Genomic DNA, 68,467 nt, shown 5'->3' with positions numbered 1-68,467 from the left:
ACTCAAATGACATTTTGTATGAGATCACTTACTGTTTTTGTTACATGTGAATATCTGATGATTAACTGATTATTTAACTATTCTACAAAGTACTGCTATTAAATCTTACCAGTTTCCACTGACTTTGGATTGAGCTACCTTTTAGACTCAGTAGCTTGTAAAAACTATGGAGTCCGATAAGTTGTAAGATTCACTACCTCCCCCCGTTTCTTTCTGTTTTTCCTCTTTCCTTCTCTCTTTCTCTTTTGGGTAAGTCACATGAGGATGGTAAGAATTCAATGAATGGCAACAACACACGCAGTATCTGCAAAACGGATTTTGCGCTAATTTTAGTTGGAAACTATGAATGTTATCTCCCCTCTGAACACGCAGTTTGTTGTATATACATAATACATGTATAGAAATTGGCAAAATACCATATAAAATAACATAATTAGAAATTTGGATGTTCTAAATTTTGAATTTTTATTTTAAAAGATAAATTGAGATGTCTCACCCTTGACTTTAACAGTTTCTATTTTATATTTTTTCTTGGTGTCATCTATAAAATAAATAGTAAAAAATTACATTTTACCCTCTAAAATAAAATTTAAAATTTAAAGGATCTAAATTCCATAATTAGATATGACATTACTCTTAAAGAAAAAAAAAAGTAAATATCCGAGAAAGATATTTTGAATTTTAGATAAAATATATTTTTTATTCTTGAAGTTTTATAAATTTAAAAATTATTTTGTTTTAATTTTATTTCAAAAGTTTACGATTTGTATCAAATATATTCTTAGTAAGTAATTTTTCAAAAAAATTTAAGATAAATTCAATAATAATTTCATAAGATCAGCTCGCAAATCTAACATAATTTTCATCTATTATTAGATTAGTTTTAAATTTTTTAAAATTTAATTGTTAGAGATATATTTAATATAAATAAATTTTTTTTGAATAAAATTAAAATAAAATAAAATTTAAAAATAATTTTAAAATTTTTAACAATTGTTAATGACAAAACATGTATTCTATGTTTTACCATTGTTAAACTTATAGTAAAGGCCGTCCGTGTATCTAAACACAAATAGAGATAATTTAAACACTTACCAAATAGGAGTATTGCTTTTAGAAAAATATTATTTGTGTAACACTTTTTATTAATATTATTTAATATTTTATTTTTATATTATTAAAATTTAAAATTTGAAATTAATAAATATTAATAAAAAATAAAAAAATTTATTGATTATGTAATCTTGTTTTTGCTTTTAAAATACATATGTTCTTATCAATTTTTAAAAAATTATACTAAGTAACCAATAATTTTTTTGAACAACATGAACAATGAATTCTAAAATTGACCCAATTTAAATAAGGTGGGTACTCCCATGAAGATATTATAATTGTCTTCATGTGATAATTTTTTTTTTTTTTGACCCTTAGATAATGGATTGTAAGGTTAGATTTTAATATGTTATAAAAGTGTTGCTTTTATTTGAAGTGTGGTCAAATCAATAAATCACACTTTTATACAAAGTATTTTCATAAAAAGATATTTTTTGCATATTCATTTGAGTAGCTCTCTTTAAATAAAATACACTACATTTCTAAATTACTCACATAAATTTTAATATTAGAATAACCATTTACACGATTGTTTAATATTTTCATTACCTACTTATATATTTTTTTCTTAAATAATTAATTGAGCAGGGCCAGCAACATTTATGATTGGTAGTCATTAACTAGTCATCAATGATGATTTGATGGTGTGAGATTGGTGTGAAATTTTATCCAATGACTCACCTTTTTCTACTAGTCACATGCTGTTCAAAATACAATAAAATTGCTGCTCCTAGATTTTTCCTAATTAAAAAGTACTCGTAATAATAAGGAAGAGTTATTTAAAGAAAGAAAATATAATATAATTTGAGGGTGGTAGGTGAATGCGGTGGTGAGAGTCGTGAGTGTGATGGGAGGGAATTATTTTTCTATAAAAGCAGTATCCAACTATCCATAGTGGGCATTAGGTGTTGTTGGACATCAGCATCATATCATCATCTCTCTCTGTCTCTCCCAGAAGCTAAGGAATAAAATTAAAGCAACGAAGAAGATGCCTGCCGGTGGTGTTGGGCAAACCATATGTGTAACCGGCGCCGGAGGTTTCATCGCCTCTTGGATGGTCAAACTCCTCCTTGAAAGAGGTTACTCTGTCAAAGGAACCCTGCGTAACCCAGGCATGCATCCTCAATTATATGTTTATTTCACCGTCTTAATTACGAGAAATATTAATGGCTCCTTGACTGGCAGATGATCCGAAGAATGGACACTTGATGCAGTTGGAAGGAGCGGCGGAGAGGCTCACTCTTCACAAGGTCGATCTCCTTGACCTTGACTCTGTTAGGGCCGTCATTCACGGTTGCCATGGTGTCTTTCACACTGCTTCTCCCGTCACTGACAACCCCGTCAGTACCTTCTTCTTTTCTTTCTTTCTTTCTTTAAATTAATAATTAATCTCAACAAGTGGACGACTGGGCGTGCTTTATATTTAAATTAAATGCAGGAGGAAATGGTGGAGCCGGCGGTAAATGGAGCCAAGAATGTGATTATAGCAGCTGCGGAAGCTAAAGTGAGACGCGTGGTCTTCACTTCATCAATTGGCGCAGTGTATATGGACCCAGCGAGGAGCATGGACGAGGTGGTGGATGAATCGTGTTGGAGTGATCTAGAGTATTGCAAGAACACCAAGGTAAGGTTGCTTTGTTGGTCTTTTTTAATGATGATAATAATAAAGTAGTAAAGTGGGGTTTGATGTTGAATTGGGGCAGAACTGGTATTGCTATGGAAAGGCAGTGGCAGAAAAAGCAGCATGGGAAGAGGCAAAGGAGAAAGGGGTGGACTTGGTTGTGGTGAACCCAGTGTTGGTACTTGGACCGTTGCTGCAGCCAACCATAAATGCAAGTACAATTCACATCCTCAAGTACCTCACTGGCTCCGCCAAAACTTATGCCAATGCCACTCAGGCCTATGTCCATGTCAGGGATGTCGCATTAGCTCACATACTTGTCTACGAGACCCCTTCTGCTTCCGGTCGATACCTCTGCCTCGAAAGTTCCCTCCACCGCGGCGACCTCGTTCAAATTCTTGCCAAGCATTTCCCCGACTACCCTGTTCCCACCAAGTAAGTACTAATTTATTCTCTCTGCATATTCTCGAGTTGTTGTCATGTTGTGGCAACCACCACCTCACAGGCCCATCAGAGTTGTTGGACAATGACATAGGCCTTCAAATATATAAATGTTTAGGCACGTCAGCTTCCATGTTTCAGTGTATTCTAACTAGAAATACTTCACTTACAAAAATTACACTATTTTAGTCATTGGTGCCCTTAATAATGTATAATAACAACGCCTAAGTGGTATCACGCCGGGAATGATATTAGTGTTAGTCCATACAAAAACATAGTCAGTGAAAGGTTACAATCTCTTGATTTCGAATTTTGAATTAAAAAATGTTACCCTACGCGAAAGCTGCTGCCAGCAGTAGGTATACCAACTTTGACTTGTTAACCCGATCCCTATTTTCTACCCAAAAAAGGATAGACTCAAGAGTAATTATCCATAGCCTAAGCCTTAGAACTTTTCAATGGTCGATTTCTCACCAACCCCCATGTCCCCGTCAGATTCCTAATAATTGGTTCATGTTGGCGCACCCAGTCCCCATACCTACCGTGTTCCATTAATGAAAGGCCATGCTGGATCCTTACCAAACGCTCAAATTTTATGTTTAGTCAGGCACGCGTCACGTGTTTAAAGTAGAAGGAAGATTTTCGTCCAAACAAATTTGTGCTGACTTTGAGAATGCCTTTCACTTTCAGAAACTCCGAACTAACTCCATATTTTGCACGTGCAGGTGTTCCGACGAAAAGAATCCAAGAGCAAAGCCCTACACCTTCTCTAACCAAAAGCTGAAGGATTTGGGATTAGAATTCACTCCAGTGAGTCAGTGTCTATATGAAACGGTTAAGAGCCTACAGGAGAAGGGCCACCTTCCTATTCCCAATAAGGAACAAGATTCTGTTCAAGTTAAAAAATAAATCAGCTACAGCTACTAGTACCTGCTACCATCTTTCGATGCAATTTAATTTTTTCTAAAACAAAATTAATTAAGGACGAGAAGATGCAGCTTTTAGAAATCTCGTTTTCCGTGGAATATATATTCTACTACAATATCAGAAGGCCTTATTTGGATGTTGTAAAAAAACATGAAATGCATCATGTGTTGCATTCTCTGAACCTAATGAATGGTTTTATAATGAATAATAGTATAGTATCCGTTACTTTCTCTTGTATAATAACCACGCCTTTCATAATTGTGAAAAATCAGCAGTGACATCGTATCAGTGCCCCAAGATATGGGAGAAGATTTTTAGCCCTTTTAAATATTATTTAAAAGTCCAAAGAAAGTTAAAAATAAGATAACCCTGACTGTACAGGCTAATCACGATGCAATATGAGATGCTCGCTGATTTTTTAACATAATTTCATTGGTCAACTAAGGCAGCAAAGGGAACAAAGTTTGGAATTTGCACATGAAAATCAGCAGCTTCAAGCTTAGCAATTCCAACCAAGTGACCTCATACAGAAACCTAAACACTAAAGAGATCTTTATCTTTTTGCATATTTATTTTCCAAATTGGAATTGGAATCCTTATGCATATATACCCCCTCAAACCAAATTAAACCCATGTAATTGTGGAGTCAGTCAAGATCAACAGGACTAGTTCTTTGAGGCAATTGCATGCTTACTATGTCTTCTCTTGAGAGAGAATGGATAGAGGCATTGCCTTGTTCATTTGCTGTTTGCCGGATTTCCGGTGCTGTTAGTGTCAAAAGGCTTGTAGCCTTGTTATTTTTGCGAAGTACCAGATATACTATTCCAGCCAAATATACAGCCATGCCTGAAAACCCTAGTATGCCCAAAAACACCTTGGCCACAACTTGAACATGACTGTGGAGAAGCAGCTTCACAAAGCCAGTCAATAGATAATATATATTAATGGCCATAATTAGGGAACCAATTATCCAAGTAACGGCTGAAATCTGCAATTGAACAAGAATCAAAAGCAAAACTTACATTAGAAAACTTGTGGCCAGTGGAAGATATTAAGGCTAGCATATGCCATGCAATCACATGGAATTCAAACTCTTTACCATGATAGAGTTGACATGCTCTCCCATCTTGGTTTTGCTGCTTGTGAACTTGAGGAGTGGAATTAAAGCAAAAGGAAGCTCAAATGATAAGATCATCTGATCAGAATGTAGACAAAGAGGGACGTCAGTACCAGCTATAGCAGAGAGAGACCAATAAATATATACCACAAGGAAGGAAGACATCTTACTGATGCAATTATTATGAGCTTGCCAGCCCCAGCAGAGCCACCAATGACCGCAACAATCAAACTAGGAACTATGGCTAAACAACGAGTTAGCATATTCCGAACCCATGGCTCTAGTCGCAAATCAAGAAATCCCTGAAATTGGAAACAACCCAAGATAACTAACTCCTCAAAGTGCTTGTCATCATGTAAGTGAATCTCAGGAAAGCTAAAATATTTGTTAACACAAAAGACCATTAGGAGAACCATAATAAAAGCAGTCTTACCTGCATGACATACTGCCCTGCATATGTTCCTGTTATAGTAGAACTTTGGCCTGATGCAAGTAAAGCTACTCCAAACAGCTTGGAACTCCATTTGCCCAACACATTCTGAATTGTGGTAATGTCAGTAATTGTCATTTATAGTATTATGAGCAACCTTACCAACTTTAAAGATTAACAAATTGTTGTAGCATATGCTAGTAAACAAAACAGTAGACAAAAGGTAACACAAACATAGACAGGTTTGACGCACTCTAAGTAGAAAGGAGGCTTTGTTCAGATCCAAATCCTGACAGTTCCTCTGATCTTCTGCATTCAAATTTGAAGAATTGCAAACAGCACCGCTCACAGAGATAACAGAAACGTTTATGAGGAAGGCAACCATAAGAGCAAAGGCACTTTCTATCAAGTAAAATCTACAGGCCTCCTGTCAAAATATAAATGTTAAATAAGACATAATATATTGCTTTAACAGAATATTTCATAATCAGATAATTGTATTCAGACAACAGAGTTGTGCATTCACGATCATTTATCTGCATAAACTGAGATTCTATAATAGATATTTACTTTGATTCCCCGAACTGATCGTGGTATTTTCCTAGAAAGTACCAGAGCTGAGTGCAGGAAGAGATTGTGACTGGAGCAAATTCACAAAGAAACAAAGCTTGAGAATACATTTAAAAAAGAAAGAAAAATCAAATGGCTGTAGAAGACAGGGAGAACGCACGGCATAACCATAGCCCCTAGGAGTGAAATCGCAAGACCAGTAGCACCGCTTCCTTTTAGTTCTGGCACAAAAAGACCCTTCAGAACTTCTTTAGCAACAGGTTTTGCATATCCAAGCTCAGCAAAAAAGCATGCAGCAATTGTAAATACTAGAAATGCAATCAAGAATTCAAGTTTTCTAACCTGTTTCAATAACAACACAGAAACGGGCTCATATTGTTGTTATATAGATAGATAGTACCTAATATAACATGCAATGACGACCATAAATTTGTTCAGGATACAAAAAATTCCCTGTCGTATAATAGCAGATAAGAATGGAACACAGAAAACTACCCCATATTGCTGCAAAGCTAAGAGGATCAATGTACTGAGTCCTGTCAGAAGAACACCAATCCAAACAGGTATGCTGAAAAGCATGTTCAATGCAAAGGCTGTCCCAATTACTGCACATGTAGAGTGAGAGATCAAGATTTCAAAACATGGAAATATATGGTTGCCAATCATGGATCTATCTTTTATGTTGGTGGTTGTGCATGTTTTAAAGTCATGGACTTTGTTGTATCCTATAAAACATGGTAATTAAACAAATAAATGAGATAAAAGAAAATTGCTAGATGAATCTGCATACCTTCAGGAATGTCACAGGCGACTATGGCAATTTCAGCAATAAACCAAAGAATAAAGTTGGTAGCCCAAGCATATTCATTTCTACAATGCTCTGCTAAGTGCTTTCCTGCAAGCAGTAGAGAGTAAACAAAAAACAAAAGAAAATTATTGCTAGTTGCTTGCGTACTTGAAAAGTATCTACAAAATGAAATTGATTTAAGTACCAGTGACGACCCCAAGATTGGCTGCCATGGATTGAATTAATAGAGCAGCGCAGGATGCCACCAATATGATCCAAAGTAGCTGATAAAACAAATGTGAAAAGGAAATGAAGGAACTATTGAGCTGAGCATTATTGGTTTGGCATTACAAGAATACACACCTCGTATTTATGTTGAGCCCCCGACTGAAGATCTGTCTCAACTGCGAATTTGTTTGGAGAAATGGATAATCATATTAATTACGTTTGCAATTTATTACTGTACTAGAGAAAATGATGAATAATGATCTTACAGTTTCCCGGGTCTATGTATGCAATGGAAACAAGAAAGCCAGGCCCCATGTAAGAAAATAGATTTTTCCAGCTTCTGGTCTACAAATGCAAGAAAAGAAACATAATTTAGTAATGGCGTGTGCAAGTAAAAGGAGAGGGAGATAAATGGAGAAGAGGGAAACTGACATCAGGCACAACAACTTGATCAACATCTGAGTTGTCAATGAGGGGCGTATTCGTATTGGAGCCAGTGCTCGCAATGAATTGTGGCTGCACAGACCCAGAGCCAGAGCCAGAGCCAGAGCCACACCCAGAGCCAGTCCCCGAACCACCCCTGCCAACCATGTTCTCTTACTAACACTGATCCTCTCAACCTGAAACCACCCAATTCCAGATTCAAATTAACATTAACCAATGTCTAATTATGTGTCTGCCTAAGTTGTCAGAATATCAACACCGCTCAAAATACCAACTTTTTTCTCCTTCCTTTCCTTCAGAAATCAGAACTGAGCTCACCGCCGATATGTCTTTTACTCTCTCTTCTCTTCTATTCGTAATCCTATGTCATTATAAACCTGTCGTTTTTTGTGCTTTAATTTGCACTCCCTTCCCCCTATATATTGTCTTGTTTTTCGTTCCCCTGTTTTTATTTTATTTTATTTTTTTAATTCAACAAAAATATGTCAACTTTGCCCAATATTCTTCAATCTTTCTTTAATATATCTAAAAACTCCTCTTTGGAAGTAAAAACGTGTTCAATTTTTATTGATAAGTTTGATGTTCATAAAATTTATCCGTAATAAAACAAACATACTCTTAAAGTTTATGTTAAGAGAATGACTCGGTTCAGTTTAATGTTAAATACCTACTTGTATATATACATTTTTTAATTTATTATTGTTATTTTAGATGATAACTTATATACATGTTATCCTAACCAACATCCATGTTATTCTATATTGATTAAGTTCCTAATTATGATTCTGTATATAATTTATACTATGACTTTATTAACCAATGAAACAAACCTAAAATAACATGATTTTATATATAAACTTTCATTTGGAACCACTGAAACTGAGTATTTTGTCTCTTTCTTTTGGTTGCAAAAGCAGAAAGAAATGCAGCAACTGTCAACTGGAAAGTAATACACTGAAATGGGGAGAGGAAGCAAGGCGGTGTGGACCGTAGAAACTAGAAAGTAGAAAGATGTGTGTGTGGTGCAAAGCGGAGGAATGAACCAATTCAGAATCAGTGGTCATGTAATGGAAAAGAAAGCTGAAAAGGCCATGTTGCCACGTAACACCAAAAGTTCAAGCATTGGACCCACAGAAAGAATATAGCATCCTAGTACAGTACTAGAGTCACTAGGAGTTGGAATATAATTAATTAAATATCTAAATTTACATATCAAATATACACAAATTTTCTCTTCCATTAAAATAATATCCTTTTCAAGAACACTTCCCTTGTCACTGTATTCTACCTTTAATAATTATTATGCCATTTTGGATTATGATATAAATCATGAATCGGCTGGTTAAATTAGATTAATTAAAAATTGAGCATAGATAGTCAGATTAAAACAAAAAAAATCAATTGATAACGAATCGGTTAAAAAATAAAAAAAAATCAGTCAAAAAATTGATTAATCTATCGAATTAGTTCATGTTTTAGTAATTAACTGGTTTAAAATAATAAAATATAAAAAATAAATTTTTTAATATTTTATTATATTTAATTCAACTCAAGTTAAATATCGATTGAATTTCTAAGTCTGATTGTTTAATAATAGTTTGACAGATTTAGTTTTCAGAATTTGCTATAAATTATAACGGCAAACTGCAATTATGGTCGATACAAATTTTTCTATGAATAACCACCAAATACATATTTTATAGGCTTTCTATTCTCAAATGATAAATATGTTAAGTTTAGAAAACTAAAATGATGATGAAATATTATTTTTTTTAAATAAAAGAGCTCAATATAATAGAATGAAACAAAAATTAAAAATAAACGGATGAACAATACCTAAAAATTAATATAAAATAAATAATTTTTTATGTCATTTTTAGCATAGTCATCAACAATACAAAGAGAGCACACATTTTTACTCTTTATAGCTAATTACAGATATATTGATGATTTCTTTTATACTTTTTCTTTTATTTTGAAATATTCTTATATTTCTTTCTATCCAAATGTTCCAGATGATCGCACAGAAGCATCTCAACCGTTGCTTTCGATCCTCCTTTCTACACGGCTCTTCTGTCCAACTTAAAAAGTGGTCCTTCATCAATATCAGAAGAGACCATAATCGGCCAAACACAGATATCTAAGCATTTCATACCTGTCAAGCAAAATCACAACTAAGAAACAAGTGATGAACCTGCTCTATTACATAAAACACACCTCCTATCATTCTGATTGAGTATCCCGAACTGACTCAACCTTTCTTAGTATTCACCCTGCCTATTAAAACAAACCAAATATTATTAAAATATAAATTAAAAAATTATTAAAATTATTATTAAATATTTTATTTAATAATTTTTAATAGGTTATTTGATGATTTTTGTTCAAATGTGCAGGCAAACAATTAAATTTCATATTGGGCTAAAAGTTAAACAAGCTAATTTGATCATTGAACAAATTCAAGCCCATGATGAATTAAAGAAAGAAACCAAAGCTTCCTAAAGCCCATACTGTGATCTCATAAGTCTCTCATTGGAAAGTCTTCATGACATGGTTACTGGAACTAGGGATGGCAAGCGGGGAAGCCCGCCCCGCCCCGCCCTGCCCCGCCTAGTGAGGCGGTCTTAGAATCCTAATCCATCCCGCCTAATTGTGGGCTGGCGGGCTGGCGGGCTAAGCTCGCCAAAACTTCTCTTTTTTTTTTTTACTATCAACTACTAAGTAATATATATAATTTCACAACCATATTATAAATTTATAATTTCTAATGGCATAAAAAATTATATTTTTATATTAACAAACATTAAAGTCTTTGTAATTATAAATATTTAATAAATATAATTATAAACCAAATTTTCATTCAAAATATAAGTATAAATATTCTCTCCAAAGCAAAATAAACATAATCCAAAACATAATTATAAATATTGTCTCTAAAATAACATAAACATAATTCAAAACACTCAATTTCTATCTTCATACTCTTATAAGTTAGGTTGGGAGAAGTTAGGTTTTGGCAAAAAATTGCAAAAATACCCCCTCACTAAAAAAAACCTTAGCCCGCCGGGGAAGCCCGCCAAACCTCGCAGTTTAAGCAGTGCGGGTTAGGCGGGCTTTTGCTATTTGGCAGTCCCGATTTTCCAGCCCAACCCGCCTTTTTTGGCGGGTTACGCGAGCCGACTCGGCGGGTTTAGGCCCGTTTGCCGCCCCTAACTGGAATCCAAATCTCAATTCAATTAAATTCATTTTTTAAGTAACTAAAAGCCATATGTGACTTTATGCCTTGCTAACCAAAAATCAATTCAATTCAATTTATTTGTATTGAAAGCTCCATAGTTATCTACTTCCTATTCCTATTGTGGATTGGAATTCAAAATTTAATTGGTTTAATTACTTGTCTTAGTAACTGAAAAAGAAAATTAAATTGAGTTGATTGCATTGATGGTTCCACACGTTACTCCACTCCTTGAGTGGGATTTCAATTTATTTAATTATATTTTGAAAAGTTTTGTATCTTCTCTCTCTGTTTTCGGTCATATCAAATAGGAAAGAAGAAGATGCAAGTTACCAGAAAAGCAGTGAAGCTATGAAAAAGCGAAAGGCTAAGTTGATGATGGCCTTTGCAAAAAGAAGATCTGAAATATGGCGTAGTTGAGATTTTTGCCACAAAAGGCAAGATGTGAAGAAGAAGCTTCAAGATCTTCATGTCAAGAATAGAAGCAATCGGCCTCGGTAAGAGAAGAAGATCTTTGTGCTAAAACTCGTTTCCACTTTTGTTCATCCAAGACAGAAGGTAGCTATGTGGAGGAAGAAGCAAAAATGGAACAGATGGAGCAATCAAGGATCAAGAATTTATCAAGGGTCAGAATTCTTTCTTGGAGACAAAATCAAGATGGAAGGCTCAGATTGATAAAGTTTGATGAGAAGGGATGAGAGAGAGGTACATGCATGTTGATTTGCTTTCGATTTTTCCTCTTTCTTCTCTCTATTCGAACTGACCCTTGTATTGGAGAAGATGTTGGTGGCTTGGTTGAACCGGTTTCAACCTTGGAAGCTTCCCCTTCTATAATAAGGGTGAACGGTCAAGGGTTGAGACAAGGAGTGAGAGCACACGTTTGGGTTCCCATAGCTTTTTGAACTGTTTATTCTTCTCTTTCATGACTTTCATTGAATATTTTTTTTTCTCAGTGAGTCTATTTGTGTTTCATTGGTAAAAGGCAAAATGTGAATTTTTGTAAGAAAAAACCAATGAGTGAAAAAAGGCAGATAGTTAAAGAAAAAGCCATTATTATCTCAGAAATTTTTTGTATGTATTTTTGTTTTGTTATCATGATCCTGAGGGGATTCCCTTACAAGCTGGGTTAGCACTTTGCGGTTGAAAACTAGATTGAGGTCTAGTCAAGTTCAGGTTGGGATAGAATTTGAACTTGTTCCCTTACAAGTTGGGTTAGCACTTTACGGTTGAAAGCTTGGTAGGTGACCAAGTCAAGTTCAGTTTTGGGTATAGATTCTGGACTTGTCTCGATAGGAAAGAGTAATTTCTAGGGAAAAATTGGAGTTTGTAATCAGTTGATTATAGTGAAATTTCGTCACTGTTGTGATGGAGACTGAAGGTAGACTACATTATACTTAGCAGCTGAACCAGGATACTTTTTGGTGTGATTCTCTCTTTCTCTTCTACTCCATTACTCTTTCTGTTACGAAAGAGACAAAATTGAAAAATATCTTCTTATCGGTTACGAGACAAAAAGAAAATGTCTCTTGACTAGTGACGAGACAAAAAGTAGAAATATCTCCTAAAACACTCTTAAAAAGGCAAAAAAATATTACTCAAAAAAAGGGCTAAGATTCAACCCCCCATTCTCTTAGTCACTGATAACCATCAAAATATACTCCTAATTATTTATAGCAATTTAAAGTTCACCAAATAACACACTCTTTTTGATACTCTAGGTGTTTTGATTCCTGAAATCGATTATTTATCTGGCATAGAAGAGTTTCGCCCCATTAGCCTATGCAATATTTTTTATAAGATACTAATAAAAAAGATTGTTAATAGATTAAGACCTTTCATACAGGAAATGATAGGCCCTTTCCATCAGACTTTTATGTTTTATCCCAAACAAGGTCAATCCAAATGATATTATCGTAGTTCAGAAAGTGTTGCATTTCATGCTCTGCCGTTTTTTCTTCCTGAGTTTTAATAATTTTTCTTTTAACAAGGTTACTATTTACATGGATGATGTTGTGAGATGCCTTCCATAAGAACATGGTAGACAGCTTTTTCCTATTTTAATTACCTGTTTTGACAGTGTACATTACATCCAACCTAAATTTGCAGTATCACGAACCAACAAAGAAGAACCTCCTCGTAAAAATCTACAGTTCACTAAACAAAAATGAGCGGCTCCCAGCAACCGCAATGGTTTTTAATTCCAACAAAAGAAAACCTCCCGCGATTCGCACACTAAAGTCTAAAATGATATTCAGATGGAAAAGTATAGGTAAACAATGAAAATATTAAACAATGTAAACAATAGATATATCGGATGTTCATTTTATTAGTGTACGGATGGTTATTTTAATATTAAAATTTAGAAGTTTAATTTGGAGGTGTAGTGTGTTTTTATTTGATTGGTGGTTGTTCACATTGTTCAACAAAGTCATTGTTCCCCTAGCATTCCCCTATTCAGATTTCAGAAGATGATTAACCAAACATGTGTTACGCGAATAGTTTTTGTTTTGCCATTGTCATATGTCAATAGAGCAAATAGCGCAAATCGAATAAGGGAAATTCAAAAAGGAGAATCAAAGGCATATATGCTCTAAGTTTTGAGTCATTTTGCAACTTGAAGTTGGCATCTGGCTAGCGTCCACTAATTCGAAATTTGAGTTGTTAGCATGTCTCTGCATCAACTTAAGATAATTAACGTGTTGCTTATAATGTTAATCACAGGATCAACTCAATTTGTCTCTCTAACATTACCCGACAGATTAATTTGTTTACTTTTTTTCATAAAAGAAATGAAGCTTTTAATGTTGATTTTGTAGTAGATGCAATAAATGACATATGAAAGCAAATATCATCAATAATGGAATGGGACTTATACAGTGCTAAGAACTAATAGCAGGAGTTGGCATTTGGCAACTGAGGTGTGATAGCAATAGCATAGTAATTAGTAAGGAGCATGGATCAGGCTTTAAATTTGGTTCCATACTTCCATATTAATATCTTGCTGCCCATATGATACATGTCCAGCACTGTAAATTGCCAAGACATGCTATATTTCACTTGAATTTCTCCATGCTATTGGAATGAAGTTGGATATTATAGGCTATACGCAGATTCCACCGATCGATCCATAACGTTAGCGCAGGCATAGGCGTTGGCTGAATCAGAAACTGGCTTCCTCCGTTGAAGGTCGCCTCAAGTAATACCTCAAGCTGTTAGCAAGAACCTGCCATTATGAAAAACATAAAAAAGTTTCTGTATTTCATTTATCACAATGCGTGTATCTGTATGAATGAATATACTAATCAAGAAAAGTACTGACCTGCTGGAGAGGCTTGATGATGGCTTTATCCTTGTAGCTGACATGGAACTTTGCTTTAGCCAACAGCCCCTACATACATATATCATATATTTGTGTGTCATTCGGAGCTTAATTACTTTGCACATAAATTATAAAGTACCTCTGTGTCAAACTCCCCGGATTCAACAGCAATGTTAATGTCAGTGATGATCTTAACCAGATCCACCAGTAATCCGGGCCGATCAGCTGTCTCCACGTACAGCAAACTGCAAGACAACACTATAATCTGTAATCAGAACTTTCTGTTTGGAACATAATAACAAGTGATTAAGCATCCATCACCTTCTAGCAGGGCCATCGTCAGATATTGTTATATGGGTCGCTATGTCCACATCTACCTGATCATTTTTTCAAATTCAATTCAATTCAGAGACATATATGCATGCACTGATGCACTTGCTGCTTAGGAAAGAATGAAAAATTCATGATTTACCTGCTCCTTTGGAGGCACAAGTCCAAAAGCTGCTCCCAGAGCTAATTGGGCACTAGATTCCTTGATACATATACATGTGTTGATCTAATTAGAAGAATTGATGTCGTTTAACCAAACCAGAATAGTTATACTTTCAGAAGGAAGCATACCGGGTGATACTGAATCAAGTTATTTATGATTGTCAAACGGATTGCCTCCAACAACTCTGCCTCTTCTACTTTTCTTCCGGTATCACTGCATAGAATAAAGGCCTTAGCCTTAAGATAATTTTCCTTTCAAATAAAGGTCAAGCAAGATTTGTTGTGCCAATGGTCATGGAAGCTACATAAATGGTTATACATCTCCACTGATTATTGCTAAATACAGAGACTGCTAGTTAAAATACTTAAGGCATTCATAATACAAGAGGTATAGTGGGTAGGTAGCTATAACAATACTTACGCTTTGGTAATGGAAAACCTGTTGTGCTTGCCAGAGGAGTCGAGAAAAACGTTTGCCTTAACAACATTGAGGCCTAAATTTTTGAGCGCATTCATCTGCGGCAGCACATGGAAGCGTCATAAATGGTGTAGGAATAAAATACATAATGTAGTGTTAGTATTGATAAGTACTGACAGTGTCAAGAAGAGCGCCAAGGCGATCACCAAAGGTAATCTCGACGACGGTTGCATCTGGATCGGAATCTTGATCTATTATGACAATGGGAGTAGGAACGATAGCATCCGCATCACCTTGATTTCCATCCTGTTTATTACTATTTATTAGTTTAGTGCATGCCTTTCACACGTGCAAATGCTACTGTATTTAATTAAATACCTCCTTCATCACATCGGTTAGAGGTGTTGCTCGACGGATGATTGTAATTCTCGAAGATGACCATCTGCCAAAATTATAAGAATCGTTCAAGTTTTAAATGTGTATGAAGCTAGCAGGTTCATGATTCATACCTTGTTTTGTGAAGAATGTAACATGTTTTAGCAATGCTAATGGTTTTATCCAGAGGTCTGATGCTGAAGCTGTTGTCAGCAGTAGTTAAGTGAAGCCCAAGACTGCAAGCAGCCATAGCAACAGCCATTTCTCGCTTAGTTCAAACTACAGAGAGAGAGAGAGAAGAAAATAAAAGAAAGAAAGAGTGCATTATCTGTTAGAGTTGAATGGGTGACGTCCATTCGTAATCCTGTTAAGCTTTAGGGACAAGTGCACCTAAAGCGACGCCTTTGGTGAACACTGAATCAACCGTCCCATGTTTTGTTTTCTCCCTCTATAAAACTGGTCCCTCCTCACACTTAAACTCGCTAATAAAATTGTTTCCATCTTTAAAATATTTTAAAACACAATTAAAATTACTTAACATCAAATATATATTCTCAAAAAATATTTTAAAAATTTTATTTTGATATAATTTTTGCAAATATTAGAAAAATATCAAATAATACTTTTAGAAAATAAAAGTTTATATTAAAATATAAAATATATATTAAAATAAATTAAACACTATATATATTTATACACAAATACATGATATTCATAATATTTACTTAAATCAAACTAGTGAGTTAACAACTAAATTGATATTAATATTCATATGATTATATTCTAAATACGTATAAGGTCAAATACAACTGTGTTTTTTTTTTTTTTACTCTCCTTTTCTTTGGAATATCCGCCAAATATATTTATTTTCGTTAACTTACATACATATTAAAAAAGAAAACCATCTCAGCATGATTGAGATGGAAGAAGGATTATGCGACTGTGATGCCTTAATAACTTCACCCTTGCACCAATTTCATTCCCAATTAACATTACATCCTAGTTAGTATTGGGTAGCCAAAAGGTCTTAGATACCGGTATTCTTTTATTAATTTTGGTCAATATTTAACTAACACAAATGTTAAATTATTTTCAATAAATAAATTATACTAATTTATGTGTGTCAATTTTAATAAATATGGATATAAACCATGTTAATTTGTGTACAAATTCAAATAAATATAAATACAAATTATATATTTTATATGTACACATTTTTATATATATAGATACAAATTATTATTAATATTTTAAAATAATAATATTTGCTGAGTAGTAATCATATGGCTTATCGGTTTATAACTTGATTCATTGTCCGAACCTGATCCACTCTTTCCAAGCATATAACGTAGTAACGTCCTCCTGACATGGTTAGGATTAAACTATAGTGCAAAGTACAAACATGCAGACACTTTTGAGTGCCGCATTTTTATTTACATGTCCCGCTTAGAAACATATAGTAAGCCTCGTTTGCAATCAATTCGAATGACAAATACATGCCTGCCTCTGAAAAATAAAATTGTACTTGATGAAAGAAGACCTGACCAAGGCGACTCTGAATAAGACCAAAAAACAAAGAAAGAATAAGTTCATGAAGTGCTGCATGTTACTTTTCTGCACTGCAGTTTCCGAAAACCCCGTTCCTAAAAATTTGAGATTGGGCGGGGTACTTGGGCAGCTGAAGCTGCACCTCACTTTCTCCTGTGTTTGCTGTCCCTGCCATCCAAGACAAGCTCTCAGCCCCATCGAATAATTGCTGAACCCCAAGTAAGACCCGCACCAAAGCCGGCAGCTGCAATAGTTTGCCCTGCCTTAACCTTGCCACTTCGAACAGCTTCATCTAAAGCTAAGGGAATAGAAGCTGCACTTGTGTTGCCATAATTAGCCAAATTTGATATCACCCGTTCCGAGGGAACCTCCAAGCGAGCAGCAACTGCATCAATAATCCTCTGGTTTGCCTGCAATTAATAAGTGGGTACTGTTAGTGCATGCAACTGGGTTCCTTTTTCCATTCAGTATTCACCCATATTGTAGCTAGCCAGCTAATGAATTGCTGTATTTATTTGATAGCTCAGGTTCCCCACCCTTTCATGTTAGCTTATATTTGACATTTTAGTTTTCTAGAAAACAAAGGCACCGATGAAACCTGCTACCAGCTACCTTGGGGACGAAGGGCTAAGAAAGATATATCCGTTTTGTTCACCCATTATATATTTATAGTCAACATCTAGTTACACTGCCATGAGTTTAAGTACCTCTTCCACTACCAAATAATGTTCTTCCAAATTAAAAGTTTATATCTTATAGATCATATCCATAAAGTTTTGGACATGGATCCTTTAATGTGCGATCTCTCATCATTCATTCAAAACATGAAACTCAAACAACACACATAACATGAGAGAATAGATTGCGAAACATCATACATGACAAGATTATTAAAAAGTCTACATGAGAGGATCCATTCCCATATAATTTTATGTTATCCAAAATCATTTTTTTTTTGTATACATAAAAAATTAATGTAACAAATATTTTTTGAATTGTATAATTACATTTTAAAGATTTAAAGTTATTTGAATTGTATAACTAAATCTTAGCTCATTAGTGTAACTTGATACTTTCACAAAAACACACATATAGTGATAGATATTTGTACCTGATGGAGAAGTAACCAATCAATGCTAGATGCAGGGAGACCAGCCTTTTGAAGGGCAGATTCAATTGATTGAGGCACACATCTTACTGCAAAGCGAAAGACTTCCTTGCCATTCATTTGAATAAATGAATACGAGGACTTCCTAGGAGGAAAGTCTAACACAGATCCATTTGAATCCAAAGCTGTATTTGTCTCGTGTTCTTTAATGGATGCATTCAAATGCCTACATGAAGTGAGGGTATGAGTTTAATTAACTAGCTCAGAAAAAGAAGATAACAACTCTTCTTATTAAGACGAAAAATACATACCTTTGACCACTGCCATCACTATGCAAATCAAAACCGAATAGACCATCTTCCTCAGTATCACAGGCCTACAATGTTAAAAGCATCACTTACTGGCATTCTTAAGCAACGACAAAACCGAGGGAAAGGATAGAGACAGCATACTTTGCACCATGTATATTTTAATTATTTGTAGTGCTAAATAGTTACTTTAAGGATTATTGTTTAGCATTTTTAGAAAGCTCTCAACCTTGCCTTCATTTTAAATAAAGAAAAGAAAAATATAAGGGAGAAAGAAACTAACATTATTAGCTGAGAGAGGAGAGGGGGAAAAAAGAGGGGGAAGGGGGGGGAGGGGGAGTAACTGAACACTGTCACTAATGTTGGACAACTCCAGGAAGATATAAAATTACCTGTACTAGCACAGCACCAGCCGCATCCCCAAAGAGAATACAACTCCCTCTATCGGTCCAATCAACATATCTTGACAGAGCATCAGCCCCAATAACAAGAACATTACGAAATCCACCACCTGCATCCATAAAGAGAAAGGACAATTATCTTCACTGCATTGAGCAAGTATTGAGTCAACAAAATAAACAAATTTATACCCCTAATGTGACAAGCAGCTGAAATTAAGCCCAACACAAATCCGCTACATGCAGCTGTAATGTCATAAGCCAATGGATTTGCTTTGCAGCCAAGTTGTTTTTGTATCTGAAACTCATAAGTTAAAGCAATAGGAGAGGCTACGAAAGCAAAGTTTGGATACCCAGTGTTACAAAGATATGAATACAGGAATAGGTTCAATACTCAATTCATTTGTAAGAAGTTGGCAACACCATTATTGGTCAAATGCTCCATTAATTTATCACTAAAAATTTGCTAATGTAAAACTATGCATTACTTGGCTATGAGCCTACAATGATACATCCTGAACCCATACCTGTGGAGCACTACCAAATAGATCCTCTGGTGTAGACGTGCACATCAATATAAGGTCAAGATCATCAGGGTCAACATTTGCCATCTCAAGAGCTTTCCTAGATGCATCTACCCCTAAAGCTATCAAATTATCTCTGCCTGCATGCACGTCATGAAGCAATATGAGCCCAGATCTCCAGAAATATTTTTAAAACGTTCTGATTAACCTTCATATTCCAAAACTAACCTGAAAGAACTCGCCGCCTACGAATCCCAGTGCGAACAGATATCCATTCATCAGAAGTATCAACCATTTTTGAAAGGTCGTCATTAGAAATTTGAAGAGTTGGCACAGCAGAACCGCATCCAACTAACTTGCAACCTTTACCGACAAGCCTGTAGAGTTTAGAACATTGTATTGTATTTTATTAGATAACTGTAAGAGAAAATCATAAATTGCATGAGTTTGGATCCTGTCTTTGAGGTATAAATATAGAAACAAAAAGACAGAGATGAATATTTTCTGCCCATATTCTTGCAGAGTAGAGAAAACACAAGACTCAAAACCTGATTTATAACCTAGAACTAGAATGAGGACGAGCATCGATGTCAAAATTGATGGGGTGCCAAATACAGGACTGAATGAAATATTTGGAAGAATTGCATGGCATGGGTTCAGATCGCGCACAAAGAGAAAGAGAAAGAGAAAAGCCGACCTGGGAAGCTGAGATTGGGAAGGGGAAGCAGCGGAAGCATGCTTGCCAGCTCCTTCGATAGTTCCAAAGCAAACAACTTTGGCGGAGAATCGTTGAAATCGATGAATGGCTATGAGATTGAGAGGGGGAACTGTCTCTCCGAACTTGGGAACCGAAGGAGTGAAGAAAGCAGATGCATTGGCCATTTACAACACAAGTATATACTATACAATATAATATAAGGACTATATTTATAGATATTGGGTTTCAAATTTGATTGAGAATGAGAATACAACAAATCTATATATGTGAATATTATATGGCAGAGAAGAATGAGGATGTAAACATAGTGCAAAGGGGAAGAACCAAGGCCATGAGAGACAGAGAGGGAAGAAAATGACGGAGGGGATGCAGGAAAAACCGAAAAACAATGGCCTTAGTCTTAGGCAGCTCCGAACAAATTTGTGCGATTACAGCAATCCAATTTGTGGAAACTCCAATGTTTTTACTTCCCCCTTCCCACATTTTATTTGTCCCCTCGCTTGTCTAGATGTAAATTTTTTTGAGCAATGTTACGGGACAACAACTTTTGTGATTGTTAGCCATCAACTAGCCATCAATAATGATTTGATGGTGTGAGATTGGTGTGAAATTTCATCCAATGGCTCACATTTCTCTGCTGGTTACATGCTGGCCAAAATTTAATAAAATTGCTGGCCCTCTAGACTTTTCCAACTTTTTTTATGAGTAGAAAATAATGGAAAGAAAATTTATACAATAGATGTAATAAAATTGTGATAATTCAAAATTTTTTTTTTGTATGCATAGAGAATAAAAGAAAATAATAAAAAAAAATTATAAAAAAAAACAAAAGGCTAAGAGGAATATCAATTAAGAAAAATTCTTAAAATATATCCTTTTGAAGAAGACAGAAGAACAATTAAATTGACTGCATCAGTAATTCTGTGAGTTCTATTTTTTGTCATTTAGTTTGTAACATGGTTTAATTTTCTCTAAATTAAAATAAAATCTTATTTCTAAAATTATTGTGTTCGAGTTAAAAAATCCTTTAAAAAATTTTTATTTTTCATGATCATCTATAATTTTTCAAAGAAAAAGTCTAGAGGCCATCATTTTAATTAAAATTTGGTCAACACTTAATTAGTAAAAGAAAATTAAGTAATTTCACACCATTAGAGATGCAATCTCATAAGTAAGTCCCTTCAAGAAAAAGGGTGTAAACATTTAAACAACAATCAACTTAATTTTTAAGAAGGATTTAAGGGAAGAGGCGTGTAATAAAATTGCTTCGTTTATCTATAATAATGCTATTCCTTTTAATGTTGCAAGGTCTGAAAAATACCATAGCATGTTTGAGAAGGTTGTCCGCCATGGATTAGGATTTAAGTCACCCTCTTATGACGAGTTAAGAAGAGAATTATTAAAAAAAGAAGGTAGAGTCAATCAAACTAACATTAGAAGAACATAAAGTTAAATGGAAGAAAACTGGATGCACTATTATGACAGATGGTTATACGGATAAAAGAAGAAGAACTATTCTCAACTTTCTTGTGAATAGTTTTAAAGGAATTATTTTCTTAAAATCTATTAATGCTTCTGATATATGTAAAACAGCTGAAAAGATATTCAAGATGATTGATGAAGTTATAGAGGAAGTGGAAGAAGAGAATGTGGTTCAAGTTGTAACTGATAATGCAGCTAACTACAAAAAGGCAGAACAAATATTGATAGAAAAGAGAAAGAATCTTTATTGGACTCCTTATGCCGCTCATTGCATTAATTTGATGCTTGAAGATTTTTTGAGAAAAAGTTAGATCTTCACAAAGACACCATTGCCAAAGGAAGAAAGCTAACTACTTACATATATTGTAGGACTTCTCTAATTTCTCTTTTACAACACATCAAAGAAAGAGTTTCAGTGAGACCAGGTATGACCTAATTTGCTACATTCTACCCTACTTTGGGTAGTCTTAATAAGAAGAAGAATACAATAATTAGAATGTTCATCTCGATGAATGGAAGGAAAGCAAGTGCTCAAAGACAAGAGATAGGAAAAATATTGAAAATATTGTTTTGGATAAAATATTTTGAAAAAACATTATCCATTGCTTGAGAGGTGTTTATCCTCTTCTTCATGTGTTCCGTACAATGGATTCAGAAGAAAAGGCAGCTATGAGATATATGTATTCTGAAATTGACCATACTAAAGAAAAGATTAAAGATGCTTTTTAAAGTGTTGAAATAAGGTAATAAAACTAGTAATAAGTAAATATTTTTCTCTCAGTTTTATCATTTAATTATTTACTAATTAGCTAATTGTCTAATTCACTATTTTTATGTTTTTTAGTTATAAATCTTTGTGGGATATTATTGATGTAAGATGGGACAAGCAACTCTTTAGACTTTTGCATGCTGTTAACAGTCTTTGTGCAGACTGTTATTTAAATTCACAAATTCATTATAGTCATAATTTTAAGGTTGAGTATGATGTTAAGAAAGGACTTTATGATTGTTTGGATATATTTGTGGAAGATCCTGCATTCATTACAATTATTGATAGTCAACTTGAGGAATTCAAGAGTAAGGCTAAATTTTTTGGTAGAGATGTTACCAAAAATGCTCTCAAAACCAAAACACCTTCACAATAATGGGATTCTTATGGGGATGAACATCTAGAACTTTAAAAGTTTGCTATCTTTGTTTTGAATTTCACTTGTAGTTCTTCAAGATGTGAGCGTAATTAAAGTACTTTTGAGATGGTAAATTTTTAATTTGATATTAGCTTATGAATTCTATTATTTAATATATATAAATAAATATTTGTAAATTTTAATATTATTAGGTTCACTCGAAAAGGAGAAACCATTTGAAAACAAGCACAATGAATGACATTTTTGTGATGACCAATTTAAGATTGGCAAAAAAGAAGCCATCAAAAAACACTGTTAACTATAGTCTTAAAAACTTGGATTCGGATGAAGAATGGATTGTGGAAGATGAAAATATGATGGAAAGTTTTGAAGAATTTGGCACACAAAATGATATAAACTTAGCCCCTCAAGAAGATAGAGATAAAGATGGAAGTCCTTTGATTGATTTGGAGATTCCCCTTCTTGATGATGATGTTTTCAATGAGCTTCTCAACTTTTCTCCTAATGAAAATCAATTACTTTAGTCTTTATATTTTTTAGTATGATGTTATATTATCTATTTTATATTTGTGATGTTACATATTGTTATTTTGAATTTTAGACTTGTGGTTAGTTTATATTTTTATCTTTGAACTTTACTAATGTTACATTTTATTATATATTTATGCTACTTTAGCTTTATTTTATCATTATATTATTATTTATGATACTTTTGTCAAATTTAAATTCTCATTTTTATTTAAATTACTTAATTTTACCATATTATAGTACTCTTATAATTGATATTAATAAATTTATATATTTGGTAGAATCTTACGTTCCGTTTTACGATTTCAAGCTCTATAACTTTTAATTACTTTTTCAATTCTACGTAAAATTTCGATTTTTGTTACCTTGATCTCATACAATTAAAAACAGTAATAATGACTAATTGATAACTATAGATCACAAAATCTATTGGCCTCCTAGCACTCTTCTTGTTCAATTGTTCACTCGCGATAAAGTTTTAATAGAATATGTCTCACAAATCAATAGTGTTATTTCCAACTCCCTCACCATGAATAAACCGGACCAAATCATCCAAATATCAGTTTTTTTAGGACTAAGAATAACAATGGGTCTTCATAGAGGGGATCTCTACTCAACTCCCGTCTCCATTTAATAAACTACCTCTCGTCTCTATTTTATCTCCGTCATAGGTCTCTGTTTATTTTCTTTCGCGAGAAGATACCCACGAGTATCTATGGATATCAAATTTTAAATTAAAAAAAATAACACAACTAATTCAACTAAATATATTAAATCAAATATTATTTAAATACAATTTTAACATAAAAACATACATATGAAATATGTCAATAATAGCAATATTATGTTCTTTTTAAGGGGCAAAAAATCTATTGTATTTAGTAAATAACTTATACATTTGTTATGAATTTTTGTGATGACATTTGAATAATTATTTAAAAAGTGCTAAAGTACACAAAATTATAGCAAAATTCGCTCTTTATAATTTTTTAAATTTTTCAAAAAACTTGGTTATTTACAAAAAGTTTTTTAAAATAAACTCACTTGACATAAAGTTATTAAAATTTTAAAATAAAAAATTTAGTTTCTAATAATATTTTAAAAAAATTATATCAAAATTTAACTTTTGAATTTTTTAATAGATACATATTTAATATTTAGTTATTTTTATCGTATTTTTTAAATTTTACAGGAATTTATTTTTCATTTGTATCATTTTAGATTATCTTTATGAGAGACCTAAACTTTTTGATACCACCTTAATAGTTTGCATATTTAATTGGACCAAAGTGATTATTAGACATTATTCAAATAAAAAGAAAATCTAAGCTACGATTCACTAAAAGGATTCAATGAAAAAATAAAGATATTACTTTTTAATGAGCTATAATATATTGTTAAAAGATATTTATTTAACGGGCCTGCTACAAATACAAGCATACAAGCAACCAAGTTGGCCCAGCCCAAAGAAGAAACACGCGCATGAAAGAGAGATAAGATGCCGCGTCCAACTCACGCGCTCAGCATTCGAACGGTTACGTATGGGAGACTCTTCCACTTCTTCCACTTCTTCCATTTCTCAAGGCACTTTCAAAACAACGAAACCCTCTCATTTTCGAGCGAAAATCAACTTTCAAAATATAGAAATCGTAGTTCGAAAACTGCATCGAAACACCATCAACCTCTCTGTGAAGAAGAATCTGAAGAAAAAACAAACGAAGAATACTCAACGTAAGTGCATTAAAATACTGTATATTTCACTTTTCTTCTACGTCGTTCTGCTAGGGTTTACTGTTACTGTTGCTTCTTTGTTATACGTCGTTCTTCTGAGTTATACGTCGTTCTTCTAAGTTCTACGTCGTTTACGTTGTTATTCTAAGTTCTCCTGCTATTTTTGTTGATTTTTGGGGGTTTATTCCGTAGATTCGGGGGTGTAAACTGCTTAACCTTGTAATGTGGCTTTATATTGAAGCATGGCTGAGTGATATCTGTCTGATATCTATATGGATGTATCTGAATAATATCTATGGGTGTATCTCACTGTAATGAATGGGTGTATATTGTTTGACATTGTTGGGTGTATCTGAATAATATCTATGGGTGTATCTCACTGTTATGAATGGGTGTATCTTGCGAATATCTGGCTGTCTTGACTCATATATATGGGTGTATCTTACTGTTATCAATTGGTGTATCTTAATTGTTATCAATGGGTGTATCTGTGTCATATATATATGGGTGTATATTACTGATGCCTTTGGGTGTATTTTTAGTTTCAGAGAAAATGGCAGCAAGAAACCAAACCAAAGACCTCAAATGTGCCACACATCTCCTGAATGATAAGTTCAGGAACATGACTGAGGAGAAGAAGGCCATTGTCAGGGATCTTGGATTCAGTGGGTTGATGCACATCCCACCACTGAGGGTGGATCACCAACTCTTGAGAGAGTTGGCAAAAAACTTCAAAATTGGGGAGAACAAAGTGAGGACAGCATATGGTTCTTTCCATATAACCCCAAAAAAAATAGGTGATGCGCTTGGCATCAATGCAACAGGTAATTAGCTCAAAATTATAGATGTATATTAAGTTGTTGCTTGGGTGTATATTAACCTGATGCTTGGGTGTATCTGAACTGACTTGGATGCTTTGTTGTTTTCCTTTTTGTAGGAGATCTATTTCCTGAGAAAGTTGACTACAAGAAACTTTCTGAATCTGACAAAATAATTTATAAAAGATTCCAGGGTAAGACCCTCAAAAGTCTTACCGATGATATGATGCAAATCGGCGTTGGCAACGAAGAGGAACGCCTGATGTTCAAGAGGATATTCATCCTCTACATACAGATGGCGTTCCTTTTGCCAACGACGATAAACAAAATATCGCCGGTGCACCTGGTCCCGATTTTTGAGATGGAGGGCATAGAGGACAGAAACTGGGGGGGGGGGCATGTCTTGACCTTCATGATCAGGGGCATAAAAGACTACCAGGAGAAGAAGAAGAAGGCAATCAATGGCTGCCTCTTCGCCCTGATGATAATCTACTTTCACCTTTCAAAAAACAAACGCAACAACAGGGGTGAAAGACCACCAAAGCCATGGATTGCCAACTGGACTAAGGAGCAGTTGGTGAAAAGAATGAATGAAGAGAGAGAGGAAACTTTGGTGAGTAATCATAATAAGTTGGTGTACTTTATTTAACCGAATGGTGCTAACTAAAATATCTCATGTTTCAGGGGATTCTGAATTTGGCAGAGACAAAAGAAAAATGAGAAAAAAAGAAAAAAAACAAAAAGAACAGGAAATAAAAAAAACAAAAAAAAGGAAGGCGAGCTCAACATCGTCTTCGGAGACAGAAACTACCGAGAGTGACACTTCTACCTCTGAGTCTGAGGCTGAAGAAGACTCGGAGGATTCGGGAATTAAACACCCCGGCAAAAAGGGGAAAAAGTAAGTACCATACTTGGGTGTAATTTCTTTATTGGGTTTGGGTGTATTTTGTTTGTCCACGTTGGGTGTATGTAGTTTATTAAGCAGGGTGTGTTTCGTTTGCTGCGTTGGGTGTATATTGTATACTCAGTTGGGTGTGTCTCGTGAATTGAATTGGGTGTATTTTTAATATGTTGTAAATGATGATTGTTTGCCTGCAGAATGGACTCAAGAAAAAGAAAGCAGAGGGAAGAGGAGTCAGATTCTGATTCAGAATCTGAATCTGAATCAAGTGACGAGTAATGTCCTGAAATTATTACTCCTTTCTTTTGGCTTCGTTATAAAGATTTCGTGTATTAACTGAGGTGTCTTTTATTGACTTATAGGAGCGAAGAATCATCTCCTGCGGAGAAGGAGAAGAAAAAGAAAGAAACAAAAACAACTCCAAAAGAGTAAGCACTTCTTTCATTAATATTCTGTGATAAAATTGATTTTTTATTTCTGATTGGTACTGTTTTTTTTTTTCCACCCAGAACACCACAAAAAAAGAAAAAAGTAGTTGTGGAGGATTCACCTCCTGAAGAAGATCAATACTTTGACGGGTACAGTACCTCGTAAGTTATACTACGGTCTATCATCGTAATTATTTTTGTTAACGTCTTATTTTATGAATGTAGTGAGACATATGAAATATCGAGTGACGAACTCGATGAATGGCTAGGGGAAAACGTTCGTAAATCTGCTGCAGAGGGGTATGTCTTTCTAGGCTGTGTATTTCAGATTTTGGTGTCTTTTGTTTGCTAATAATTGTATCTTGTTTAGCAGGGACAACCAGGCTGACCTGCGATCGACAGAAGGTCGCTATGTGTCCTCTGAAACGTAAGAAGCTTTATTATTTAATAAAACCTTGTTTACTAAGTTGGGTGTATCTTGTTCACTAAGTTGGATGTATATTTGTTTTGAATAACATGAAATCTGTTTAGACTACCGGCTGTCAACTTGGGAAGTGATGATACTTCCTCTCAAAGACGCACAGAACAGAGTAGTGTAAACCAGCCGTCTCAGAGCATGTAATTTCTCTTTCAAATAACCGTTACTTTTCTTCTTCTAATAACTTCTACTTCTAATTCTGTATATATTTTTTTTAGAAAAAAAAGCCCTTTATTATTTTATTCAAGAAAAAAAAGGCAGCAAAAAAAAGCAAAAACTGCAACTATGTAAGTTCTCAAAAAACAAAGTCCGTCTTCTTTTTGAATTGTTCGCGTGTATTTGTTGACCTTCTTTGGGTGTATTTTAGGTTGACTCCAGATGATTCGAATGTGATGGTTGTTAGGGAACAAACGCCGTCGGAAGCGCTTGCAATGTGAGTTATCCAAGAATATTTCAACCTTATAACCTTATTATTTTCAAATACGTTGTTAACCTTTCATTTTTATTCTTGTTTAGAGTCCCGATCCAATTTTTTGTGCCGCCATCCCAGCAAACAACCACTGATGCAGATTCCGAACCAACCCCTATGCTACAGATTGAAGGGGCTAGAGAAACGTAAGAAAATAGTATTTGGTGTATATTTATTTAGGGTTTGGGTGTATATTTGCTATGAGTTTGGGTGTATACTCTTCCTGATCGATTTTGTGCAACTGTGCAGCACTCCTGAAACCCCCAAACAACATCAAGAAACAACACCCAAGCTTCCCCCAGCTCCAACAAAAATGTAAGTTAATTAGACTAGAATCAATCTTTGCTTGTCATCCGTATATTCTTACTCTTATTCTTATACATAATGATGCAGTCATCCAGACGCCGAGGAAGCTGCTGCCCTGTTGATGATGGCACGGACAGCAAGCTATGTTCCTAAAACAGATCTGCCGATGCCATCATTCAGCCTCGGATTGACAGATTCAAGCCAGGAGGGGGCGTCGACGCAGGAGACTGAAAGGGAAAAATCTCCAGAAGCTGCAACTATGCTGGAACAATTGGACAGTTTGGTCCAAAAGTTAGCAGGCAGTGCGTCAAAGGGAAAAGACGAAAGTCCGCAAATTCGGAGGGAGACTGGGGGAGAAAGTTCTGCTAAGTTTGAAACACCGGGGGGAACAAATCAAATTCCGGATGATATGAAAGAAAAGTGCTACATCTGGGGGACGAAACTGAAGGAGGATGCAAAGGGCGATACTAATGAGTTTGAGGAGATATGCACTCTGACTGGCCAAGGACAGTACATTTTGATGAGAACGCACCTTGCATCCCTCCAGGCAAACAGTGATATAGAATCTCAGGTAATTTTAGACTAACATTAATGTTTTTACACCAAAGTCAACTGCAATGGTTATTAATTTAAAATTGATTTCTAGGTTGTATCTGCCATCTGCCTCATCCTAAACCAGAAAAAGGAAAAGAGGTTTCATGCACAAATATACTGTCTCCCCCCAGATATTGTGGTAAGTGTTACTTCTACGAACCTTGGGTGTATTTTATTCATGGGTTTGGGTGTATTTTTTTAGCTTAGATTGGGTGTAAGTTGTTTATGTTCATGTTTTCATTTCTTGTATTGCAATTCTTGCAGAGCATGGCACTTTCTGATCACCCAAACGGGGAATTCATATCTCCGAAAACGAACAGAGAATTCAGGGTGGAAGCCTACCCCAATTTCATTCCCTTCATAGATAGGAAAAAATTAAGTTCGCATCCATATGTAAGTTTTTGTTTCGTAAATTTGTTAGTACGCTTACTTACTTATATGCCAAATAAAATAACAGACTGTTGAAATGTGGCAATCCTTCAGATTTTTGCTCCTGTTTGCCACTCGGGACATTGGCGGTTGTGGCTAATAAATACAAGAACGCGGAAATGTCAAATACTTGACCCGCTACACAAAAAAGCTCCAAGCCCTGGGAGAAAGCAGCTTAATAAATTCACTGTAAGTTCCCTCTGTCTTCTTTACTTTAATAGATAGGTCTATTTTGAAATTTGAGTTGGGTGTATATTCCATATTCGATTGGGTGTATCTTGTCCATTGATTCGGGTGTATTACTGACTTCTTTTGGTATTTAAGGGATATGTATTTTCGAGATTGATAGCATATGCCGGCGGAAAACCTCTCGAGAAAGGCGAGAAGGAGAAGGAAATAAAAGCCCCATATGTTAAAATTTCAGGCCAAAAAACAAGGTATAGATTTGTGACTCTGAACCGTAAACTTTCCTAAATGAGATTTGTAATTTATTTTCTTGGTTTTCAGCTATGACTGCGCTATTTACGTAATGAAGTGGCTTGAGTTAATAGAGCCGAAAAACATTAAAAAGGGGAAGTATGAATGGGATAACTGGACACAGGTAACTGTCTTTAGAACTATATAACTCTGTATTACTTTACTGAATTAATATTTCTGTTTAAACATAACATACTTTTTAATTGTAGGAGGAGGTGGACCACTACAGAGTGGAGTACGCTTCGAGGATACTATTCAGTGAGATTAATAGACACAGAGATCACGCAATTAGAGAGAGTAGTGCTATAAGACTGTCGAAGCCATCCTCTGTATTATTGAGTCCGTTTTGTCAGATTAATTCTGAGGATATAGAAACTGGGTAGCTTGTAAATTGAACAAATGATGTAAATGTTTGCCATTCAATTTATTCAATGTATATTTTTTCCCATAGTTAAACTATCTGTGCTGCTAAACTGTCTGTGATGTATTCAAAAACTGTATTACAGGTGGTAAAACATAAAGCAAAAAATCAAAAGCATACGCATATTATAAATTGTTACACCCAACGCTAGTCTAATAATACACCCGAGGTTGAGTAAAAATATACACCCAATTGTCTGTGCTGTATTCAAAATGAATGAATTAGATCTACTAAAATATGAAAAAAAACATCAACTGAAATATACGCGCATAACCTGTGAATTTTTACAGCTCTTGTTCTATATGTATCTATATATGTGTCTATATGTAAATTGTCTATTAACAAAAATACACCCAAAGGTAACAGGGATTTTACACCCATACTCCCTATAACTATACACCCAAAGAGTTATCCCCTGCTGCTGGTACCCTGAACTGATAATTTATAACTTGTCCCTGGTATTGGCTGCTACTTGAATGCGCCGCTGATGCAGCATCAAAAAGGTTTATCTGAATATAACACTCACGCATTAGCTAAACAATTAACTAGAAAAATAAACTCAATCGCCACAGATTTAAAGAAGATTACATTTACCTCGCTTAAAACTTTTGTCTTCTTCTTCTTTGTGGCATTTGCAATCTGTTTCTCCAGCTTTGAACCTAGCCTGTTTTTTGGACGTCCTCTTGTTCGAATCCTTGGCGGGCTTTGAAGCTCGTTAACGGATTCCAAGTTGGCTTCTTCGTGGGATAAAGAGGATGTCCCCTTCCTTTTGGCTTTTACTGCTTCCATCTCAGCCATGATGTTGTCGTACGCACGGTGCAGAATTGCAGTCAGCTCCTCTGATTCGGAGGCAAATTCGCAAATATTTTGCGAACGGAAAACAAGTTGGTCGAACCTCTTGCTTCTTGGCTCAATTAGTGGCTCGTCGTGGCTGCTCTTGATGTGTGTGTGTCGCCTCTTTACCTTCTTGCTCCATCGTTCCAGTATGTACCTAGGGGACACTTGGCTTACTTGTTCGAAGCTTAACACGCTTAGTGCGTGACGGCACAGTATCTCTCTCGACTCGAATAATAAACATTGGCATTTTACCTCGGCTGCAACTGAGTCGTAGGTAACCGCGAACTTGTCCAATATTGAGCTGGAAACTTGTTCTCCGACTTCGTATACTGAATAGCCTAGAGCAGAATTCTTTAATCTGGTGATGCAATTCGCCTTTCCTCTGAATTGGGCTTGGACTTCCCTAAACTTTGCTTGGGTGTACGCATCTTGAAACTGAGTTTCGATGGGGGATTTGGTTGCACATGGTATGACCGTATGAAAATCTGCAGCATCTGATTCTCTCTCTGCTTGCTCCCTGCTTCCGAGGCAATTATCGTACTGTTTGACGAACTGAATGAGCGAGCTGTTATGGGTGATGTACTTGTTAAAAAATGAATGCATGCTCTCGCTCCTTTGTGTGCTTCTCATCCCTGCCCAGAAGTGGTGATCCAGATAGATAGGAACCCATATGTGACGGTCTTCGTACAGATCTGCATAATACACCCAAACACAAACAGTAAAATACACCCGAGAGACAGTACAATTTACACCTCTGCTGCAGAGTTTAAAAACACATTACCTGAGAGCCACTTGTTGTCCGCAAGACCAAAATTCACCAGAAAATCGTTCCAATTCCTATCGAATGAGTCTTTGCTGTGAGAGTTCCAAACAACATGACTCATTTGTTGTTCGATGTCGGCGTGTGCCTTGTACCCGTTTAATTTGCTTGGAATCTTCTTCATGATGTGCCAAATACACCAACGGTGAACTGTTGTTGGCATACAGGCCTCTAAAGCCCTTTTCATTGATGCGCACTGATCGGTGAGAAACCCTTTCGGAGCGTTTCCTCCCATGCAACGAAGCCAGCATTGAAATAACCATTTGAATGATTCAATTTCTTCGTTCTTCATCAAAGAGCATCCGAGAAGTGTTGACTGGCCGTGGTGATTCACCCCGACAAAAGAACCACAGACCAAATTATACCTGAAACGAATTGCCATGGTCCAGAATGCAAAATCATTAGGTACACCCCAACAAATGCTTAGAATACACCCAATGACACATTCAATATACACCTCTGATGCGGATTAGTAAAAATAAATTAATTTAGCATCATAAAAACGGACAGTCTGTTACCTGTTTGTATTGTAGGTGGTGTCGAATGAAATGACGTCTCCGAAATACTCAAAGGCCGCTCTGCTTCTTGCGTCGGCCCAAAAGGCCAGCTTAATCGATTGATCCTCCTCGAGTTGGAGCTCGAAAAAGAAATTCGGATTCTTCTCTTTCATCCTTAACAAATATTTCCCGAATTCCTTTGCATCTTCTTGTTCGGAAACATTCCGCACTTCCCTGGTAATATAATTCCTCACGTCCTTTTCGATGAAATTTAACTCGCGGTGACCCCCGGCAGCCGCAACAAATGATTGGTAGGTTTTGCTTGGTCTGATACCGGCCTCGTCGTTATTCTCTATCGTACGACGAATGGACATGCTTAGTTCCCTGTGCTGTTTGAGCATCTCTGCTTTGCTTGGACAGCAGGGGTGTGAATGATCCAGCACAACCTTTGAAATGATCCAAGCACCGACATCCTTCAATGTGTGTATATAAATTCTTGCAGGACAGTTTAAACCGGCTGTCGGATTGGTCTTCTCGGTTGGAGATATTTTAGATTTCCATTTTCCCTCTCTGCTACATGTAATCAGTTGATTCTTAATCTCGTTTCCCTTCCTATTTGTGCACCGAACTCTTGTAGAGAAACCTGAAGCCTTGGCGTAGTTCCTGTAAAATTTTCCGGCATCTTCAAGGGTCCTAAAGGTCATTCCGACCTTCGGAACAAGCTCGTCATCAACAACAGAGAGAGGCTGCACAATAAACCGTGTCAGAACTGTGAATACACCCACAGATATGATACAAAATACACCCAATCATGTCTTATATGATACACCCGAACCGAAACAACTCAACTACAGAATGACCTTTAAAGCCATAAACTGTGAATACACAGACTGCAGAATACACCATCTCAAAAACTAAAAACACACACAATCATGTCTAATATAATACATATAATACAACTGAACAACAACAACTCAATTAAAAATAACAAAAAACCAGTAAAGTGTATATACACCCACACTAATAGCTAAAATACACCCAAAGAACAGATTGATCTACACCCGAGCGTCTGCTATAAATTTCAGATAATTAAACAATGTTCAGCAATTTTTAAACTACACAATGCTATACAAATTACTGTAAATCAAACCTCAGGAACTTCGTTAGATTCAAATTCATAATCCACATCGCCTGGATTCAGCGCAGAATCTGAGCTTGAAGGATCCATTATCTTCAAAACGAGTTCGAACTTTGATTTCAGAAAACAACAAATCAACAGAGAAAACGAAGCTCGAGTTGCAGAGAGAGAAAAAGAGAACGTAAACGAAGAACATACCAGTGAGAAAAGAAGAGGAAAAGATCGATGGAGAAGAATGAGCAAAAACGCGCGAGAAGAAGAACAACCAAATCTCAAAATAACGAAAACGAAGAAGGAAACAAATATTTTAAATTTGGAAGTTAGATATACGCGGCATATTATATAGCGCGTGTAATCAACGTAGCTGGAGGAGCGAGTATCTTAAGTTTATTATTTAATAAACTTGTAAAGCATACAAGCCCTAATGGCTTGTATGCAGAGCTTTTCCGTTTATTTAAATAAAGATGCTAAAAATATTTTTTTTAATGAAAAATTTTTATTTAAAAGTGTAATTTATTTATCATAATACTAAAAGGACAAAAAAACAGTCAAAATTTATCGTATTTAACATTTATTAATCACGGTAACAATTAACAAATGCTAAATAAAATACATTGTGACTGATTTTAGCTAATTTTTTTTGTTATTAAATATTTTCGTTTTATTTATTTAGTCATCCTTTAAATAAAAATAACACTTTTATAACATATCAAAATCTAATCCTATTATTCAAAAATTTAAAAAAATATTTTCACATAAACATAATAATTATAAAGTTGGTTAGAGTATCTATCTTGTTTAAATATTTTTGTCCCAGAGATGGAAATTATTATCCATATTGTGAATGCAATATCAAGGTTGAACCGAATGAAAATCCTAGAGAAGTAACTAATTTGATTTATTAATATACATAGGTGGGGTTCGGTGTACGATATTTTGTATTAATGAAAAAAATAAATACAAAAATAAATGTAATATTGTTGTTGGGGAAGCAGCTGAAGAAGTGATTGATGGGAGTGATTATTAGCGTGGGTCATCATCATCAAGATGGCTGAAGTCGGGTTCTCGAGGCTTTTGGAGGGGAAGGCTGATGCCCTCCGAACTGGAAGAACGGGGCCTCTGCCCACGCAGATTAGTTGCAAACCGGGAAGCATACATAGCCGAATCTAACCCAATAAGCATAGTAGAAGTAGCAGCAGCAGCAGTAGTAGTAGTATTAGCAGTAGAAGATGAAGACGAAGAAGATGGAATCAAGGCCTTTGTATCATCATCGTCGTCGTTGTCATCATCATGATGGGATTGATCATCATCGTCGTCATCATCAGGCTTGTTGATGTGGTGCAGGGATGCAATTTTCCTCCTCTGGTGGCGCCTCCAGGCAGCCTGGATAAAGATGGCAGCCCAAGTCCGCCACTGTTGGGAGTAGAAACGGAATGTGTGCTGAACCTGCCTGCTGTGAAGGCGCCTGAACTGGGAAGCAACAAACTTGAGCTCCTCTGCCTCCAAAGCGAATGCTTCCATTTCATCCATGGCCTTCACAGTCCTTGTAGATGACGGTAAATTCGACGATGATTTTGGGTCCAGTGCCCATGTTAACAGCTCTTCTCCACAGAAGTCACCTTCTTTCAGAAAACCTCTGTTGAAGAATCCACTTCTTCCGCCGTCCGTCGTCACACTCTCAAGTTGCCCACGTACGATGAACAGCATCTCATTCACCGGATCCCCTTCCCTTATTATGCACGTCCCCTTTGTATGCAAACACGGCTTCAGCCGCTCGCATATCGCATCCAGCAACCGCTCATCCATGTTGGCAAACAGAGGAACCTGATCATCCATCCATCCATGCATCATCATCTATCAATGTATAATACATTCATACACATGCTTTGCTTATATATATATATATATATAGCTACTTAGCTTACCCTTCTGACCAAATTCAAACAAAGGTATCTTTTGATGTCTCTCCTCAGATCTTTGGGAAGTTTCTGAACCAAACTCTCTTCATCTACTCCACGTGTGTTAAACCATTTACATTTATCATAGCGTCTAACTTTTTCCCTTAGCTCTGGTGGAAGCAAGCGGTGGTGCATCCATTGCTCTGAGTCACGTCTTCTGATCCTCATTTCCTCTAGACGGACAGACATCGATTGAAGAAAGTTCTGGATACAAGACCAAAATAAATTATTATTATAGAAACCTTTTCATCCACACTTATTGGCATGCATTTACCTGCATCTTTCCAATCAAAACAGCAAAAAGGACAAGCCCCAAAACAGCTAATATAATACAAAACAGAATTTCTCCAACGTAGGTGCTAGCTTGAAGCCCTTGACCAAGTGTGCTGCGTAAAGCAAAATAGAATGAATCTTCTTAGCTTAGTAAAACCTGTTAACAGATAGACACCTTCAAACACACTACTTAACAAGTCTCAATCATCAATACATTAACGCTAGCTTGATTAGGAAAATACCTTATGTTTTGGACACCCCACCATAAACAATAACATAGTTTAGGAAAGAAATTGATTGATGCAACAATATTAGATGTTATTGCTTGATTGAAAATTCCATAGTCAAATGGGGCGTCGTCATCATCAGCGGAACACTTATTCCTAAGAATCGTTGGGCTAATCTTTCTCCATTCTTCATAGCCAGTAGCACGCTTATTTGAACCCCCACAGTACAAGAAATGCGTGAAACATCGCTCTTCCTCCATGCAAGCATTCCTCCAGCACGTGTCATTACGTTCTACAGCTAATAAGTACCATACAGACCCAGTTATCTGTGACATGAGCATTGCACATTAGAATCACAAGAAGGTTGATGATGTATAGTAATAATAGGCATAGTAGCTAGTAAAGTTTGCATGAACTTTGGTTGCAATTAATTAAGATGCACTTACGTGGCTGCCAAGCATGTACCAGGTCAAGTAATATGCGGCGCCGACCAAAGCATTCTCCGAAAAAACACCTGCTGTCTTGCTAATCTCTGAGGCCAAAGGTAGAAAGCGTAGAAATCTTGGAAAATATTGGAGGATGACAATGTTCAACAGTTGCGTTTTTGTAGCTAATACCTTTGTGCGCGCTGGATCATGAAGGTATCTCCACACGACAATCTACATGCATGACAAAAAATGATTGACTCAATAATATTTAATTAATTTCCGAATTGAAAGGAAACAAAACAAAAACTAATAACCTGTGGCAAAGGCAACACAGAGAGGAAGTCAACAATGAAGTAACGTTGCAAATATCTCTTAGCAATCTCTGCAGGATCTATGACGAGTTCACCTCGTCCAAAGACACGAGAAGAAGGCGCAATGAAAGCAGTGCGAAACTGGAAACTTATGCGAAGGATGTAGATAGCATCGAAGATTGTTCTGAGTGTAACTGCATAGCTTGCCAGGCTGCTGTCTATGGCGAGACAGAATGATTTGTGATTGAAATATGGGAGATAAAAGAAAAGGGGATCAAAAGATACAGATATGATACACAAAACTTGAAAGAATTTATTCCACTGCAGAAGAGTCTTGTCTTGAGGGTCAAATATTTTTCTCTCAGACACTTTAAGATCTTCCGGAAACACTGATGCCCACGTCACTCCACTTTTCAGGGATCTCCCAAGTACTCTTAGCCCATTCGATCCCCTTCTCATTCCTACCCCAAAAGATTTTGATGCATTGTCGTTTCTCCTTATTCCGCCACTCCCACCAGTCGGAGGAAGCGGCCCTAGTCCCTTTAGATTAAATCTTAGTTTCCTCATCTATTTCTATATATGCTGTATCAAGCGCATACGCCAAATCAAATAAGAATTATTAATGCACATAGATGACATTGCATTATTAATTATTGGATAATTGCTAGTAAAGCTCTCCTATTACTATGTGACATGCAATCAATCAAACATTTTGAAGATTACAAGCAGTTTAACGCTCCTACGTACAATTGCAAAGCAGACAGATAGATATTGCCGTGAAAAAAATAACGATTGCATATGCATGTGTCTCTGATATTCTTAATACCAAATGCCCAAAGATAAAAGACGGGATCAACAACTAAATTATATTAATTATTGAACATATCTATGATTTGAAGATGAACTTAATACATATAATTAATACCGATGTTCGAACAAGCAGATGAGTCTGCGTGCATGGGAATGACAATCATAAGAATACAAAACCAAAAAGAGATCCACAAGTAGAGAAAGAGAAGAAAAACATGCATCAAGATTCATCTCTCTACCTCATTTGATTATTTAAGACACTTATGATGGCTGTATGTTTTCTCCGACATTATAGTTACACTTGCTTTTATTTATTTATTTATTTTTTGCAAGCCTCATTTAACTTATTTTTAATAACTTATTTTATTTTCATCCCTTAATTCTAGTTTGGTTATTGTTAAGGTTCAACAAGTATTTTTCTTAATTCATTTATCACTTCTCTTTTTTTTTTTGTTGGTCATAGTTTGAAATTAGGAATTTTTTATATTCGTGTTGTCTCTTTCTGTTTTTGGACAGAACCCGGGCCAACAAACCGGCCCAGATCCCAAGGAAACGAACTTCCATTCCCAAACCCGACCCGGATTATAACTGCCACTTCCCTCGACGTTTAGTTATGCGACCTCCATTGCAGACCTTCAAGTTCCAGGTTGTCACTGCCGTCGCCCGATTCCAGCCGGAAGTGCCGTTAACTGCAGAACCTCCTATGTTGGTGGACAGCCACGCCAAGATCAGCTCTGTTATATAATACTTACTTCCATCCACCATTGTTTGCTTTTCGTGAGTATTTCCAACTTAATCAGTTGATTTGCCTTAGTGTCTGCGTGTGATCCATTAAGGAGCTTGTTAACTTTGAACATGAATTTTGTTGATGAATCGTAACTCCAAATCTACTTCAATGCTAGTGACTTCATTTCATATGATTTTGTGGAATACCGATTATTGAATCAACGAATATTTCTCAGAATCTTTGCTGGTTCTGTTAAACCCTTTGGAAACATTCAGTTTAGTCAACTTCAAACTGAACCACAACAAACAATAGTATTTAGATCAGATTACATTTCAGCTCCAAACCAATTCAAATTGAAACCAGGGACACCCCTTACCTGTCGTAAGTACTTACTGATGAAGGAATCAGAGGTCAAATTCCTGTTTTTCTTAACTCACCAAATTATGCCAAAAAGAAATTAAAACCACGTCTTATTCTTAAGTTGATTTTTAACTTCCTAATTGTTTTTCCCTCATATTTAAACCCCAATCAGTAAATTGGGGTGATATTTATATGATAAGGTAAAATATGCCCAAAAAAGGAGGGAAAATTGAGTATGGAAAGGGAAGCAAGGAAGAAGGTGGATTGCAATTTGATAGGGCTTGCAATCCATAAGTAGAGCAGGTTCTTCAGTCCCTGCGTTGCAGCGGATTTGACAGTGGGATTAGGTGGTAGTGAATTAGTGATGCGGTAATGTAACCTGAATGTTCACTCCAGTTCGAGCAATAGTTTTACTTAGCTGATTCTCTTTTATTTTCATTTATATAAATTCTCTGTGATTTACTTGTGGAAGATTGATCTCAGAATATACATTCATTTTTGTTTCTTTCTGTTCATTTTTATTTTATGATCGTCCACCACACAAAATCTCTAAGAACACTTTTCATTTGATCTTAAACAAATGCTGACAGCCTTTGGGGGTTTATGTGGCCCAGAATTATCAAGTTCCTAACATCAAGAAGCTAGTTGACACTGCCTTAATTATGGCAAATATAATAGAGGAAAAATACCAGAACCCAAAGAGGAGGAGTGATGAAGACGATTGATGCCTATAAAGCTTCTGAAAAAGCACAATTTGGTAGAAGAGATTTTGTAAGGATTTAAGTTTATTAATTTGCCCTTTGAAGGCAAACATTCTCATTCTTGTCTTTTATTGCACTCAAATTTTCTTCAAGACACAATTTAAAGAATATACTCTGGTTTTTCAGATCTTGGATAATAGCTTCATGCCAAAACCGTTTTGTGGTCGCTAGAGTTGTATTCAGTATTCATTTGAATCATGTCTCTATAATATTTTTGGTAATATCGCCCACATCCTGCCTTTGAGTATTGGTTTTTGACTCTTGAAGTATTATATTTTATGTTTGACCATATGCATGTTTACCTGTTAAATTGTTTTCTCCTTTGGTGGATATAATTGTTAAATTTAAATCTGCATCAGTTGCCTAATCAGTAAGCATAACACTTTCTCTTTCTGTCCAATTTTCATCCTTCCGTTTTTTACACACATACAGACGAGCAAAGTTGAGGAACCTCACTTCGAGTTGGAGGTCCTGCATCTGATCTCCATAACATTTCGTCCACAACATCATTCAAACTCTCTATCCTCCAAAGTCTTCCTCCCCTTTGCTTCCTTTTAAATTTTAATTGCATTCTCTGTGTTACCTCCCTTTTTGTTCGCTTGTAAACAAAGGAGATTTATCTTCTTTATGCCTTTGCTGTTTGTTTTGGTATCTTCCTCAATTCAGCTATTTTTGGGTGCATTATTCAACTAACACAGTCAGCTTACTTCTTTTGGTATTCTTCTCCTGCTACCTTGATGTATACATGTTCTAGTCTAGGCAGAAGCATTTAAATCCATTGATACCTGAAGTTTTGTGTCTCCTCTATTCCGAAGGGGTTGAATTCTGCCATCAACGCTCTGCCATGTAGAACTTGTGGGGGTAACTTAAAAAAATGACAATGGATAGATTGAGTTTCAAGAGATTTAGAACATTATTGGTTGTGGGTTCCATAACCTTCCCTATTTTATTCACACTTACTCTGATGCACCAACACTCTATCTATGATCTTGTTGAGGGAGTTTCCAATATTAACATATTGGCTGCAAGGGCCCAAAATGCTACTACGAATGTCTTAAAAGAAGGGCGTCGCAATGCTACAGTTCAAGTTGAGGAAGGAAAAGATCAGAATGTGGTAGGTAAGGCAATTGTTTGCAACATTTTCTGCCAGCATTTCTTCATCTTTTGCTTCCACTGTCAGATGTCTTAAATACTACACCCGTTACTGCATCTGTTGTCCTCAACTTCTGATTCTCAAACTTGTATGTTAGATAAGATGTTGGGAGGCAAACAACAAATCAGCTCAGAAGAACAAGCTCAGACTCCAACAAACGCAGATATTGGTAAAGCTGGTATTTGCAGCTTAATCTCAGCCTATTTTTATTTTCTGATATACTTACTTGAAATTCATTTTATTATTTTCATCGTACAGTGCTTGTTCTAGACAAGGCAGGATTAGTTTCAATTATTAAGGGTGTATCTGGTTGTACTTTATAGGAAACATACTTATGACTTCTTGAACTTAAATCCACATCTGGATTATTATTATGGACTTGAGAAAATTTCCATTTATTAACAACATTAGTAGGTTACCATTGGTTAAGGTAATCTGATCTTCATTTCTAGCTGAATCTTGTGTCAAAATGAATACTAACATGGTTTCATCTTATTCATTCCCATCCATGGAGTCAAAGCTATCATAACTTCTGTAAACTATCAACACATTATAATCTAGATTTAAATATTATTTAGAATCCAGGTATCAATATTTAAGAAATCTTTATTTCCACACTACAGGTTCAAAGAATCATTCATTTGAAGATGAGAAGAATGATTCAACCCTATCTACAGTTGGCTTTGCTAGTGTCAGACTCCTTGATGGACTTCTAGTTTCCACATTTGATGAAGGATCATGCATTAGTAGGTATCAATCTTACTTGTTTCGCAAACGTTCCCCTCACAAACCTTCTGTATATCTGATATCCAAGCTACGAAAGTATGAACATCTTCATAGAAGTTGTGGACCACATACCAAATCCTATGACAAAATTATGGGAAAGAGCACAAAATCTAGCAAAAGCGGTGCAGGTGAGAAGTGCAAATACCTTGTCTGGACAGCTTCCAATGGCCTAGGGAACAGGATGCTAACCCTGGTTGCAGCATTTCTTTATGCTATCCTCACAGACCGTGTTCTACTAGTCAAATTTGGGGATGATATGTCTGATCTCTTTTGTGAGCCATTTGCTGATTCCTCATGGTTATTGCCCAGGAATTTTCGATATTGGAAGGATCAGAAACATATCAAAACGCATGAAAGCATGCTAATCAATAAGGGATACAATGCAAAGGAGATTTTTCCATCATTTCTTATTCTTAATCTACAACATACCCATGACGGTCATAATAACTTTTTCCATTGTGATCATTGTCAAAATGTTCTTCAGAGAGTTCCCGTGATGATTTTATGGTCAGATCAATATTTTGTCCCTTCTCTTTTTCTGATTCCATCCTTTAGAAAAGACTTGAGCAAAATGTTCCCCCAGAAAGACACAATTTTTCACCATCTAGGACGTTACCTTTTCCACCCATCAAACAAGGCATGGGAATTAATCAGCAAGTTCTATCAGGCGCACTTAGCCAAGGCAAATGAGAAGATTGGCCTGCAGATTAGGGTATTCAATACTCATAGAGCATCACATCAAACTATTATCAATGAAATCATAGCCTGCACCCTCAGGCACAAGCTTCTTCCTGAAATAGACATGGGAAAGTCGAAAACTTCTTTGAAGAACCATGCCACAATCTCAAAAGCTGTTCTAGTAGCATCATTATACTCTGAATATGGGGAGAGGCTGAGAAATATGTATATGATGAACACAACAGTGACTGGAGAAGTGATAAGAGTTTCTCAGCCAAGTCATGAAGAGCGTCAAAAGTCCAATGATGGGATGCACAACATTAAGGCATGGAGTGAAATATATTTGTTGAGTTTGTGTGATGCATTGGTTACTAGTCCCAAGTCCACTTTTGGGTATGTTGCTCATGGTCTTGGAGGTTTGAAGCCGTGGATTCTGAAGAGGCCATATGGGGAAACAGTCCCAGAGCCTCCTTGTCAACGAGCCATGTCCATGGAGCCTTGTTTCCATTATCCTCCCAAGTATGAATGTAGTGCCAATAGAACTATTGACTTCACTTCCCTCGTTCATCACATGGAGCATTGTGAAGATGTACCTAACGGATTAAGGCTGATCAATGATAATCGCAAAGGTTAGTCACTTAGTTGCTAATATCTTTACCTTGTGCTTGATTAGCTCACCGATTATCACAGTGATATGATATGAGGATGTGGTTCCCTGCCATCCGTGCAGTTAATAGCCTAGTAGCCTTGCCTATCTTATCATGGAGTCACGGACTAAGAGAAATATGTAATTTAACTTCAAATTAATTCTTACTTATTGCATAAATGACTTTTGTACTACTATCTTTAAATTACATGCTCTTATTCATCAGACTTTTAAAATAGTAGGTAATTGACTTGGTCGAATGTTTGTATATATATTTTAGTTTTGTATTAAAAAATCAATTAAAATGTAATTCATTCATTAAACAAAATCTGCTCAGCTTATATTAATCAATATTGCGTGTGGTTCTACATGACATTTAATTGACCAAAATTGCGTAGGCAAAGCATTGTAATTGAAAAACAATACGTGACCAAAATTTAAGTGTAAACACGTGGAAAACGTAAATAACTTGCTGGTACTTGGTCATTTTCGTAAAGTGGATAAAATAATTCCAGTATATCCAAAATTTAAACTAAAGAATATATTATGTTTTCTGGTTGCGGAGAGGAAGAGAGGGGGGAGCGGGGATGGGGGGGCACTAACTACCAACGAAAGCAACGGTTAAAGCATCAGTCAGCAAATTAAATGAACAAGGTAGGTCAAGGTTGAACTAAAATACACATCATGCATATATGAACAACGTTAATAACTAATTAATTTTATTATTGTTCTTGTTGGGTAACTAAAATACATGTCTATTAGTTGATGATTCTTTACCCAAGTTCAAAACTGTATGTCTTTTTTCATCTTTCTCAAGTTCTTTTATAATTGAACGAATCATAATTATATATATATAAAAGCTATTAAGGTTTAAAGCGACCTTAACGTTACCAATTTGACTTTATATCTAATTGTATTCAAGTTATATCCTATAAATCTGCTAATTATATCCAACTTATAACATACAGATTAATTTTTTTTCGATATTTGGCCAAAAAAATATTTTTATATTAAATTATAAACATTATACCATAAATCCTAAATCATAATAGAAATAAATTGCATAAATAAATAAATAATAAACAAATTTCACCCGATTACGAATTTTTTAAAATAGTTATATTTGTATTTATTCTATATAAATCATTACAGAATATAAAAATTTTAAAATTTATACATAAACCACTATAAAGATAAAAGTTTATGTTGAGTTAAGAAATTAACTAAATTAATTTGATTATGATAAATATTATTTTATTGGGTTAGTTAACTAATTAGTTTTTAATTGAATTTGATTAAGTGTTGCAAGCCAAAGAAAAACAAAGCAGCAACTCAATAGGATGGAAAATAAAACTAAAGTCGGTGGGCTATAAAACAATAAAAGCCCAAAGGTGTTGAATAGAAAGCAAACGGGCTGAACTTGAAAAGAACCAATCCAAACCCGATTTCATCTCTCAAGCAAATCTTTTCAAATTGCTTTCACCAAAAGCAACGTTCACCTTTTGTCACTTCAAACAGAACACAGAGAAGAGAGAGAAAGCTTAATTTCTAAGCTATTCATCAAAGAAGAAAAGAAAGAGAAAGGTTAAGCAAAAGATTAAGGTCTAATCACCAAAATCAACCCATCTTAGGCTAAGGCAAAGGTCAAAAGTAACTTATTTCCTCTTGCATGCATCGTGCTTTCTTCTCCTTTTTTCCAACTCTATGCCACTCCAAATTGGGATATATGAGAAAGATGATCTCTGATAAACATTGCTATGACCAAGATTGTTTTTTGGAGACCAAGTAGTACTTCAATGGCTCAGATCTGGTTTACCATTGAAAGACTGTTTCTCTTTACTTCCTTGAGGCTTTCGGTCAAGCAAGAGAAAGTCAAACTCAAACTTCTAATTTGGGGATTAACTGGAAAAAGTGATATGGTAATTTGGTAGCACACAACTCAAGGAGTTGACATAGGAGAGAGCGACTCAACAACATGCAATGAGATACAAAAGAAGATATTTCATGATTCTGAAGTCAAGGAGAGATAACAAGTGTTTTGAGGTTCATGTTCTGAGAAGAGTTCTCTGAAGAAGTTCATCAACTTGGACAGTGCTTCCTAGTCAAAGGAGCATTCCGCCAAAATGAGGAACTAAATCAGAGGCAAGCAAATCTAGTTTATCACATAGCAAAGAGGCTGTTGAAGCATCAATCTCCTTCATGTTTTACAGATTGTAATTTTCTTTTTAATGTTTATCTTTCTGTAATTTCTTGAGGTAAAAGGCTGAATGAGAGAGTCATTGACAAAGCCTAAGAGTGGAAAGAGGCAGAGTGATACACTTGAGTGAAAATTCTAGAGTGATTTCGAATTTCTTTAAGTTGATTATGTGTCTTGTATCTTGTACCAGTGAGGTACCCCTTTCTTAGTTGGGTGAGTACTAAGAGTGAAGAATTAGGTATTAGCATAACCAAGTCAAGTTAGGTTAGAACTTGAGTGTGAAAGAATTGTGTCAATCCTATAGAATTAGTGTATGTAATACTTTAACTATAGTGGAAATTCCACCACTATTGTGGTGGAAATTAGATGTAGGTTGCATTACATAAGGCAACTGAACCAGGATACATGATGGTGTCAGCTTCTCTCTTCCCTCCTCTATTCTGTTTTCTGATATTCACTAGACAAAAACAAATTGTTTCATAAATTTTTTGCTGCTGAGTTCAAATAGATTCAGATTGAAAATTTATTTTAAAAGAATTATTTTATTAAAATAAAAGAAGATCATAGATTCAACTCCCCTTTTTATAAGCCTTCTATAACATTCAATTTATGTGAAATCTAATTACCATCATAAATTAGTAAAAATTAGAGATTTATGTAAAAATTAACTACTATCATAAAATGATAGGTATAATAAATGATAGTACAAGATAGTGAAAAGAGAAAAAAAACAAAAAATAAATATGTAAATTATTACACCCTCTAACAATAGTTAATATTCACATAAATCTATATATTCTATAAAAATTTAAGATAATAGTCAATTTTTACATAAACATTTTACACTCCATAACGATTTAAATATGTATTCTTGATAATTAATAAATTAATTTTAATAATTGATACCTAATATTATTATATGTTCAAGGGTTGAAGCACTCAAAAGTAATTAAATTAGTGTCTTTTGTTGAGTGCATGCTCATCGCAATGCGCAATAACAACGTTCCCCCTTAAGACAGCTAATATGTGCACTTACCTTTACTGAGACATGTGGCATGCTGTATATGCAGATCATTCCTTTTGGTTTGGCCCTCCACAAAGTGGACGCCACAGAGCACCGATCACACCACCCTAATTAAAACCTACTTTCTTACTTTATTTGTTCGTTGCTTAGCTGTTTGTGTTATCCCAATGAACAATGATCTCTCGAAACCGGAAAGTAGAGCCTCAAAGATTAAAGGAATATTTGTAGCATGCAACGATGAAAAAACAATAGCTATTTCTCTAAGGATATTCCAACATAACTTATTTTTCTTTTTCCCCGCCCCCCTTTTCTGCCGCGAATTGTTTTGATATAGATAACAACTCTCTAAATGATGTTTCATGACAAGTATAGGAATACCCAAGAGAAAAAAAAAAAAAGAAGATTGCATTCTTTAGAAATAATAACTAACTTCGCTCTCAAGTAACAAACATGTCATGGAGCGCATGGCCGAAGATGACATTGGCAAAGTCTTTTGTTCGTCGTGTGAAATTTCATTAGAAGCCGGATGTGCCCAGGACAAAAACACGTGCGACAATATAAAAACGTGTTTATTCCGCAAGTCTTCTATTATCTAATACATATGAAACGTAATGATATGATATATATCTTCAACTGTGACCTAAATAATAAGGATATCGCGAACAGTGAGTATGTATTGTGGTGTATTATAGTGCAACATGGGACCGGAGCTCCAATGGGAGAGAATAATGGAAGACAAGAAGTTATGATATCCATCCAACCATGTCCATGCCACAGGTCACAGGTATGGTTATGGAGAGTGAAACAAGAAGGAATAATCCGTCCCAAAAAAAGAAAAAGGGGAATAAAAAAGGGGCAGTATATTTTTTCTACATTCTAAGGAGCGCTCATGTCTAGTGATAGCGCGCAAGACAAAATGATTTGTTGTTTATGCTATGCCTTACTGTGCAGACCTCCCATGATTTAAGCAAAGGATATGTTAATTTAAAATAAATAATCACGAGACATAATCTTGAACAGTTTAAAAACACTTTGATTTTATTAATAAATGACGTAATTCCGTTGCAACATTATAATTCATTTGTATTTAGTTTAGGGCGTGGTTTCCTACCTTGGTCCTGATGTAAGTAATGTATGACTTTGGATGCATAGCTATCTTTTTAGTCAAAAGTACCTCAGGTCGGGTCCCATGCATTCCTCCCTTTTGTTCTATCTCTCACTTCACTTTCCAGTTTCCACAGCCATAGATATTAATCAATATACAAAAAAGAAAATTAGAAAAGAAAGCACAAATCAAGTAGAATAGAGTTGGTCTCGTCCCCTGAGGCCCGAGGCAGACCTGAGGCCAGAGGAGTGATGATTATCTAATCGTAAAGCAAGCGATCCACTTTGGATACCCATTGAAAAGAAAAGAAAACAAAACAAAAGAGGAACAATAATAATAATAATAATAAAAATAAAAAAACACGAGAATGCTCATCTGCCTCATCATTCATCGCCATGCCTTCAAGAGCGTTGCCAGCAAGTGTTAGCAGGGCAAAGAGCAAGGGCGTGTTCCTTGCACTGACCATTTCAGCTTGTGCTGTGATCCTGTGCTCTGTGCTTTACTTCCTTTACCATTTGTGGCAGTCTGTGGTGCACAGAGGAGCAAAAACCATCCCGTTCGACGCAAGTGCTCCGTTGAAGCTGCAGAGGTTCTCCTACAAAGACCTGAAGCAAGCGAGCAACGGCTTTGACAGGTGCAACGTGATAGGGAAGGGTGGGTCGGGCACTGTGTTCAGGGGAATACTGAGGGACGGGAAACTGATTGCCATAAAGCGGTTGGACTCCATGACGGTGCAGGCAGAGAGAGAGTTCCAGAATGAGGTGCAGGTTCTGGGAGGGCTGAGGTCACCCTTCTTGGTGACCCTGCTGGGCTACTGTGTGGAAAGGAACAAGAGGGTGTTGGTGTATGAGTACATGCCAACAGAAGCCTCCAGGAGTCCCTCTTTGGAGATGCAGATGCAGATGTCACCTTGCCTTGGGACAGAAGGTTCTCCATTATCCTCGATGTTGCCAGGGCTCTCGAGTTCTTGCACCTTGGATGTGATCCGCCCGTCATACACGGCGATGTCAAGCCTAGCAATGTCCTGCTCGACGCAGACTGCCGTGCCAAGATCTCCGACTTCGGCCTCTCCAGGATTAAGCTCGACCCTCCTGACCTTGCTGTCGACTTGTTCAGCCAGGATCTTTCAGGTAACTTAACTGCCGACACTCATACTCCCACTCACACTCACACTCAGAGTGTTGATGAAGTTGATTTCGCTATGGCCTTGCAAGCCTCCTCTTCCTCCAAGAATAGCATTAGCAGGCCCTGCTTCAATGTTAGACCTCTCAACTTGAATTCTTTTAATTACAATCCCAATCTTGCTGCCGCCGAAGCTGAAATCACCACTGTAAATACTAAAGGCAAGGAAAGCTCTACTTTTGATTTGGGAGGGGATGATTGGAGTGCCAAGTTTGTTCCTTATGATGATGAGTTTTCTAGCCTTGATCATAGCAAGGACCTAACAGGAGTTCATGCTTCTTTCGCGGACGATGACAAGACAAATGGGAAGCAATGGGGAAAGGACTGGTGGTGGAAACAGGATGGAAGCGGTGAATTATGCAGCAGAGACTATGTCACGGAATGGATAGGGAGTCAGATCGGCCCATCCAACGCAGATTGGGTCGATGCAAAGAGTAACGTTACCGACAAAGCTGAGTTGGAAAGATCAGATCCAATGGATGAAGCCAGTGATGCAAACGGACCCCAGCTACAGCAGGTCTTTGGTATGGAAAGCACCGTTGAGAGAAAGAAGAAGAACCCGCGGAAGATGCGAGAGTGGTGGAAAGAAGAGCACATTGCTGAATTGAGCAAGAAGAGCAGCAAGCTCAAGAGTCTTCAAGCCAGGTGGAAGAAAGGCTTAAAAGTGCCCCATTTTGATCTGGGCAGAAGATTTTACCTTTGCAAACGAAAGAACTTGGGAGAGGAGGGTGGTCAGAATGAGTATGATCAAAATGGGGAGTTCAGCTTCAGAAGAGGATGGAAGAAGAAGAGCACTCATTCTGTCGGAAGTGACATGTGGAGTGGGGATCTTTTCAGCCGCGAGCTCAGCAGCACAACCAGCATGAGAGGGACACTGTGCTACGTGGCTCCAGAGTATGGCGGCTGCGGCTTCTTAATGGAGAAGGCCGATATATATAGTTTTGGGGTTTTGATTCTTGTGATTGTGTCGGGAAGAAGGCCGCTACATGTTCTGGCATCTCCCATGAAGCTTGAGAAAGCTAATTTGATCAGCTGGTGTAGGCATCTTGCTCAAGCGGGTAACATTTTAGAACTAGTGGACGAGAAATTGAAGGAACATTACAACAAGGACCAAGCAAGCCTTTGTATCAACTTGGCGCTTGCTTGCTTGCAAAGAATTCCAGAGTTGCGCCCTGATATTGGGGACATCGTTAAGATTTTGAAAGGGGAGATGGATCTTCCGCCACTTCCATTTGAGTTCTCCCCTTCACCACCTTCCAGATTATATAGCAGATCAAGGAGAAAACAGAAGGGCACTGTCGAATAGGTTTAGGTGTTTAGCGATGTTCATGGAACCTGAATGATTCATGTTGTATGTATATCATCTATCAGATAAGTTATTTTTGGTGTTTTCGCTAGAGCCTACAAGTTGCATAAACTCTGTTTGTAATTGTATGTATCCTTGTCAATTGTGAGTGTGCGGTTGCAGCATTGGGTAGCTTAGCTCTTCATTGTAATAGGTAAGGGCAGAAGGCTATTTGTTAGTTGCAGTTTCTTTTTCAAGAGATCAAATTGTCTTAAAAGGGCTCCCCTAACATGACACCATACACCACTTGTTTCTTACTTTCTTTTATGTTAAGAGAAAATTAATCCTACTCGTCAACATATAAAGCATAGTTGAAGTTCAACTAAATCATTCTAGTTCCAGTTATGCACACTAAAAAGATCAATGAAATTTGAGGCCAAGCAATAAACATAGTCTCCCTTACTTATCTATTTATTTTTGGTCAATTAGGGCTTGATGAGATTGACAATGAAAAGTTCCACTTGTAGGACAAAACAATGGTTAACAAACAATTCTAACACTATTGAATTGGCCACGCGGTTATGGACCACTGAGGTCGTAATCAGAGACTAAAGTGAGTCACTATTGAAACAGCATCATTGATGCACACTATAGATAGCTAATTCTGTCCCTCACCAAGGGATAGAATGATTCTGCATATCTTTCTTATTAACAGGGTTTAGTAGGGCATATCATTTTCAACAATTTGAAATCCGAGAGCTTTCAAACATAAATCAAGGAAGTATACGTTACATGAAAAATAAATAAAGCAAGTGGTGTGTGTGAATTGACACAAAACGAGAGAAAGTCTCTAGATGTGATTCCAAGCAAGCCAAACAAAAGAAGAGAGGGAGGAGAGCAGAGCGGGAAGATGAAGGCGCGGAGCAGCAGACTTATGGGCGGAGGCATGAGGAGGATGAGCTGGAGGAGGAGGAGGGAGGGGATGCACAAGTATGGAGACCTTCATTCCGTTAAAGCATTGACCATTGCCGCAGATGAAGTAGTACCTTTGGGCCTTTTTGAGGGTTATGAAGTCTTTGCCGCTACTCCAGTTGCCAATGGCCCCTTGTGTGGTGCAGTTGTCGTAGCCAGTCTGGTTCACCTCAAACACATTGTACTGCGTTTTCTGGTACCTAAATGCTGTCAAAACCATATGCATACAATAAACAAGAGTCAAGAAAAAAAAGGAGGAGGATGAAGAGAGAGTAGTGAATACTAACAGATGAGGTCGCCCACGAAGAAAGTTTGGTTATTGGACCAAAGAGTGTAGTTAATGCCAGGGTTCCACCCACGGTTGGCTCCCACAATATGGTCTGTGGCGCTGACAGGCACACCACAAAGGGAGAGGGTCAACACCAACACCAACACCAACACCCACCTCATCATGCCTTCACCCTTCATACTTGGCACTCTCTATAGACTATAGACTATAATAATAAGGATTAGTATTCCAACCGTTGCTGCACGCCTGCACCCACTTGCCACTTGACATTTCTTAATTAAACAATTCTCAAACATATTAGTACTCTCTCTCTACCAACGGTCAAAATTTTAGCATATCCTTTTCATTTTTTTCCTTGTTTTAAAATAAAACCTGTGACTCGCTATTATTGGCACATACTGTGCTTGTTTTTTCGTTTGTTCTTTGGAGGAAAGAAGCTGGGAAACGAGAAAGTAATTATTATATGGTTTCCTTTTCTGCATTGATGAATCAAAATTTGTTAACCTTTGCCCCCACAAAAACAAAACTAAAATGTCATGGCTCTGGTTATCTTCACTTTGAAAGAGTTCAACGCGATTTATTTGTATCCCTTCATTGCATTTCACGGGTGTAAATGGAACGTAAGTGCTATTTTTACTATCAGAGGGAAGGTTAGGACCGAGCAAAGGGGGACGAATAATCTAAATATATGTATGTAATATGTGTAAAAAGCATGGTCTTCTTAATTAATAAAAACATTTAATTATCTATGTGCAGTTCCGCAGAAATCAGCCTTTTGAAATCCAACAGTAAAAGGATATCAGCATGTCCATATAGTGAGTGGTAAGTGAAACCGATATTATCGGGTTGATCCCCATGGTCCATGGAGATCTTCCACTAAGAAACAGAACTGAATTTTGAACTTCATGTGATGTTTAACCACAACTTTGAACACAAGGAAGTGCTAAAACGTCAAATGACCATGGATTCATTCAGTAATCAGTACATATGTTCAAGCAATGATAGGTATTTAAGGGGCTACAGCTAAAATGCCTCAGCTCTCAGGAATCATGAATGAAACAAAGAGCATTTTTGTAAAAACCATTCCAACCTGCTCTTATTTAGAGGAAGAAGATGTGGTGAGTGATATCTTCATCTTCAGTATATGCTTGTATTCTTTTATTGGCATGCACAATCAAATTTTATGTTGCTATAAGTCTATAACTATTGCTAATGCGAAATGTACTTGCATGAAAGTAATGTGTATGAAAAGAGAAGAGGACTAATTACAAGTCCTTGAAGCGTATGCTCTTGCATTCCAATACTTGAGGATGCTGGCAATCCAATGAAAATACTGATGCCTTATGTTCTCGGCTGAATTATGAATGGAAAATGGTGGTGAGAAGGGTGGTGAAGGAGTCGAAGATGCAGCAAAGGAGTATCTCAGGTTGCCGGGCCCAAAACTTATGGGAAGAGGAGAGGGAGGTGATGATGTTGAAGACTCATACCTGAGAGTCTTTAACTGTGAAACGCCATCTAGTACCAAACCATCAAACTAATTATTTTTTTTAATTTCTTGAGCACCCGAGCATGAGGTTGACTTTGGGTTGGCCAGTGGTTCTTAGCCTTTCTTTCTTCTCGCTGAATATGAAAGTTTAAAAATAAAAAACATAATTATTATTTCATACACAACGTTTAGCTCTAGCTCCATTTCAGTAACTGGCTTTTCTTAGCAACATTCGAAGTTGAATTGAAATACAGACATTGCTGAATGAAGTATCACAAGAATCGCCTAAAATTAATGGCAAGGAGGCAATTGCTTAATCTTGTTGAATTTATTTACAAAAAGATAATAATATAGATCACACGCAGTATGATCAAACTGCAATTGGGTGACGAAGCTTTTTAAGTTTTTATTCTTTTTCAAGTTTGATTGGTTTTGTTAACATAGGCTTAAATTATGCAGAGGTCAAGACTACCTTTAACCCATTTGAGCTCTACACTCTCTTATCTACACAAACCCCAACCACTTTTGAAGGCGGAAGAAGGGCCTTAGCATTTAACTAAATACATAATTGAAATTAAACTTTAAAAAAAAAAGAGAGAGAGGAATTACAAAGCAATTTCAAATGTAAGGATTAATGTGAGATGAATAATCACGAATTCCTGCTCCTTCCCATCCCATCCACTCTTCCCACAGGTCCCAATCTGGATCATTCATTCCCCTCATTGCTTCATCGATGCCTGCATCATCTTCGCATGCTTCGTGCATTTCCATTTCCATTTCATTGGATTCTCCTCTCAAATTGGACATTACAACCTGCATTCCACATAAGTCACATGGAAACCCCAATTAGATCCGAAATTCTGCTACAACCTATGTGGCCCACGAAAGTTATGGCAATTAGCAATTCCAATCTCAGCATTTTTATTCAAATCAATCATACCAAAGAGGTCATATTTTGACTTAGCATCACCGTCATAAGCATTATCAATATTAAATTCATGCATTACAAAAGCAATAAGCTCAGCAAGATAACTCACATCATAAGCCTGGTTGATTTGGTGAAACTGCACCCCGCATTTGCTCCCTCTGCATACATCTGGATGGTACTGAAACACAACAAAAGACCAAATATATTAATTAATTAAGAATTATCAAATGTTTTAAATATTAATTAATTAAGGAGACCGGGGATGAAACCTGCAGTGCAAGCTGTCTAAAAGCCTTCTTAACCTCGGATTGAGACGCACCGGGTTGGACTCTTAAGGTCTTATAACAATCCGTCAAAGAAGAAGAAGAAGAGGAGCAACAAATCTCAAGTCTTTTCTGTTTTCTTTCTTGACATCCTAATTGCATCCATGACCATGAATTACCACCAATAACCCCAGCAACAGCCATAATCAATCAGAAATCCTTAAGACACGGGAATTTTGAGACTTGAGAATTGAGATTAAATCCTAAAATAGTGGGTTTCCTCGTTGAGAACTCGAAGGTGATATTAGATAAAATGAAAGGCGCTACAAATCCAAAATGGGATCTGGAAGCGGAAGGTATAAATAGAAAAGAAACGTGAGAGGTCAATGTAGGCGATTCGAGCTCTTATCCATTGGGTCAGAGGCTATTGTGGCATGACGTGGAATCTTGCATTGTCGTTAGAGCGACGACTCAGACAAACAGAGTTGAACTCTCGCTCCTGTTCCAATTTTATGTTGATCACGTGCTTCACCAACAAAATACTGGTTCACCGTTAACCAAGGATCAATATTTTGCCCTTATTACGTTAGTATGTTTATCTGTTTGTTATCCACTAAAACTGTTATTTTAGGTATATTCGTTGACGCATCACTGTATATTCCACACCCAAATAAAAATTGAGATCATATTCATTTGTGTATTTTAGCAAAATTATAACACTACATTACCACCAATCTGTACCACAGAAAATTAAAAAAAAAAAAAAACTAGAGGCTAAGAGGGCGTGAAGAAGGAAAAAACAATTGGGGCCACCGCACCTAACACGTGTTGATATTGACTTGACTGGGCCAATGTGAAAGGGCGGAGGTGAACAATAAAGTTCCAAATTGAAAGAACAATATGGTTCCAAAATTGAATGGTATAGAACACAACACTAGACGGATGGAATGAATTTAATTGTCTTTGGAATTAGGAGCACAAAGGGTTAGGGAGTGGAAGATGGAGAAGAAAATGGGGACCAGTGACTTCTTTACCATGCACGAGTTTTTTTTATTAGAAGATTGCTTGAGGAGAAGCTTGTAGGTTGTTCTCTCTGCAATTTGGGAGAGTGAGAACTAGGATTGGGTTAAAAAAAATTAAACTTTTGCAACTTCAGATAAAAAAACGAGGGTGTCAAATCATAATTATTTTTGGAAAAGGTCGTTGATAGCCTTGTCTTAGAGAGGGCGACCGAATCCTTATTCCTTTGCCAAGAAATAAAAAAACATGCGCGCACACACACATATATATATGCATGGTTGCATGGACACGAAAGTATTCCAGACAAATCTTTTGAGCTTATTTATTTTTGTGTGCAAAATCATGGCTACACCAAACTAATAATTAAGTGGGGAGCACCACGAAAGTAAGTTAATATCCTGCTGTTCCTACATTTGAATTTGTTATTGCAAAGTTTGGCACCCTTATTGTCCATCTCTGTTTTTTCATCAACAAAAATATACAATCATATTAGCGGCTGCATATATATTGTGCTCTGATCCAATCAATGTATAATATTGTGAGGCTTGATTCATACAATATCTGCCTCATTCTGCAGACAACTTCCTGCAGTGTTTTGCCTTTTAATTCCCCGCAAATGCCAATTATTGATTTATTCGCACTTGTCTCTGTCACTATATTGTTGTAAGAAAAATCATGTGCTTATTTAGAAAAAAAGAAAACAACACTTGAATATGACTTTCTCTATTAGGATACTACCGTACCTCACCATTATTCATTCATAGTTTACATTCAGCGCACACCGGAGAAAAAAAAAAAGACAAAGGGCAGTGTCTAGCGCGATAAAAGAAGGCTTATAAAAATTGAAGGTTGAAGCTCGCTCAATCAACCTCTTCAATCTTAGGTCCACCAGCGGAGTTGTCATGGGCAGCATCGGCAGAGGATGGAGCAGCAGTACCACCACCTTGATACATCTTGGAAATGACAGGGTTGCATAAAGCCTCAAGCTCCTTGAGCTTGTCCTCAAACTCATCTACTTCCGCCAACTGGTTCCCGTCCAACCATTGGATGGTGTCATCAATGGCCTTCTCGATCCTCTGCTTGTCAGAAGGATCAAGTTTGGCACCAACATTGTCATCCTTGATGGTGTTCCTCATGCTGTAAGCATAATTCTCCAGTGAGTTCTTGGCGTCCACTTTCTTCTTGACCTGTTCATCCTCTGCTTTGTACTTCTCTGCCTCCTGCACCATTCTTTCAATCTCCTCTTTGCTCAGCCTTCCTTTGTCGTTGCTGATGGTGATCTTGTTCTTCACCCCCGCCGTCTTGTCCTCCGCAGACACGTTCAAGATACCGTTGGCATCGATGTCGAAGCACACGTTGATCTGAGGCACCCCTCTCGGCGCCGGCGGAATCCCCTTGAGCTCAAATGTTCCCAAAAGGTTGTTGTCCTTGGTTCTTGCCCTCTCACCCTCGTACACCTGAATCAGCACGCTGGTCTGGTTGTCCGAGTAGGTGGAAAACACCTGCTCTTTCTTGGTGGGTATGGTGGTATTCCTGGGAATCAAGACCGTCATCACCCCACCGGCGGTTTCAATGCCCAGGCTGAGGGGCGTGACGTCGAGAAGAAGCAAGTCTTGGACTTTCTGGTCGCCTTCGCCGCTCAGGATGGCAGCTTGAACAGCAGCCCCGTAAGCCACGGCCTCGTCGGGGTTGATGCTCTTGCAGAGCTCCTTGCCATTGAAGAAGTCCTGCAGAAGCTGCTGGACCTTGGGGATTCTGGTGGAGCCGCCAACAAGGACAATGTCGTGAATCTGAGCCTTATCAACCTTGGCATCGCGGAGACACTTCTCAACCGGCTCCATGCACTTCCTGAACAGGTCCATGTTGAGTTCCTCGAACCTGGCCCGAGTGATGGTCGCGTAGAAGTCAATACCTTCAAAGAGCGAGTCGATCTCGATGGTCGTCTGTGCGGTGGAGGAGAGTGTCCTCTTGGCCCTCTCACACGCTGTCCTCAGTCTCCGTAGCGCTCTCGCGTTGCTGCTCATGTCCTTCTTGTGCTTCCTCTTGAACTCCGCCGCGAAGTGATTCACCAGCCTGTTGTCGAAATCCTCGCCCCCCAAGTGGGTGTCTCCGGCAGTGGCCTTCACCTCAAAGATGCCCTCCTCGATAGTCAGGAGAGACACGTCAAAGGTGCCACCCCCGAGGTCGAAGATGAGGACGTTCTTCTCGCCAGTTTTGGAGGCCTTCTTGTCTAAGCCGTAGGCAATAGCAGCGGCGGTTGGCTCGTTGATAATTCTCATGACGTTGAGGCCTGCAATGGCGCCGGCGTCCTTGGTGGCCTGCCTCTGAGAGTCGTTGAAGTAGGCGGGGACGGTAACGACGGCGTTCTTGATGGTTTTTCCCAGGTAGGCCTCGGCGATCTCCTTCATCTTGGTGAGCACCATGGAGGAAATCTCCTCGGGTGCGAACTGCTTCTGCTCGCCTTTGTAGTTGACGACGATCATGGGCTTGTCTTGGGGGCCGGAGACCACCTTGAAGGGCCAGTGCCTCATGTCGCTCTGGACGGAAGGGTCGGAGAATCTACGACCGATGAGGCGCTTGGCGTCGAACACCGTGTTCTGCGGGTTCATTGCCACCTGGTTCTTGGCAGCATCTCCGATGAGGCGCTCGGTGTCCGTGAAGGCAACGTAGGAAGGAGTGGTTCGGTTGCCTTGGTCGTTGGCGATGATCTCTACGCGGTCGTTCTGCCACACGGCCACGCAGCTGTAAGTGGTGCCTAGATCTATGCCAATGGCTTTCTCAGTAGCGGTAGCCATTTCGACAAATCAGAAGTAATAAGTGAATAATTTAAATAAAACAGGTTTAATTTGCTTATGACTGCAGGTTTAGATGATGCTTTACGCACGTATGTTAGGGTCCTATTGTACTGACCTGGATGGATGGAGGCGGGGTGTATATATATATTGCACAACAATTTGCTTGGCATGAGGACGAGGAAGATATTTTCCTTCTTTTGGGAAAGGCAGAAGGTGGTGGAAGGAACTCATGATGAAGTTGAGATAGAGCAAGAGAAGTCGAGAAGAAGAATGAATATGAGAGGGAAGACCAGAGAGTTCTCGACACTCGACACTGCTTGACTATCAAAAGCCCGAATTCTTTCAACGTTTGTTTTAGATACGGATTCTCTCCTTCAGCCCTTTTCACCAAAAAAGAATAAACGTTTCGTCCGCCTCTTATTTCTAGTTGAGTTCATGTCATTATCAACCGTCTTGATTTGAAACTTTTTAGTTTTTCACTATTTTCTTATAGTTAATTCTATGGTATTTATAATTTTGTGTGTAATTTTTTTAATTTATTTATCATAGCAAACTTCAAATAATTTTAAAATTATTTATTTTTATATTTATTAAATTAAATATTGAATCTTAATCTTTTTTGATAAATTAAAATTATTTTTTAGACATTATAATAATCATCTTTTTTATATCTTATTTTGTAAAAGCAAATAGTGATAGAGGATTTTTTTTAATGGAAAACGTTATTTGTACTTCATTTATCACATATTATAAATTAAGGAGAATATTAGAGAATTAATAAAAAAATTTTTGTCAATATTTAACTAGCAATATTTAAAAGTGTGGGTTAAAAATATATTGTTATTGATTCATCACCTTATAACTCGATCTTTATTATTGTACATTATGAATCATAACTCGACTTTATTTGCCTTCATTCTAAGTTTGTAACGGACGATCTTAATAACAATTATTCTGCCATAACATCAACTCTATTCATTAACTCTACGCCTATAAAAGGCTAATCATAAAATTCTTATACCTCTTAAACACTTACTAACTTAAGTGTTGGAGTGTCTTTTACAAATTGGTACCCACTATGTTCTTTGACGTTCGAGTTATTCTCACTCCATTAAAAAAAAGACGTATTACAATAGTGCAAAAGACAAGCTATACCTCAAAAGTTCATCCACACAAGAACAATTACATTATTAGATTAAAGAAATTAGATTTATGACTAAAAGTAACGACAAAAAATAATGCCGTTGAGGCATTTTTATAAATTAATACACAAACAAGTTAACCGTTGTTTTACATTATTTCAATATCTCTCAATTAGATAAGAAAGACAACAATGAGATTCTGTTAATATTTTTTTCTAAGTTAATAGAAGGGTTAAGTACTTTTTTCGTCTCTAAAGTCTTGGGTCAAAATCAAAATCGTTCACAACTTTTTTTTTATTAAAATCGTCCTCAACGTTACAAATCATTATAAAACCATCATTTTCCTAATTTTTGGACAAAAATACCCTTTATCTTAATTCCATCCTTTAACCCTCATTTCTTCTTTTTCTTTCAACAACCACAGAGAGAAGGGAGAGCAAGAAAATGAAGAAAAGAACAAAGGGAGGTGGAGACGAAGAGGGAAAAGAAGAGAAGAAGAGGAAGAAGGCATCACTGGCAAGAGAGGAACCCATTGCTGGCATTCTCTTTCGGTGCCGACTCAATCCCGTTTTGGCTCTCCTTTCGGCGCCGGCTCCTTCTCTGTCGCGCTCTTTCTCTCACAGCGTCGGCCTGCGTTCTTTCTCTTCCGCAGCGTCGCGCCTCCGTTCTGCCTTCCGCAGTGTTACGCCTCTGTTCTGCTTCTTTGCTCTATTTTTCTGTTCTGCTTCCTGAAACTCACCTTGTTCCAGATCTATTCATGTAGTTAGCTATTTTCCTCTTCCGTGACTAAATTTATGTCATTGATTATTTAAAAATTTTCTGGTTTATTTTTTAATTTTAGCATGAAGTTTTTAGTTGTTAAAGATGGTTCTATTGTTGCTGAATTTGTCTTGCTACTTCATTTACTAATTTGCAATTCTCTAATTTTTATTGTTGTTGATTTTGGATCTAAAATCATAATTGATGATTATTGAATTGTTTGATCTGAAATTTTTGGTAATTTATTTTGTGGTTATTGCTGTTGGTGCACCTGTATTGGAAGGTAGTGAGTTTTTTAAGTATAAAAGAAGAGAGAATGTTCAGGTGAAAAAGAAAGGGTTGGAGATAGTAGTTGGGGTGCTAGTTGAAGAAGATGATGAAGAAGACGAAAGGTTGTTGTTGTGAATGAGAAGAAGAAGAAGATGAAGAAGAAAGAAGATATGAGAAGAAAGGTTGTTATGAGAAGTAGAAGATGAAAGGTGGTTGTTGTTAATGAGAAAGGAAGAAAAGAGGAATTTGTCTTTGGTTACATGTTTATGTTTTTTTAAGGGTAAAATTGTCTAAAAAATATTGTTTATAGACAAAAGGATGATTTTATAACGTTTTGTAATGTTGAGGATGATTTTAATAACAAAAAAGTCAGAAATAATTTTGATTTTGACCCAAGACTTTAGAGATGAAAAAAGTATTTAACCCTTGATAGAACATGTCTACGTACACATTAAACTATTAATTTATCAATTAAGTGTCAATTAGAATTGACATTTTTTTGTTAGGATCTCATTGCTTTTTGCGCATAATTACGAGGGACGTTTAATTTTTTTCCTTTATGTTTTGTTATTTTTTTATATATATTGATTGAATTTATTATGTAAAAATTAAAAAATATTAATGATTTTTAATTTTTTTTCTTATAAAAATTAAATTAAAGATTTTTTAAATATTTTTATTGTTTAGAAAAATTATTTAACATATTATATTATTAAGATTATATTATTAAGATTATATTACTCAAGGAAAATGAGAGAATGAGAGAGCGGGGACGAGCGGTTGAGGGTGAAATATGGTAAGGAAGATGGTCATGCCATCAGAAGAGATAAGGGGGAGAGTGTGAGTGGGTATGTATCCGGTGTTATTGAGGGTTCTACTCGAGAGGGATTAAAAAAGCCATCCAATGTCTCTTTTAGAGATAAAGTCATTGGTGCATAAAAGTCCAAGGCCTTTGCATTAGTAGGGTCTTTATCTGAGGATGGTATCGCGACGATGACAGGTAAGCAGGGTGATTCTCGTCCACCAAGTGTCAGTTTTACCAAGGAGGCAAAGAGCTGTCTAACTGAACCTTATAAGGAAGCTATCGTGATCAAGGTGCTGGATAAGTATTATGACTACACGGCTCTCATGCATAAGTTTCGGATAGTATGGCGCATCAAAGGAGGGTTTGATTTGTTGAATGTGGGGTTTGGATATTTTTTGGTTAAATTTGATATTGCTGCGGATCGTGAGAAAGTCATTCTTGGTGGCCCGTGGTTGATAGACGGTCACTATGTTGCAGTAAAGTCATGGGATGTGGATTTTAGGTCATGCGAAAAATTCTTTGGATCAACGCTGGTATGAATTCGAGTCTCGGAGCTTCCAATTTGGTGCTACCAGGAACAAGCAATGTTGCGAATTGCTTCCGATGAAAGTAGATTTAGCCACTAAGCTTGCAAAAAGAGAAAAATATGCCTGAACTTGTGTTCAAATTAATCTTAAGTTGCCTGTAATCAAATATATTATAGTGAAGGGTGTGACTTATGAAGTGGAGTACGAGAGTTTATAGTTGATTTGTGCTACTTGTGCACGGTATGGGCATGATAAATCGTTGTGCATGGAGAAGGAGTCCTTGGAAGGAAACGGAAATTTCTTTGGTGATGGAAAAAATAATGAAGCCCCGACACTAGTGCCACACAACAATCATGAGATTCAAAAAGAGGCTGAGTCAGAAGCTCGTGATTTGGTGAGAATCCTCGTAATTTAGGTGAGAAATTAGGAGTTGTTAAAGGGAAGGATGTGGTTACGGAATTATTAGCTCCTCACGTGCCTGATGGTCATGTTAATGAGGCATGCATGGATGATGGAGAGGGCTGGCAACAAGTGTTGCGTAAGAAAAAATTTACAGTGGGCCAGTCATCAGGTTCGAAGGACCAAGATGGAAACCAGCACAAGTATGGTTCGAGAAGGGTTCCAAGGCCCAATTTGCATGGTGATGAAGGCAAATCAATTGGCATTAGGATGGGGAAGCGAGAAAAATATGAAATTACACCATCTCCATCGCGCAAAACTCCTGCACGTCGTGGAATTTCTCTACGGAAGCGTCCTTGGCCTTCCTCCCTACAGAACTCGCCAGTTGATAAAAATTGTGGCACAATGGAGGAAACCTTAGTAGATGGAAGCATGGCAGGTGCAGTGTCAGGGGGTCCGAATGTGGCAATTATTGAGGATCAGAGTGTGCCAGTACCACAGGACAAACCACCTATTGAGGTTAGTGATTCTGTTTAGAGTTTATGTTCTTATTTATTCTGTCCTTGTTATTTATGGATAGTTTAAATATGATTATTTGGAATATTAGGGGTGTTCCTAATAATTTAGCCCGGGTGCATTGTAAGGAACTTGTTATAAAATTTAGACCTGTTTTCTTTATTGTGGTTGAAACTTACTCTCCTTTTCAGCATTTAAAATTATTTAGGGAAAGGTTGGGGTATCACTCTGTTGGTATAGTAGAAGCAGAGGGGCATAAGGGAGGTATTTGGTTTCTCTCCTCTATGAAGGGTGTTTGTTGTAAGTTCATTGATGCTTTTGATCAGGGTGTTACTGTTGAGGTTCACTTTGATAATTTAATTTGGAGGTGTAGTGGTATTTATGGCAGTCCTCAATTTAATAAAAGGGTTCTCCTTTGGGATTATCTTGTTGCACAGTCCATGATTTTTCAAGGACCTTGGATTGTTCTTGGTGATTTTAATGAAGTCAAATTTTCTCATGAATCTAAGGGCTGTCAATTTTTTCATCAAAGAGCAGACATGTTTGCTACTTCGTTAGGGGATAGTGGTTTGTTTGATCTGAAAACTATTAGGAGGCAATTTTCTTGGTACAGGAGGGTGAAAATTTATGTTGATGTGGCAAAAAAGCTTGATCGAGTCTGTTTAAATAATAGTTGGTTATCTATCTTTCCAGAGACTTATGCCAAAGTTTTAAATATGTTTCAGTCTAATCATTGCCATATTCTGGTGCGTTGTAAAGGTCATCCTCAGCCTAAAGAGAATCGACATTTTCGATTTGTTGTTGCTTGGGCTAGTCATCCTAGGTATAGGGATATTGTGAACCAGTCATGGTGGTCTGGTAATAGAGGGATTCATGGTAAGCTTTCGGAAGTACAGAAGAATTCACTAGAGTTTAACTCGAAGGTATTTGGTAACATTTTTTGTTAAGAAATGTGAATTAGAGCAGTAGATTAATTATTTACAAAAGCGTTTGGAAGTGGTGGATAGTATTTATTTGCGTCAAAAAGAGCAACAGTTGCTTGATGATTATAATAATACTCTAGTGCAAGAAGAGCTCCTATGGTTCCAAAAGTCCAGAGAGCAGTAGGTAAGGTTTGGGGATAGGAATACAAAATTCTTTCATATTCAAACTCTTACGCGAAGGACGTATAATAAGATTCATAGTCTTTTTCTCAAGGATGGAATGTGGGAAACTGATCCAGAGGTTTTGAGTCAAGAAGCAGAGTCTTTCTATAAAAGCTTATTCTGTCATTTATATGATGTTGATTTGAGTTGCCTTGGTGATGTGCCTCTTCCTTCTCTTAATGAGGAAGCTTACAATAATCTTACGGCACCAGTTACTATGGAGAAAGTCAGAACAGCTGTTTTTCACATGAACTCTTTTAAAACTCCAGGTCCTGATGGGTTTCAAGCTTTCTTCTTCAAAGAATATTGGGAGATCATTGGTCTTGATGTTTGGAATATGGTTAAGCAGGCATTCTCCGGTGTTACTCTTGATCCGAGAATGTTGGAGACTTTACTGGTTCTTATTCCAAAGGTTGAATCACCGGTATCTATGAAAGATTTTAGGCCGATTAGTCTCTGCAATGTAGTTTACAAGATCATCACGAAGGTCCTTGTTAATAGGCTTCGTCCTCATCTTGCGGAGATTGTTGACCCGCTTCAAGGAGGATTTATTCCGGGACGAGAAATTCCTGACAACATCATTATTGCTCAAGAAGTCCTCCACTTTATGAAGAAGACTAAATCAAAAAAAGGCACACTGGCCTTTAAGATTGATATAGAGAAAGTTTATGACAGAGTTGACTGGAGGTTTTTAGCTCATACCCTTAAAAGCTTTGGTTTCCTATTCCTACACTTAATTTGATTATGAATTGTGTTACTGCTTATTCCTTATCTATTCTTTGGAATGAGAATCATCTGAATAGCTTTACTCCTAGCCGAGGTCTCAGACAAGGAGACCCTATGTCACCTTATCTTTTTGTGTTGTGTATGGAGCGATTGGCATACTTGATTAGTCATCAGGTTGATTTGGGCTTGTGGGAGCCAATTACTATTTCTAGAGGGGGACCAAGAATATCCCACTTAATGTTTGCGGATGACTTGCTTCTATTCTGTAAAGCTACAAAGAGACAAGTACAAAATGTGATGTTGATTTTAGAGACTTTTTGCAAAGCATCTGGGATGAAGATTAATGTGGAGAAGTCTAAAGCGCTTTGCTCCAAGAATGTCTCTGCAACAAGGACAGAAGTTTTCACTAGGGTGTCCTCTATCAGATTTATCCAGGACTTGGGCCAGTATCTTGGAGTTACCCTTAGCCATTCTAGGGTGACTCGTTCAGCTTTCAATGGTGTCCTGGATAAGATTCGGAGTAGGCTAGCAAGCTGGAAAGAGAGTTTACTCAATCGGGCTGGTAGACTCTGCTTGGTTAATTCTATTGCCGCCGCTATTCCCACGTACCAGATGCAGGTCTCTATTTTTCTCAAAGGAATCATTAGTAAATTGGAGTCTATGATGAGGAATTTTCTTTAGAAAGAACAAGTTGATGGAAGAGGATTGAATCTTGTTAGTTGGAAGGTACTTGTTACTCCAAAAAAATATGGAGGTTTGGGGATTAGAGATCTTTATTGTGTAAATATTGCTCTTCTTGGGAAGCTAGTTTGGACTTTTTTCCAGCAGCCAAACAAGCTATGGGTCCAATTATTAGATGCCAAATACCGATCATCTCTATATGACTATTTTAGTTATCCTAAGAACAAGGACTCTCCCATTTGGAGATGTCTTTGCAAGGCTTGGGAAGTGTTGAAGGATGGGTTTGCTTGGTGTATTGAAGATTTGAACCTGAATTTTTAGATTTCTAGCTGGAGAAGAGAAGGACGGTTATCTAATGAGATGGATTATGTTCACATTTCTGATTCGAATCTCCAGATACAGGATATTTGGTCAGTTGGTAGGTGGCATTTGGATACTCTTTATTCTCCTTTATCTCAAGATCTGAAAGGTAATATTCTCTTTTACAATCCAGATGAACAAGCAGGTCCGGAAGTGGGTTGGTATTGGAGTGGGTCTGCTGCCAAAGTCTATGACTCACGCAATGGTTACTTGTGGTTGTGTAAGCAGCTGTTTGGTTGGGAAGAGCGGGAAAATTGGCTTTGGCTTTGGCATCAGCTTGTTTCGGAAAAGCATAAGTTTTTGGCTTGGTTGTGTCTTAAGGAGGCTCTTCCTACTGCAAGTTTTCGCTTTAGAAGAGGGATGTCGTCATCGGATAGGTGTCCAAGATGTCTTTCTAGCCAGGAATCGGTTTTATATTGCATTCGGAATTGTCCAAAAGCTCAGCTTGTCTGGCATAGGTTGGATATTTCTTGTCATCCTTTGGATTTGAAGAGCTGGTTCTTGTATCATAGCAGAGAACATCCATTAAAGTTCTTTTCGGGACTTTGGTGGATATGGCGAGTAAGGAATAATGACATCTTTAATCCTTATGAAACTTGGTCTCCGAAAAAAGTGATTTGTCTGGCATTAATTTCAGAAAAGGAGTTTAGGAATATTTTTGAATTATAACGTATGTCCATTCCCTCTACTCTAAATGATTTTTGGAATCTCCCATCCATTTATACTTTTAAGATTAATTGTGATACTAGTTATTTTGGTTCGGGTGATAGTGCTGGTTTTGCTTGTGTTATTAGAGATTGTAATGAGAGTTGGCAAAGGGGGTGTTTGAGAATGATTGAGAGTAATAGTATTCATCAAGGAGAATTGTTTGCTATTTGGAGAGGATATCTCTTAGTTTGGATGTGGGTCAACGAGATGTTATTTGTGAGACGGATTGTGTGTAAGCATTTAATCTTGTTACTCAAGATGGTTTTGGGTTTATTGATCCATTGGTGCTCAAAATTAGAGATATCATGCATTGGAATTGGCGTGTTGACTTTCGTTTGATTATGAGAGATGCAAACCCGGTGGCAGATACTATGGCAAAGATGGCGATGAAGTTACAACTTTTGCATGTGGAGCTTCTTTCACTTTAAGAAGAGTTTAAGAGTAGTCTTAAATGGAACTGTCTATCTATTTAAGCGGTTCCTTATTTTATTTGTTTTATTTTTTTTGTTTAATTTATTTCAGTCACAAAAAAATATATTAAATTTGAAGTGTACTCAATTTGAATTAACTATTATAATTCATATAAACTCATTATTATTAAAAAATGTGCATAACCTATTTAATAATAGATAATAAAAAGGTTGATACAATATTTTATTTAAAATATATACAACAAATGACAATATTAATGTCAACCAACCATGTAAATATAACACCAAAGATTCAAATTTTAACATTTTAAAATAATTAGTAATAAATATAGATAAAATTAATAACAACAATTAATAATGTGATTCTTTTTAATATGTGTATCCTCTGTTAATTTTTATAAGTAAAAAAAATTAAAATTCAATAATATTTCTTAATTTTTATACAACAAATTATCAATGTATATGAAAAAATAACAAAAAAATAAAGAAAAATCTATCATTTGTAGTTGTCACTTACATAAACAAATTAGTTGATTAACGTCTTAAGAGAAAAATATTCACTTTTAAACAAAATATTTTTTATTCTTTTAAAAACATTTTTTTAATAGACAAATTTATTTTATATTTGGATAGTCTTTTTAAAAAAAATAAGTATTACAAATATTTTTTATTTTTTTTAAATAAGATATTGTTAGCTTTTAAAAAAATAAATTATTTGTTTTTTTAATAGAAATACTTTTTTAAAAAAGATATATCGAAATAAATTTAAAATTGAATAAAAATATTTTATTTATGAAAACAAAATACTTTTTTCATTAAAAAAGATCAGTCTACAATTCTAAGTTAACACTAATTAATTTTACAAAAATAAATATCAAACAAAAAATGGCAAAATGAATATTCACTCCTCTCAATTATTTATGAGTGTTTGCCCATGAATTATTACTACACAAAAAATGAAATTATGCAAATAATAGTTGTAATTTGTAAAGACGGACAGAGCCTCACTATGGGAAAAAAAAATGGATAATAGTCTTCCTAAATTTTAATTTTTTATATAAATTGTATATAAATTTTAGTTTAAAAAAAAGTTTAGGATCAATATTTTTAATAAAATTTGACTATCACTTAACTATCAAAAGAAAAGTGAGTAATCACATATCATTAGATAAAATTTCACATTATTAAAAATATCAATAATAATTAATTAATAACTACAAATCATAAAATTTACAGTCCCTAACACTCCTCTTTAGTTTAACTCTCTATAATTTTTATTCCTCTCTAGTTTAACTCTCTACCATTTTTATTTTAACCTTATTTTATTATAAAATTATCCTCCCTAAAGTTATATTTAGTTCCGCCCTGATTGTAAATGGACGAAGATATATAACAGAGGAGTCACACTATTAAATCTTCCATTAAAATAATCAGAAGATTAGTAGTCTTTCAATTTTAATTAAGTACTATATACGACCAAAAAAAGTACTATATAAACTATATCTGGATTAAAGCTACAAAGAGGATCAGAATCCCTAGGGGATCGGGATCAGCAACAACACATCAGTTTTGCGTTCTCAAAATGTGCACGTGAAACTCCAATAATTTTCTCATGCACAAGTGGGGTCTCAAAGCCAGCCTTTCCTCTTTTGTTCTCACGCCAAAATCCATCACTCGCAAGTCAGAATCTCACCCTCGCCTCCATTATAATTAGGTGAGGCCTTTACTAAAACAATCTCTCTCTCACACAAACCAGTGCATTGTATCTATGGCGGAGGCAACAACCGCGTTGCCTGTCTTGCTCTCTCTTGTTGGTATTTACCTCATCATACTCGCAAATGAGGTTCACTCCTTTGAAGAGATGACCTTTAACTTGAACATGCGAAAATCGCAGAGGGAACAGAATCTTGGCTGCCACCCACCGGAAGCAAGTGAGCTTGATAGATCTCTTTGATAGTTAATTCATTATTTCCTTTCCTTTTTTTCCTTTTCTTTTCTTGCACTATGCTGCTTGGTACTTGCTTTTATGATTCGTTATTGTTATTGGGATGCAAAAATGAAAGAATTGTATGTTGTATTGGTATTTGTTTAAAAGTATATATATACGCACCGGAGTACCAGAGTAGTACATAACAAATTACATTAGGTATAATATTAATAAGGTAAAGCAAAACATCCATCATTACTGGTCTCTCTAGTCTCACCTTCTTTGGAGTCTTTCAAGCCAAGAAAGCTTAGTTAGCAATGGATGAGGTTCTAATTGAATTCATTCTCAGGAAAGGTGAAAGGTGCCATCATACTGGAAATGAAGGACACAGGACACTGTTCCTCTGTCTCTGAGAAAAGGAGCCATCGGAAACAGTTGGGGCAGGATGACCTTCGTGTCCGCGCAATTCAAAGCCGCATTCGGGGTGCGTCTGCCTCAGACAAGGAAAACAAAAACAATGAGATTCCGATAAGCTCAGGCATGAAATTGGAAACGCTTAACTATGTAGTGACTCTGGGGTTGGGTGGGCAGAATGTGAGCATGATAGTTGACACAGGAAGCGATTTGACGTGGGTGCAGTGCCAGCCATGTGACTCCTGCTATGACCAGCAAGGCCCTCTCTTCCAGCCTTCAAGCTCCCCTTCCTACCAATCCATTCTCTGCAATTCAACAACCTGTCGCACCCTAATTCCAGCTCCGCCGGGAGCATGTGCAACTGCAACTA

At 36.5% G+C, this 68,467-nt stretch overlaps 11 protein-coding genes across 61 annotated transcripts in view; 4 read left to right on the top strand and 7 right to left on the bottom strand.

Moving 5' to 3' along the window:
- The first annotated feature begins 1,917 nt into the window (after window positions 1-1,917).
- Window positions 1,918-4,327, top strand: LOC112773195 (cinnamoyl-CoA reductase 1). Its single transcript, XM_025818259.3, has 5 exons — window positions 1,918-2,225; window positions 2,299-2,453; window positions 2,552-2,737; window positions 2,817-3,169; window positions 3,901-4,327. The coding sequence occupies exons 1-5, from the start codon at window positions 2,102-2,104 to the stop codon at window positions 4,082-4,084; spliced, it is 1,002 nt and encodes a 333-aa protein (XP_025674044.1). The 5' UTR covers window positions 1,918-2,101; the 3' UTR covers window positions 4,085-4,327.
- Window positions 4,328-4,337: 10 nt separating this feature from the next.
- On the bottom strand, window positions 4,338-8,714 carry LOC112773194 (metal transporter Nramp1). 2 transcript variants are annotated; one of them, XM_025818257.3, is made up of 14 exons: window positions 7,954-8,714; window positions 7,667-7,854; window positions 7,501-7,579; window positions 7,370-7,410; window positions 7,212-7,290; window positions 7,010-7,114; window positions 6,715-6,824; window positions 6,380-6,561; window positions 6,220-6,289; window positions 5,903-6,076; window positions 5,653-5,757; window positions 5,390-5,521; window positions 5,202-5,297; window positions 4,338-5,090 (listed from the first exon to the last, which is right to left on the bottom strand). In XM_025818257.3, the coding sequence occupies exons 2-14, from the start codon at window positions 7,823-7,825 to the stop codon at window positions 4,749-4,751; spliced, it is 1,674 nt and encodes a 557-aa protein (XP_025674042.1). In that variant the 5' UTR covers window positions 7,826-7,854; window positions 7,954-8,714; the 3' UTR covers window positions 4,338-4,748. The 2 variants fall into 2 exon arrangements, with proteins under 2 accessions (XP_025674042.1, XP_025674043.1); XM_025818258.3 differs by having other exon boundaries at window positions 7,667-8,608.
- Window positions 8,715-13,742: 5,028 nt separating this feature from the next.
- LOC112772905 (ACT domain-containing protein ACR11-like) lies at window positions 13,743-15,964 on the bottom strand. The gene is made up of 10 exons (XM_025817918.2): window positions 15,652-15,964; window positions 15,521-15,584; window positions 15,320-15,448; window positions 15,146-15,240; window positions 14,854-14,938; window positions 14,705-14,764; window positions 14,554-14,609; window positions 14,372-14,477; window positions 14,233-14,301; window positions 13,743-14,136 (listed from the first exon to the last, which is right to left on the bottom strand). Exons 1-10 carry the CDS (start codon window positions 15,777-15,779, stop codon window positions 14,074-14,076), a joined length of 855 nt encoding a protein of 284 aa, XP_025673703.1. The 5' UTR covers window positions 15,780-15,964; the 3' UTR covers window positions 13,743-14,073.
- A 938-nt stretch (window positions 15,965-16,902) lies between these two features.
- On the bottom strand, window positions 16,903-20,602 carry LOC112771002 (beta-ketoacyl-[acyl-carrier-protein] synthase III A, chloroplastic). Its single transcript, XM_025815536.3, has 8 exons — window positions 20,101-20,602; window positions 19,632-19,780; window positions 19,407-19,543; window positions 19,072-19,177; window positions 18,874-18,992; window positions 18,485-18,549; window positions 18,177-18,399; window positions 16,903-17,475 (listed from the first exon to the last, which is right to left on the bottom strand). Exons 1-8 carry the CDS (start codon window positions 20,283-20,285, stop codon window positions 17,254-17,256), a joined length of 1,206 nt encoding a protein of 401 aa, XP_025671321.1. The 5' UTR covers window positions 20,286-20,602; the 3' UTR covers window positions 16,903-17,253.
- A 13,924-nt stretch (window positions 20,603-34,526) lies between these two features.
- On the bottom strand, window positions 34,527-37,505 carry LOC112769115 (putative cyclic nucleotide-gated ion channel 8). Its single transcript, XM_025813529.3, has 6 exons — window positions 36,824-37,505; window positions 36,528-36,740; window positions 36,097-36,407; window positions 35,856-35,967; window positions 35,549-35,785; window positions 34,527-35,447 (listed from the first exon to the last, which is right to left on the bottom strand). Exons 1-6 carry the CDS (start codon window positions 37,385-37,387, stop codon window positions 34,647-34,649), a joined length of 2,238 nt encoding a protein of 745 aa, XP_025669314.1. The 5' UTR covers window positions 37,388-37,505; the 3' UTR covers window positions 34,527-34,646.
- A 730-nt stretch (window positions 37,506-38,235) lies between these two features.
- On the top strand, window positions 38,236-43,069 carry LOC112771028 (galactoside 2-alpha-L-fucosyltransferase). 50 transcript variants are annotated; one of them, XM_072225258.1, is made up of 7 exons: window positions 38,244-38,407; window positions 39,332-39,488; window positions 39,605-39,695; window positions 39,911-40,193; window positions 40,294-40,592; window positions 40,729-40,809; window positions 41,255-43,069. In XM_072225258.1, the coding sequence occupies exons 6-7, from the start codon at window positions 40,734-40,736 to the stop codon at window positions 42,727-42,729; spliced, it is 1,551 nt and encodes a 516-aa protein (XP_072081359.1). In that variant the 5' UTR covers window positions 38,244-38,407; window positions 39,332-39,488; window positions 39,605-39,695; window positions 39,911-40,193; window positions 40,294-40,592; window positions 40,729-40,733; the 3' UTR covers window positions 42,730-43,069. The 50 variants fall into 50 exon arrangements, with proteins under 50 accessions (XP_025671367.1, XP_072081359.1, XP_072081332.1 ...); XM_072225231.1 differs by having other exon boundaries at window positions 40,294-40,596; XM_072225264.1 differs by having other exon boundaries at window positions 39,308-39,488.
- A 4,167-nt stretch (window positions 43,070-47,236) lies between these two features.
- On the bottom strand, window positions 47,237-53,038 carry LOC112771058 (early nodulin-like protein 17). Its single transcript, XM_072225229.1, has 3 exons — window positions 52,891-53,038; window positions 50,794-52,415; window positions 47,237-50,713 (listed from the first exon to the last, which is right to left on the bottom strand). The coding sequence occupies exons 2-3, from the start codon at window positions 50,972-50,974 to the stop codon at window positions 50,385-50,387; spliced, it is 510 nt and encodes a 169-aa protein (XP_072081330.1). The 5' UTR covers window positions 50,975-52,415; window positions 52,891-53,038; the 3' UTR covers window positions 47,237-50,384.
- LOC112771056 (putative receptor-like protein kinase At1g80870) lies at window positions 47,463-49,811 on the top strand. The gene is given in 2 exon segments (XM_025815633.3): window positions 47,463-47,925; window positions 47,928-49,811. Coding segments are annotated over 2 exon segments (2,091 nt in total). The 3' UTR covers window positions 49,556-49,811.
- On the bottom strand, window positions 52,663-54,055 carry LOC112771059 (chaperone protein dnaJ 8, chloroplastic). Its single transcript, XM_025815637.3, has 3 exons — window positions 53,479-54,055; window positions 53,319-53,387; window positions 52,663-53,094 (listed from the first exon to the last, which is right to left on the bottom strand). The coding sequence occupies exons 1-3, from the start codon at window positions 53,674-53,676 to the stop codon at window positions 52,900-52,902; spliced, it is 462 nt and encodes a 153-aa protein (XP_025671422.1). The 5' UTR covers window positions 53,677-54,055; the 3' UTR covers window positions 52,663-52,899.
- A 1,095-nt stretch (window positions 54,056-55,150) lies between these two features.
- LOC112771057 (heat shock 70 kDa protein 5) lies at window positions 55,151-57,653 on the bottom strand. The gene has a single exon (XM_025815634.3). It carries the CDS (start codon window positions 57,285-57,287, stop codon window positions 55,353-55,355), a length of 1,935 nt encoding a protein of 644 aa, XP_025671419.1. The 5' UTR covers window positions 57,288-57,653; the 3' UTR covers window positions 55,151-55,352.
- Window positions 57,654-67,420: 9,767 nt separating this feature from the next.
- LOC112771027 (aspartyl protease family protein At5g10770-like) overlaps window positions 67,421-68,467 on the top strand; it is a 2,085-nt gene continuing 1,038 nt past the window's right edge. The window contains exons 1-2 of the mRNA XM_025815577.3: window positions 67,421-67,687; window positions 68,033-68,467. The exon at window positions 68,033-68,467 is cut by the window's right edge and continues 1,038 nt beyond it. Of these exons, the coding sequence (XP_025671362.1) occupies window positions 67,525-67,687; window positions 68,033-68,467 (598 nt within the window). The 5' untranslated portion in view covers window positions 67,421-67,524. The remainder of the gene's footprint in view (window positions 67,688-68,032) is intronic.

The sequence above is a fragment of the Arachis hypogaea genome, chromosome 18 (genome assembly GCF_003086295.3).
Source record: "Arachis hypogaea cultivar Tifrunner chromosome 18, arahy.Tifrunner.gnm2.J5K5, whole genome shotgun sequence".
Lineage (NCBI taxonomy): Eukaryota > Viridiplantae > Streptophyta > Magnoliopsida > Fabales > Fabaceae > Arachis > Arachis hypogaea.
The sequence above is the reverse complement of the archived record's forward strand: the minus strand, read 5'-3'. Positions and strand labels throughout refer to the sequence as shown.

Bases quoted from the DNA above. Each gene is read 5' to 3' on its own strand.
- LOC112771059 (XM_025815637.3), bottom strand. From the start codon at position 53,676: ATGGCTGTTGCTGGGGTTATTGGTGGTAATTCATGGTCATGGATGCAA. The intron at 53,388-53,478 runs GTTTCATCCCCG...GTTGTGTTTCAG, and splicing joins TTAGACAGCTTGCACTGCAG to TACCATCCAGATGTATGCAG. The intron at 53,095-53,318 runs GTGAGTTATCTT...TGTGGAATGCAG, and splicing joins AAATCAACCAGGCTTATGAT to GTTGTAATGTCCAATTTGAG.
- LOC112773195 (XM_025818259.3), top strand. From the start codon at position 2,102: ATGCCTGCCGGTGGTGTTGGGCAAACCATATGTGTAACCGGCGCCGGA. The intron at 2,454-2,551 runs GTCAGTACCTTC...AATTAAATGCAG, and splicing joins CTCCCGTCACTGACAACCCC to GAGGAAATGGTGGAGCCGGC. The intron at 3,170-3,900 runs GTAAGTACTAAT...TTGCACGTGCAG, and splicing joins GACTACCCTGTTCCCACCAA to GTGTTCCGACGAAAAGAATC.
- LOC112769115 (XM_025813529.3), bottom strand. From the start codon at position 37,387: ATGAGGAAACTAAGATTTAATCTAAAGGGACTAGGGCCGCTTCCTCCG. The intron at 36,741-36,823 runs GTTATTAGTTTT...TCATGCATGTAG, and splicing joins CTGTGTTGCCTTTGCCACAG to ATTGTCGTGTGGAGATACCT. The intron at 35,786-35,855 runs GTAAATGCATGC...TCTTGTATCCAG, and splicing joins TTTTGATTGGAAAGATGCAG to AACTTTCTTCAATCGATGTC.
- LOC112773194 (XM_025818257.3), bottom strand. From the start codon at position 7,825: ATGGTTGGCAGGGGTGGTTCGGGGACTGGCTCTGGGTGTGGCTCTGGC. The intron at 6,825-7,009 runs GTATGCAGATTC...CTACATGTGCAG, and splicing joins CGCCTGTGACATTCCTGAAG to TAATTGGGACAGCCTTTGCA. The intron at 5,298-5,389 runs GTAAGATGTCTT...CATTCTGATCAG, and splicing joins AGCTCATAATAATTGCATCA to ATGATCTTATCATTTGAGCT.
- LOC112772905 (XM_025817918.2), bottom strand. From the start codon at position 15,779: ATGGCTGTTGCTATGGCTGCTTGCAGTCTTGGGCTTCACTTAACTACT. The intron at 14,765-14,853 runs GTATGCTTCCTT...ATATGTATCAAG, and splicing joins ACTTGATTCAGTATCACCCG to GAATCTAGTGCCCAATTAGC. The intron at 14,610-14,704 runs GTAAATCATGAA...AAAAATGATCAG, and splicing joins TTGTGCCTCCAAAGGAGCAG to GTAGATGTGGACATAGCGAC.
- LOC112771002 (XM_025815536.3), bottom strand. From the start codon at position 20,285: ATGGCCAATGCATCTGCTTTCTTCACTCCTTCGGTTCCCAAGTTCGGA. The intron at 18,993-19,071 runs GTATAAATTTGT...TTATGGATGCAG, and splicing joins AGCTGCTTGTCACATTAGGG to GTGGTGGATTTCGTAATGTT. The intron at 18,400-18,484 runs GTATGTATTTTT...CACTTCATGTAG, and splicing joins AGTGATGGCAGTGGTCAAAG to GCATTTGAATGCATCCATTA.
- LOC112771058 (XM_072225229.1), bottom strand. From the start codon at position 50,974: ATGAAGGGTGAAGGCATGATGAGGTGGGTGTTGGTGTTGGTGTTGGTG. The intron at 50,714-50,793 runs GTTAGTATTCAC...TGGTTTTGACAG, and splicing joins CTTCGTGGGCGACCTCATCT to CATTTAGGTACCAGAAAACG.
- LOC112771057 (XM_025815634.3), bottom strand. From the start codon at position 57,287: ATGGCTACCGCTACTGAGAAAGCCATTGGCATAGATCTAGGCACCACT.
- LOC112771028 (XM_025815582.3), top strand. From the start codon at position 40,353: ATGACAATGGATAGATTGAGTTTCAAGAGATTTAGAACATTATTGGTT. The intron at 40,597-40,728 runs GTAAGGCAATTG...CTTGTATGTTAG, and splicing joins AAAAGATCAGAATGTGGTAG to ATAAGATGTTGGGAGGCAAA. The intron at 40,810-41,254 runs GTATTTGCAGCT...TCCACACTACAG, and splicing joins CGCAGATATTGGTAAAGCTG to GTTCAAAGAATCATTCATTT.